The 67,167-nt window shown below is 38.1% G+C and overlaps 2 protein-coding genes across 3 annotated transcripts; both read right to left on the bottom strand.

Moving 5' to 3' along the window:
* Positions 1-300: 300 nt before the first annotated feature.
* soga3a (SOGA family member 3a) lies at positions 301-37,845 on the bottom strand. Of its 2 annotated transcripts, none has more exons than XM_056474711.1 (7): positions 37,750-37,845; positions 30,421-30,588; positions 15,750-16,004; positions 10,067-10,519; positions 8,854-8,933; positions 7,466-8,762; positions 301-1,325 (listed from the first exon to the last, which is right to left on the bottom strand). In XM_056474711.1, the coding sequence occupies exons 2-7, from the start codon at positions 30,568-30,570 to the stop codon at positions 1,116-1,118; spliced, it is 2,445 nt and encodes an 814-aa protein (XP_056330686.1). In that variant the 5' UTR covers positions 30,571-30,588; positions 37,750-37,845; the 3' UTR covers positions 301-1,115. The 2 variants fall into 2 exon arrangements, with proteins under 2 accessions (XP_056330686.1, XP_056330685.1); XM_056474710.1 differs by lacking the exon at positions 37,750-37,845 and adding an exon at positions 35,420-35,931.
* A 105-nt stretch (positions 37,846-37,950) lies between these two features.
* LOC130242796 (protein SOGA3) lies at positions 37,951-55,460 on the bottom strand. The gene is made up of 8 exons (XM_056474712.1): positions 55,387-55,460; positions 50,462-51,178; positions 47,873-48,097; positions 47,619-47,777; positions 43,224-43,292; positions 42,535-43,098; positions 40,045-40,668; positions 37,951-38,073 (listed from the first exon to the last, which is right to left on the bottom strand). Exons 2-8 carry the CDS (start codon positions 51,122-51,124, stop codon positions 37,963-37,965), a joined length of 2,415 nt encoding a protein of 804 aa, XP_056330687.1. The 5' UTR covers positions 51,125-51,178; positions 55,387-55,460; the 3' UTR covers positions 37,951-37,962.
* Between the last annotated feature and the right edge of the window lie 11,707 nt (positions 55,461-67,167).

Consider the following 67,167-nt stretch of genomic DNA (forward strand, 5'->3'; position numbering starts at 1 on the left):
TGAGTTATTAAAACTATTATGTTTAGAAATGAAAAAAAAAACTTCCCTCCGTTAAACAGAAATTGGGGAAAAAACGTTTTTTTATACATATATATATATCTATCTATCTATCTATCTATCTATCTATCTATATATATATATATATATATATATATATATATATATATATATATATATATATATATATATATATATATATATATATATATATGTATATATACACATAAACAGTTGTCCCTAAAAAGTATCAATATTACACACACACCAACACACACAATAAACAGAAATCAAAGACCTCTAGAAATGAGTGTCCATATTTTATTTTTATAAATGCTGAATACATATTCATTTGTGATAATAATTAACAAGAAAAAGGACTGCAAAGGCATTGTCTAAATGATATGTCTTACATCAGATAAGCATGTAAACTGAGTGCAGAATCCCTTTGTTTCTTTAATAACTCAGTCAGTCATTTTGGTAACAGAGAGTTTGATGTGAAACAGGCAGCACTGCTGTCATTGCAGATATTATCAGTCAGACGTCAGTTCACACACACAGGTTGGTTTTGGTGGTTTATGAGGACTCTCCATAGGCAAAATGCATTTTATACAGTAAAAAAAACACATTATATGGCCTAAGCCATTCCTACCCCTAAACCCAACCCTCACAGGAAACCGGTGGCAAAATCAATAATGTGAAAAGGGTTTTTAATTATGATGAATGAATTACAAGGACACAAGGCTTGTTCTCATAAACCCCCTCAACATTGTAATACCTACAGCAGGTCATATCCATGACATTATACAAATTGGTGTCCTCATAAACCACCAAAACCAGTACACACACAGTACAGGCAACATGTGAAGCACAGACAAAAAACAAGTCTACACTGGCAGCTATAAAACACAAAACATTGTAAATTTGTAAATCACATTGGTAGAAATTAAATGTACATGTCCACACCAGTAAAACAATGACACGGCAGATTGATTTCATGGTTATAGAAATATAAAACAACAAACAAAGCATCATTTGGACAGTCACTGTTGGTATTTACACAGGTAATAATCAGGCTTTTAAAGGTTTTTGCAGTGTAGCGCGTGTGTATCCGCCGTTCAGATGACGGTCTCTGTGTGAAAGGTGGAGTAGGCGAGTGTTTGTCTCTGGGTGAAGACTGTGGGTGGAGGTGGTGTTGGTGGAGGTGACGGAGATGATGCAGAGGAGATGGATGAGCGGCTTGCCCAACGAGAGGGCAAACGTCTCTTTGCAGGACACGCAGGTCGAGAAAAGCTCTTCTTGTTAGTTACAGAAGACTCTTTGCACTGCTGTTGAGACAAATATTTTTAAATGAAACTTCACCGGATTTAAAATATTCCTGTCAACAGCACAATAACCCACTAAATCAATAAATGAAAATTAGTAGCTGGATTTCCATCACCATAATTTGAAGTATCGCATGAGAAACAAGTCATTGAAATGGAAAAATCTGAATAAAAATCTCTTTATTCACCAAAACTTTTACATTCCCCTTAAATGGTTTTGGACGAAATACAAGAGATGCAAACGTATTTACCGATTATTCATTCATTCATTTATTTTCTTTTTCGGCTTAGTCCCTTTATTAATCAGGGGTCACCACAGCGGAATGAACCGCCAACTTATCCAGCATGTTTTTTACTCAGCGGTTACATATTTGTGTTATTTGTGCTCTGTTTGTGTTTTCTCTCTCTCGCTCTGCTCTGCCATATCTGCTTTCATTATTCACAGGGTCCATTCTTACGTCACATCCAATAAGCAAAGACCACCGTCCATTAAAGCGCGCGCCAGACCACTCACCAGCCCTCTCTTTTTTTCCCTTTCTTATCTTGTTTTCTTGTTGCGTTGCATTACAAAAAAACCCATCTAACTGTGTATTTTGTTGTTGCCCGTTTCTGTGTGCACGTTATCCGTCCGTTATTTGTAGATCCCTCCATTTCTCTGTTTAAACGTTGTTTTCGAGGCTTGGACGAAGCGGACAGGTAAGAAGGTCACGTGACATACATTTTGCAACACTTAGGACTACTCTTCTGTATAGTACATTAGGTTAGGGGCGAGCGCCACCCCTTGTACTTTATGGATAGATAGATAGATAGAGTAGACAGTCAGGACTCGGAAGACTCTTCGCGTGCTAATTATTTTGTTTTCACATAGTTAGTTAGCTAGATGTTTCTGGGAAGTTAGATTTAGTTTGGGTTTTGTTCTTTTCGTTCCTTTAGCGCCGCCCACGTCCCTTCTGCCAGCTCTCCTGTCTTTGTATGTTTCAGTGTTGTAAATATTGTAAATAGTATATTTTGCCTTACTTTATTTTCTTTATTTTGGATTTATTCGTTGTTTTGGTTCACTTCGGGAAATATAAATAAAATCACAATTTTGGTATTATTTGGTTGTCTTTAGCACTTATTTACTGTTTGTATAAATATATTTTAATCACAAATAAATGTCAAACCCCACCATCCCCTGGACTAACAGGGGTTTGTAACACAACACAACACTGGGAAACACCCATACACACTCATTCACACACATACACTATGGCCAATTTAGCTTATTCAATTCACCTGTACCGCATGTTTTGGACTGTGGAGGAAACCGGGGCACCCGGAGGAGAAACTCATGCCAACACGGGGAGAACATGCAAACTCCACACAGAAATGCCAACTGACCCAGCCGGGACTCGAACCAGCAACCTTCTTGCTGTGAGGCGACAGTGCTAACCACTGAGCCACCGTGCTGCCCACACATTAACTTGTAGTTATAAAAAGCATTTAGTGTTTTAGTCATGATTTGAACATTGAGAAACAAAACTTATGAGTCAGTTGTCAAATTTCGTTGGTGATTCCAAATATGAAATTTAATCATGAGCTTGGCAAACAGATTTGAGGAATTTGATGTTTCCCATTCCGAGACAGTGTTTCCTCTAGGATTTTTTCCAGCTGTGGCGGCAGGCCTTTTACACAGAACTACCAACTACCTATTGTGTTATTTCACTGACAAATGTCGTGAGTGCAGAATTACAGGTCGAGATCACATTTATGTAATACGAGCATGTGAATCTCTTTGCTTGCGTGCCAATTTCCTCTGTTCGTGCACAAATATTCTTGCACGTCCCCTCAAATATGCGCAGATTTTCTTGTATGCTCTCAAATAAACGATGCTGAAGTCCAATTTAGTGTGTTTATGTAACGAGTATGTCTCCAAAATTTATTAGATTTGCTAGGAATATTTAAGAAAGTCTCCAATAGACCTACAGAGTGGCATTAATGCGTCCTGAAGTAAAGTGAAACGGATATAAACTCCATAAAGATAAAGTCATTGAATGCAGAGCCATAGACCTTTATCTATAAAGTATAATTATGGAAACTCTGATCATCATAACTGAAAGCTACGTCGTGTTTCCTGGCCTGCCGCTTCACGCACCTCAGTCAGAATGTAACCTTAAAGGGTTAAACAAATAACGCACAGCACTACAACGATTACAGAAAAGTTTGCGCTGTTATAATTCATAATTATTACGTTTTGTTGCGATTATAACACGCTATTAAAAAAACGACGACTGAATGTTTTGAATGAGAAGCTGTAATGCAGCCATGACGGGATGAATTTTGGTGTGGCGCCCCACCATGGAAGAATGAATGTAGCGTAAACCATACGAGAGATTGAAGCTGCACTTGCATGACCAAGAGGCCTTTCAAAGATGGCCACTGAGTAAAATAAATTAGGTAAAAACATTACACCCAAGTGACAAATCTCCATTGTGCTCTTGCTTTGTATACTGTTGGTTGCTAGGTTACCAATACTACAGTCAGCTGCTCTAAAAACATTTTTGTCTTCTTTTAACAACTTTGAAATGATTTGCTTCACGTCATAGGGAAGGAAACCCAGCTAGTAAGGATGCTTCACTCCAAAATCATGAAACAAACTATAAATGATGCTTTCTGTACATAAAATAAACCCTACTGTCAATTATTGCTATTGTTTTAACTAGAAACTTAACTGCCTTGTTGACCTTTTCTCTATAGGCTATCATTAAAAAACTGTAAATGTGCTAAGAGCATTGTGAGGAACCCTATTTAACCAATGAAACTGGTCTTTTTTATTTCTTAGAGTGGAAGTTGAAAGGTTAATGTATTTTGGAGCCACAATCTAAAATGTATAATCCAAAGAAATTACATATTAGTTCAATTGTGAAATATCCCTGCTGAAAAATAAATAGTTTAAACCACCCTAGGCTGGTTTTAGCTGGTCGACAAGCCTGGTTTTAGAGGTGTTTTGGTCATTTCTAGGCTGGTTTCCAGCCATTTTCAGCCTGGTCTTAGCTGATCAGGCTGGAAAATGACCAGCTAAATCCAGCTTGACCAGCCTGGTTTAGGCTGGACATAGATGGATTTGGCTGGTCAAGCTAGTTTTAGCTTGTCAACCAGCCTAGGCTTGTTTAAGCAGTTTTCAGTAGGGATACTTATAATGTAATAATAATTTTAGTTTTTAAAAATGGTTTGATTTTCATAATGGCATTACAGTACTAATAATGAGTGCTAATTTATCATTGAAATATCAAAACAATAAAAAAAAACTGGTAAATATAATTTATTGTGTTTGCTTTCACCATCATTGCATTTAAAGTAAATAGCTGAAGCTTTTGTCCTGCATGTGTTCTCCATTTTAGAGCCAACCTAAAGTCAGAGAATTGATTAAATCTCTCTGATGCTTTCTGACTCATCTGACAGCCATTTCCAGTCATTCGCTTGTGTAATTTACAAAAGCAGTTCGTGCAGAGGACTAGTTTCACAAGGACTCCTGGCCACGCTACATGTTTCTGTAACTACCCCACATACCTTGGCCTCCAATAAACACAGTTAATTAAGGTTTTTCTACAAATGAAAGATGCAAATGAAACTCTGTGCCACTAATTCTTTTGATTTCCAGCCTAGTAGGAAATGCCTCAGCTTCTGGGCTCTTTGCGCAGAGAGTTCTGCCAGTATTTTCTGACTGAAATTCAATGAGAGGAATTTTAATAGTGCTGCTTACTTGGTTTTCTGGAAACAAGGCATTTCAACAGTAAATACTAAATATTTCCAGACACAAGAAAAGACTTCTAGATTTACAGGAATTTGTATAATTTTTCTAAGCAGTGTATTAACGCATTTACTGATCACACACATCGACAGAGACCACCTTATGTCAGAAATAAATACTTAACATATACATATACAGCTGAAGACAAAACTATTAGCCTTCCAGTGATTTTATTTTTCAAATATATTCCAAGTGCTGTATGATAGAGAAGTTTTTAAGGTCCACTTTATAATAGATGGCCTTAACTAATATGTACTTACACTGAAGTTAATCATTTACTACAATGTACGTATTGTGTAAATAAATGTGTTTACATTGTACTCAAGACTGACCAAATACCTGCATGTAATTACATCTGTAATTGATTTCACTGTTGACCATCCCTTACACCAGTGTTGCTCAACCCTGTTCCTGGAGATCGACCTTCCTGCAAAGTTCAGCTCCAACCCTGATCAATCACACCTGAACCAATTAATTAGTACCTGAACAGCACTTGATAATTACAGGCAGGTGTGTTTGATATGGGTTGCAACTGAAATCTGCAGAAAGGTCGATCTCCAGGAACAGGGTTGGTCACCCCTGCCTTACACCTTAAACCACTCATAAACCTACCCATACCACCAAACTTGTCCCTAACCCTAGCTGTATCCCACCTAAAGAGCACCAGAAGTGACCTGCAATACATTATGAACACAGCAAGTACACTGTATTCTTATCTGACGCAAGTACATAGTAGTTAAGGCCACCTAATATAAAGTTAGACCCTTTTTAATAGCTGATTTCTAATCACTAATTTCCATTGTCTTTGCAATGCTGACAGTACATAATATTTTACGAGCTATTTTACTAGTATTCAGCTTAAAGGGGAATTTAAAGGCTTGGCTATGTTAATTAGGTTAACTAGGCAAGTTAAGTTAATTAGGTAAGTCATTGGACTACAGTAGTTGAAAAAAAAATAAGCGGCTAATAATATTGACCTTATCAGTTTTTTTTATTATTTCAGCCAAATTAAAAGATATAAACCATTTTAATGTGGTCATGTCATTGGCCCATGGATATTTCCTGCTTGTTATCAAACTTTCATAACTGTAACAAGAGGCAATTCAATCATAACTTCATGTTAAAACAGCTATCATAATATTATTTATCAATATAAGGCTCTTTTTGGACTCTCGGAAGCTATAGATATTAAAAATGTAATACGGGAAATACCCTGAGACCATTGTTTTTGTTTACATCCCTCAAAATGGTCTATAAGACTTTCTCCTAAATAGTTTTGCTCTGTTAAACATCACTTGGGAAATATACTTGGGAAAATGGTTACAATTTCAGAGGGGGGCTAATAATAGTTTTGTCTTCAACTGTATTTATTTTTGATCATACTGTTATGATATTAAATTTTTTTACGTCATGACTAAATATGTCATACAGCATGTGCTCCAAACCTTTAAACCATCTGAACAAATGTTTTATCACATGAAAATGAAAAAAAAAAAAAAAAACACAGGCTGTGAAAACGTACCCTGTGTACATTTCTGGAGAGCGCAAATTATGTAGCAAGAGCATATCTGTCAACATTGGGATGTGAAAATAAGGGCGGCCGCGAGGACTTTTCTTTTTCTGCATTGCTTTTGAAAACACTGTCGATTGGGTTTTGGTGAAGGGGGTGATCGGGTCAATCGGTGCTTTTGAAAACACTGTCGGTTGGGTTTAGTGAAGGGGGTGATCGGGTCAATCGGTGCTTTTGAAAACACTGTCGGTTGGGTTTAGTGAAGGGGGTGATCGGGTCAATCGGTGCTTTTGATAACACTATCGGTTGGGTTTAGTGAAGGGGGTGATCGGGTCAATCGGTGCTTTTGATAACACTATAGGTTGGGTTTAGTGAAGGGGGTAATCGGGTCAATCGGTGCTTTTGAAAACACTATTGGTTGGGTTTAAGGAACGGAGTGGGAGGGGATGTCGGTCGGTCAGTCAGTTAGTCAGACGACAGCGGCCTCTGGTGGATTTACGTGAGAAGAGCAGATGCAAATGGTAATCGCAAGAGAAATTTAAGATCTAAAAAAAGCGTACACAGCATCCTCTGGTGGATTAGCAAAAACAAAAACTGCAAAAAAACATAGCTCCTAGGACGTATTTGGTGTTCTCCAGAAATGTATGTAGGGGTACGTGTCAATAATGAGCCTGGGTTGGAAAAACTAGCTTGCTAACACGCTGCATTCATCTACACCTGCACCTCATACACTTCTCCAGAGTTATTGAGCATGTATTTGAACGTATGTGGCTCTGGCGAAAGTGTGTGTTTCAGTGGCTTGAATGCTGTGGGTCTATGTGTGGGAGTGTGTGCAGTACTGACCTGCACGTTTACATGTGTCTCTTTGTGGTGCGGTGTGTGTGTTAGTCTTTGAGTGGATTCAGGCTGCTGACGCTTATCCAACATTTCCAAGAGGTCCATCAGGTCTTCCTTCTTCCCCGGACTGGGCTGCTGAGATCTTTCCTCGTAACATTTTAAAATTCTCTCAACTGCGCCGTAGTTGGACCTGGACTCCGCTGGACGAGGATAGGCCGCTAGTGTCGAAGGCTTCCATGGATTTTCATCTAGAATGCGAGACCTGGTGCTGCACGTGGACTTTTTTTCTTCTCGAACTCTTTCTATCTGGATTTGTGGTGAACGTACACTCTTGCATTGTTTGTCAGCTAAATTCGGCGTACTGCGTTCAGTCTGCAAAGGTTTAATTTCACTACATTCCTGCTGCAGAGATACAGGCACAGAGAACCGGTCCTTTGTTTCCATCTTTCGTGCATTTTCTTCTGGACACCGTTTAATGAGATCTGAAAGCTCCAGATTGTCTTCAACATAGCTCAATGGACTGTCTGTAAAAGTGTCCTCTGAAATAAGACTTAGAGAACAATCTGTGCGTGCATTCAAAACAACGTCCTCATCGCAGCGAAAACCCATTCCTGCTTGGAAGAGCGTCCGGTTGAACTCTGCAGTTTTTTGCTCAAGTCTTTCGTTTTTTGGAGAGTCTAGTAATGAGATGTTTGTGAGATGAGAAGCACTCTTGAGGTCCTTTAGGTTTTCTGCATCACTTTGGTTTACACTGTGATCTGCATCTGCAATGTCAGCATTGGAGAGACATCTCTTTACAGGTTCATTCCTGGATGATTTATTGCTGCCAAATCTACTTCCATCACAGGACCAGCGGCTCTGGCAGCAGTTGATATCAGTAGGCGTAATGGATGATGCGTTTCCAGAATCGGTTAAAATTTTCCCCTCGTTTTCTTGAAGCATCGCTTCAAATTTGCGTACGATTGCAGGACTGGTGTACTTTCTGTCCGAATGCGTTCCTGAGCGTCGCTCTGTTACACTTGACTCTAATTCTGAAGCAGAAGGGCTGCTTATATACCAAGATGTACTACGAATTGGAATGGGCGGGGCTTGTTTTATGTCTTCTTGTTTTGCCTTATCATCGCTTTGCTGAGATATATGCATGTTACAACATTCCCAGTTCATCCAGTATTGCTCATCGAGGGATTTCAGATCTTCACTCATGTTTTTCAGGTACAAAACCGTGTCTTCCATTTCCAAGTGGTTCTTTACCCTCTCCACCAACTCCGTCTCTCTCTGAAAAAATGCTGACTCACTTCTGCTTCTAAGATTGCAAACAAATTGAGATCATTATGATGGCATGACACTGATGGTAATGCAGGATACATGAGATATCTGTGTGCAAGTAGTTTTACCTCTTAATATCAGGCAACTTCCTCTTTTCATCCTGATAGCTACAGAGTTCTTCACTGGCACGGGCAATTTCATTAAGAGCCTACAAGACAATGTTGAACAGGAGGATTTAGAAGGAAACCATTTTAGACCACACGTAAGGAATAATGTACATCATGCTGGTTGTTGACCTGATAGGTTGATCAGCAGCTGTTGTATATGACTGAAGGGCTTTATTCTGTGATAACAACCATCTGGATGTACATTATCCTGCTTATTACATGGCTACTTGTCAGAAAACTAAACAGTTAAGTTCATTGCACACAGAGTCCGAAACAGAGTCCGGAACTGAAATATGTTACTTAGTGTATGTTTTGTTGTACATTTTAGATGACAAATCCACTAGAGGGCGCTGTCTACATTTTTTGAGAATCTGAAATACGTTACTTAGAGTACGTTTTGTCATACGTTTTAGATGATAAATCCACTAGAGGGCGCTGTCTACATTTTTTTGTGAATCTGAAATATGTTGCTTAATGTACGTTTTATCGTACATTTTAGATGACAAATCTACTAGAGGGCACTGTCTAGATTTTTTTGCAAATCTGAAATACGTTACTTAGAGTATGTTTGTCTTACGATTTAGATGACAAGTCCACTAGAGGGTGCTGTCTACATTTTTTTGTGAATCTGAAATATGTTGCTTAATGTACGTTTTATCGTACATTTTAGATGACAAATCCACAAGAGGGCGCTGTCTACATTTGTGCGAATCTGAAATACGTTTCTTAATTACATTTTTTCGTACATTTTAGATGACAAATCCACTAGAGGGCACTGTCTACATTTTAGCGAATTTGAATAGGTTACTTAGTGTACGTTTTGTTGTACGTGTTAGATGACAAATCCACTAGAGGGCGCTGTCTACATTTTTTGAGAATCTGAAATACGTTACTTAGAGTACGTTTTGTCATACGTTTTAGATGATAAATCCACTAGAGGGCGCTGTCTACATTTTTTTGTGAATTTGAAATATGTTGCTTAATGTACGTTTTATCATACATTTTAGATGACAAATCCTCAAGAGGGCGCTGTCTACATTTGTGCGAATCTGAAATACGTTACTTAATTACGTTTTTTCGTACATTTTAGATGACAAATCCACTTGAGGGCGCTGTCTATATTTTACCATTGGAACATTATAAAATAGAAATCATAAAAATAGAATAACCTCACCGCATTAAGGGAAGTATTGTTCTTCTTTTTATCACTTCCACAGGTTATTTCCATGCTCTGAAATCGTCTGAAAGGGTTAAGGAGGACATCTTGTCCAGTGAGCCAGGACTTCTTCCCCACTTTCTCTTTCAAACAGCTTTCCAGGATTTCCTCCAGCTCTGCAGTGTCTATAGCCTGTTGTTCAGCCACACTTTGCTCTTCGTTTTGATCGTTGTTGCACAGGTCGCTGGATTCACTGGCGTTTCGGCTGAGTTGACTTTGTTGCGAGTCGATGCTGGCATTGCTTTGCTGGGTAAGAGGCTCAGAATATTCAAAGCTCTGGCCGTCCGAGGGATAGGTTACTGCACTCGATAAAGTGCTGGCAGAACATGAGCTGAGCCTTAGTGCAATTTGTCCATCGGTAATTGGTCTGAGAGAGATTCCTGTACGGTGGGCCTTCACTTCACTGTACAACTGGGAAACACAAAACAAATATTGATTGTTTTAGGGCTGCATGATACTGGAAAATATGCGATGTTGTATGCAGTAACGATTTGCGATTATGATATAACATTATTCTAGCTATTTCTATTAGCTATGTTTTTAAATCAATTATTTATTGAATGATCTTAAAATAAATAGGTAAAAGATATTTTTCAGATATAATTCAGATATAATTACTAAACATTTAGTCTTTAAAACACTATGAATGAGTGAAATCCTCAGCAGATATTCTGACTCTGATAGGCTGTTGTCCTTATGAGGGTTTATTCAGGGTCAGCTCTGGGTTCATTAGCAGTACAGAAACTACTGGGAAGGTGGGGATAAATATAGTAAGGCTCCATCTGATTGGTCAAATTATAGATAAACAACCAATGCATCAAATAAATGTAATTTATCAGACATATCTGCGATATACAGCGGGGAAAATAAGTATTGAACACATGTTTTTCCTTGGAATAATATTTCTAATGGAGCTATTGACATGGAATTGCAGTAGATTTTGGTAAAAACCCAAACAATACAAACATAAAAATAAAACAAAACCATTTTTCAAATGAAATGACACAAGGAGGAAGTCCTGAACTACTAAAATCTATTTAATACTTTATATTAAAGGCTTTTTTGGTGCTGGCAGCTTAAAGACGCCTCTCATATGGAGAATGAAGTCACATGCATTGCTCAGGTGTGAGTTTATCACAGTGTAAAAATCCTAATGTTCCGTGGGTCTCGTCTATCAAATCTGAGCTTTATTTTGTATTTTCTATTGGATTTAAGTCAGGTGATTGGCTGGGCCATTCCACAGCTTGATTTTCATTCTCTGAAAACATTTGAGAGTTTTCTTGGCTGTGTTTTTTATCATCATCCTCTAGTTAATGTAGATGTTGGACTGAATCAGTTGATATTCATTTACACTGAGGAAGGGTAACAGGATTCCTGATGAACTACTGAGAGATTTCAGCTGCTGTCTGGGCTTTCACTGCCTTTCTACACCTCCCTTTCTTTATCTGTTCAATACTTTTTCTCTGCATCATTTTATTTTATTATGCATAACTGCATTTTTAAACCAATTAGATTTGTTTTCTTTGCATATATGGATTTCTTTGGTTGTTACCAACATCTGGGGAACTTTTCAAGTCAACAGCACCTTTAGAAAAGATGGTGATGTGTTCAGTACAGACCACCATTTCACAGCATATGAAAATCCAGTATACACTTAACAAAAATTTTTATTTTAGAGTAAATTTACTATAGTAAATATGCCAATGTAAAATGTGGTAATTTTAGTTGTATAGTAAAATAATAAAATGACTACATTAATTATTACTAGAGTACATTTTCTCCAACAATATTATAACATATGTGTTACAGCTTTACAGTTGTTGGTGTGCCTACAATAAGGAAATATAAAATTTCAAAGGCAAAGTTTTGGTGTATTTAATATTTCAGTTTTTTAAGCCAATCAGACGTGAGTGTTTGCTAAAAAGAAGTGTCAAAAGTGTCCAACCATTTTTTCCTTGCTCAATTAAAAATCAATTGGGAAATATTTGAAAAGGAATTTAAGTATAACTTTAATGATGTAATTAGTAATTTAGTAAAATATTTTGCAGTAGCTTAACCAACACTTGCTCTAAGCATATGTTTGATGTACGCCAGTCTCTGCTGAGCTAAACTTCCTTTGGCAATCACTTGAAATTCCAAGGTTTATATAATGTGACTTCATCGCTTCCAATTTTAGGTGTTATCATTATCCTTTCGGCCCTACTGGCAGAGCACGGAAGTAAACAGGAGCACTTAGGGAATCAGTTCATTTGAAACAAGACACTCTTCTTTCAGCAGAGCATTGGGGAGCGGCCAACACAGACTCATTGGAAATATGTGTTTCAGCTTACAGTTTTTTAACTGCAAAAACATACTTCAGCATGCGTTTGACTGTAGTTTGAAGGCAAAATGAATAAAAGGGGGCAGTATGACAACAACAACTTTTGTTCTTTTTCACACAAATGATATTTACAGAGACATAATATTGATGATTTACGGATTATTTTGTGTAGTTCTTTGCACAACACCAAATAGACACTACAAAATAACTAAACTCTGTCTATAATTTGTAATGAGAATGTTTGCGTCACCTATCTATCTCCACATGGAGAAGGATGTGTAATTTGAATGAACAACAAAATACAACCCAAGTAATGTATTTCAGATGCACAAAAATGTAGACAGCGCCCTCATGGGGATTTGTCACCTAAATTATACGACAAAATGTATTCTAAGTAAAGTATTTCAAATCCACAAAAATGTAGACAGCGCTCTTTAGTGGATTCGTCATCTAAAACATACAATAAAACACTGTAAGTAGCGTATTACAGATTAACTAAAATGTAGACAGCGCTCTTTAGTGGATTCGTCATCTAAAACATACAATAAAGCACTGTAAGTAGCGTATTTCAGATTCACTAAAATGTAGACAGCGCTCTCTAGTGGATTCGTCATCTAAAACATACAATAAAACGTACTGTAAGTAGTGTATTTCAGATTCACTAAAATGTAGACAGCGCTCTTTAGTGGATTCGTCAACTAAAACATACAATAAAACACTGTAAGTAGCGTATTTCAGATTCACGAAAATGTAGACAGGGCCCTCTAGTGGATTCGTCAACTAAAACATACAATAAAACACTGTAAGTAGCGTATTTCAGATTCCCTAAAATGTAGACAGCGCTCTCTAGTGGATTCGTCAACTAAAACATACAATAAAGCACTGTAAGTAGCGTATTTCAGATTCACTAAAATGTAGACAGCGCCCTCTAGTGGATTTGTCATCTAAAACATACAATAAAACGTACTGTAAGTAGCGTATTTCAGATTCACTAAAATGTAGACAGCGCTCTCTAGTGGATTTGTCATCTAAAACATACAATAAAACACTGTAAGTAGCGTTTTTCAGATTCACTAAAATGTAGACAGCGCTCTCTAGTGGATTTGTCAACTAAAACATACAATAAAGCACTGTAAGTAGCGTATTTCAGATTCCCTAAAATGTAGACAGCGCTCTCTAGTGGATTCGTCAACTAAAACATACAATAAAGCACTGTAAGTAGCGTATTTCAGATTCACTAAAATGTAGACAGTGCCCTCTAGTGGATTTGTCATCTAAAACATACAATAAAGCAATGTAAGTAGCGTATTTCAGATTCACTAAAATGTAGACAGCGCCCTCTAGTGGATTTGTCATCTAAAACATACAATAAAACGTACTGTAAGTAGCGTATTTCAGATTCACTAAAATGTAGACAGCGCTCTCTAGTGGATTCGTCAACTAAAACATACAATAAAGCACTGTAAGTAGCGTATTTCAGATTCACTAAAATGTAGACAGCGCTCTCTAGTGGATTCGTCAACTAAAACATACAATAAAGCACTGTGAGTAGCGTATTTCAGATTCACTAAAATGTAGACAGCGCCCTCTAGTGGATTTGTCATCTAAAACATACCCGAAGCAATGCAAAAAATGTAGGCTGAGGTATTTCCAATGAGTCTACAGTGGTGGAAGGAGTACTGAAAAAGTACCATTACTTGCCCAGAAAATAGTGCAAGTAAAAGTATCTGTTGTAAATATTAAAAATAGGCCTTTTAAAAGTACTCAAGAGTAGCGAGTAGTGAGTATTACACTGTGAAAGGTTGATGCGCTTACATGCAATTTGTGCAGGGATGTGTAAACGTAACATTCTGTAGTGCGTTTAGTTATTGGTTAGGGCTGTTTGGCGATTTCAGTCATCATACAGTCGACATCCTTCACTTTCTCATTAGTGACATGCAGTCTATATAAAGAGTCTCTCAGTCATTGCATGTAAATGATTTTCTTGGACACTTTTAATGCTTCCAAACGGTTTGCTGTTTGGTTTATTAAAACATGTGCTTGTTTGTTGTAAAAATTCGTAATAATGACAAAAAATACTAATTTGTGGATCTCCTTACATCCGAGTGCAGCTGTGGCTTGTGTATTCTGGGTAATTTTCTTACCCCTTGGTTTCAAGTGTGGTCCTGAAAAATCTTTGTTTGAAGGGGTGTATACCGCTTGCCCTTAGCCCTACGCCTTCAAGCTAAAGAGAATTGGGACACCACTACCCCTTCACAGAAACGGGCAAAACGAGGGGTAGAGGTAAGGGCAAGGGCTAAGGGGTAGAATTAGGATTGGCCCTAAAAGTACAAATTTTTAAAACTTAGTACAATCCCAAATCAGAAAAAGTTGGGACAGTATGGAAAACGCAAATAAAAAAGAAAGTAGTGATTTCTAAATTTACTTTGACTTGTATTTCATTGCAGACAAAATGAACACAAAATATTTCATGTTTTGTCGGGTCAACTTCATTTCATTAGTAAATATACATCCTTTCCTGTCATTCATCCTGCAACACATTCCAAAAAAGTTGGGACAAGAGCAGCTTAGGACTATCAATCAGTTTATTTGTTTAAATATTGATGTGATTTGAAACAGGCGACTGTAATTATGATTTATTAATTATGACAAAAAGAGGCATCCAAGATGGGCAGAGGATCGCCAGTTTGCCAACAAATATGTGATCAAACTATTGAAATGTTTAAAAACAATGTTCCTCAAAGAAAAATAGGAAGACATTTGGATATTTCACCTTCAACAGTGCAGAACAATTAAAAAGATTCAAGGAATCAAGGAGGATTTTCAGTGCGTAAAGGACAAGGGTGCAAGCCTAAGTTTAAGCATTAAGAATCATCATTCATCTAGAAGCGATATCACCACATGGGCTCAGGACTACTTTGGCAAACATTGTCAAGTACCATAATGCGCAGTTACATCTACAAATGCCAGTTAAAACTGTACTGTGCCAAAGGGAAGCCCTATGTTAACAGTGTCCAGAAATGTTAACAGTGTCCAGAAGCGTTGACTTCTCTGGGCTCTGAGGCATTTGGGATGGACCATCACACATTGGAAACGTGTATTGTGGTCAGATGAATCAGTACTTCAGTTATTTTTTTAGGAGAAATGGATGCTGTGTATTTATTTAAAAAAATGCTATGAAATACAAGTCAAAGTAAATTTAGAAATCACTACTTTCTTTTTTATTGGCATTTTTAATACTGTCCCAACTTTTTCTGATTTAGGGTTGTAAATTACAATTACTTTACACCACTGTGAAGCTGGGCTGGGAGCGAGACTCACCTCCTCAATCTTCCTCTGCATGTCCATGAGCTGATGCTCCCACTCCTTCCTCTCGCTCTCGAAGCGTTCCAGCAGCTCAGATTTCTCCTTCATCCAGCCTCGCTCGCTGTTCTCCAGCCTGCAGCGGAGGTCCATGGCCGCACTGTGTGTGTCTGCCAGTAGCTTCTTCTGTTCTGCTCTCTCTCGCTTCAGTGTGTCTCCCAGTTCTGGACTCCTCACGCTCTCCACTGCCACACTACATCCCCGAGCTTCTAGCTGCGGATAGAAACAGACTTTCAGGGATTTGCTGACCACTGAAGGGGAAGTGGGTGTATTGGACAGATGTACAGAAAAAACATCTGAACAGGAAAAAGCATGAAGAGTTTTGGGAATCCAGTTGGCAACAGGATGAAATGAACCTTGTGTCCTCATCAGACAAAACGCACCCTATTTCAGATTTGCAAAAATGAGGACAACGCCCTCTAGTACATTTCTCATCTAAAACGTACGACAAAACGTACACTAAGTCACATATTTTTCCAATTCATAAAAATGTAGACAGTGCCCTCTAGTAGATTTCTTATCCAAAACGTATGACAAAACGTACAATAAGTAACGGATTTTTTAAATTCACGAAAAATGTAGACAGCACCCTCTAGTGGATTTGTTACCTAAAATGTTCAACAAATCGTACATTAAGTAACGTATTTCATTCATTCATTCATTTTCTTGTCGGCTTAGTCCCTTTATTAATCCGGGGTCGCCACAGCGGAATGAACCGGCAACTTATCCAGCACATGTTTCACGCAGCGGATGCCCTTCCAGCCGCAACCCATCCCTGGGAAACACCCATACACACTCATTTACACTCATCCACTACAGACAATTTAGCCTACCCAATTCACCTGTACCGCATGTCCTTGGACTGCGGGGGAAACCGGAGCACCCAGAGGAAACCCACACGAACGCAGGGAGAACATGCAAGCTCCACACAGAAACGTAACGTATTTCAGATTTAGTAAAATGTAGACAACACCCTCTAGTGAATTTGTCACCTAAAACGTTCTAGAAAACGCACATTAAGTAACGTATTTCAGATTCACTAAAATGTAGACAGCGCCCTCTAGTGGATTTGTCATGTAAAACGTATGACAAAACATACACTTAAGTAACGTATTTCAGATTCGCAAAAATATAGACAGCGCACTCTAGTAGATTTCTCATTTAAAACGTACAACAAAACGTACATTAAGCAACATATTTCAAATTTACAAAAATGAAGACAGCGCCCTCTAGTGAATTTGTCACCTAAAACGTTCTACAAAACGTACGTTGAGCAACATATTTCAAATTCACAAAAATGTAGACAGCGCCCTCTAGTGAAAATTCTATTGTAGAAAATTACTATATTAAAATTAGTGCAAAAAATAAAGAAATATAAAACAACTTATAAATAATAATATAGAAAAAAATGTCCTTAAACTTCAAATTCAGAAATATTTTTTATATAAAATAGTGTGTTACCCTCCTCTTCTTCGCTGCTCTTACAGGTTGTTGTATTTAAAAAGAAGGTATCGAATTGGTTTATGGTTTCAAGTACTCGCCGATACCGATATCGCTGATATCTGCGAGTATTTCCGATACTAGTTTCATTATCGGAACAACTCTAATTTTTATTTATCATTCTTGGTGTGAACGGGGCCTTAAGCCTACTGACACGGAAAATCTCAGACTAGTTTTGTGTGTAACAGAGACGGGACATTGGTATGCTGACCCCTCGATGATCCTGAGCTCACGAGACAGCAGACACTAAAACCATATTTATCACTGAGCTTGATTGAGCTCTGCAGCTGACAGACATCTCTGAGGCATATAGTCTATAGTCTAAGTTGTTATTATTACACTTTATTATGCAGGTTTTCTCGTTCAAAAGGTTGCATTTTTTAACAATCAATATATTATCTCAAGTGATAGTAAAGCTTTTATAATGGGGCAAACTATTTTTATTTCAGATAAATGCTTCTATTTGAACTTTTTATTCAGAAAAACAATACAGCATGTTAAATTAAGTAGCATAACTGTTTTCAACACTGAAAAAGAAAACATTTTTGACCACAAATCAACATATTATGAATTATGACTTGAGCAGTGATCCTGAAAATTTGACTGCCATCATGAGAATGAATACACTTTAAAATATAGCAGTAAATATATGAAGTGGATCATTCATTCATTCATTTTCATTCGGATTAGTCCCTTATTTATCAGGGGTCGACACAGCAGAATGAACCAACTATTCCGGCATATGTTTTATGCAGTGGATGCCCTTTCAGCCACAACCCAGTACTGTAACACGCACACACACACACATACTCATACTCACACCCACACACACATACACACACTACGGCCAATTCATCCAATTCACCTATACTGCATGTCTTTGGACTGTGGGGGAAACTGGAGGAAATTACAATATTTTTGATAACATACAATATTAATATTTACTAATTTATTACTAATAAAAGTATTTATATATTCATATAGTCTTATTTATATAAGACTATACTCTGATTAATTGAACTAAACAGAATTCGGATTAAGACGTGAGGAGTATGCCAATTTTAGTCACAATATTGAAGTGCACAGACAAACACACACAAATTATTACCGTCGTGTAGGATTTTCACCGCATTTTTGCGACAGGATAGTACATATGCACAGGGCTTTAATTCCATTAAAACAACACTCTTCCAGCAGTCCCTCACATCCAAAACCTCAGTTTGTCATAGGGGGCATGCATGAAATGTTCCTGAATGAAAGTGAAAGAGCCAAACTGCAGTTTAAGTCGACTAATTAAAAACAAACACCCGAAATTACATGAAACTCCAGAGGAAACATGGAGAGAGTGGTGACATGATGTTAAGCAAATTATGTGTTATAACGTACAACGGGATCATGAAAGGAATATTCAAAAAGCAACTCATGTAAACACCATCATATTATTGTCTAATTTATGTGTCTAAGGCATGTGACGAGATCTGGGGCTACGAGACTAAATTGCGACGATTTCTCGTCAAGGTGAAAAGCTTCATCAAAAGTTGTGATGCTGTGATGGAGCGCGAGGGTGAATTTGGCACTGAAGATTTGAGGCAGAATTGGATTAGAACCGCACATCAAGTGCTTTGCACACACCTGACAAGCTGGCCTCGGAGTTGTGTGTCACTCGTTTTGGATGGGTGAGTGTGACGTAATCGTTTTTTCTTCACCGTGGAGTTCGTGGGTTGCGACGTCCACAAGCAGAGGCTGCTACGACTGCAGCCACACGCATTAACCACAGCTCATAACATACGATGGAATAGCACTTTAGATATGCTTAAAGCCGTCAGCACAATAGCCTAGTGGTTAGCATGCTGACATATGGTGCAGTAGCACTTCAGGGTGTCCCGAGTTCGAATCCCGGCTCGTGGACATTTCCCATCCCTACTTTGCTTCCTGTCTGAAACACTGTCCTATCAACTTAAGGCCAAAAATAAATCTTTAAAAAAAAGATATGCTTAAAGCCATAATCGTCGTAAACACTAATCGAATTAAGGCATGTGGAGTATTCCGATTTCAGTCGCATTATTGGCGTGTAGTACAGACGTAATGTAAACGACGTAATCAAACTACTACCATTGTGTAGGACTTTTAGCTGCATTTTGCGACAAGGTAAGCCATACACACTCAGCTGTTTGACACTTCTCTTCACCCATCGAGTCAGTAAAGGTCATTATCATCATCACCGAACACATGTTTATGCTGTGCGTGAAAAAACGGACGCTGTTGCTGAATGAAAGTGAAACTGCTGAAAAACTAAAAACCCAAAAATGACATGATTACACACGTTATTTTTTAAAAATGTTCAATTTGTGGAAAGGAGTTCGATTTACATGTAACACGGTACAGGGGAGGAGCCAGTCAGTAGAGTTTATAGCTAAATATTATTAGCTAAATATATAACAGTGTTTGCAAGTCCTTTATGGTATAATTCAGTAAAATAAATGTAAAATAACATTCAATACAAGTTGATTTAAAAGAGCACCTAAATTGTTTTACATTTTGTGATTTTTCTTCAGTTGAATAAAAATCAATTGTCTATTTATTAGCAAATATTTTGCAGTATTTGTATGTCCTTTACTGCAGAGAATTCATTAAAATCGAAGTTAAATAACATTCATTATAAGTTCATTGAAAAAAAAAGCACCTAAATAGTTTAGCATTTTTTTTCAGTTGAATAAAAGACTATTTTCCATTCATGTATTTCATCAGTAGCTATGTTTCCATCCAAAAATGCGAATGAACTTTATGCGCAAAACTGTATTATCGCATTAAAGACGTGCGAATAAAGCAGCGTTTCCATCCATCGAGTCAAAACGAACAAAATCGTCGCTTCCTGATCAACTGGCGCCAAATATCAACAGTAAAAACTGAATTTACTGCGGTAGGAGAAGCTGCGTCAATCTTTTCTTCATCTAATAATCGACTTGCGCCTCAGAAGGCAATCCTGACACGCAGTGAACGCGTGGTGGTGTTTAAAGGTGTCAGACGCGGAGCACAGACGCTCTTGATTCTGGAGGTCATTAATAATATAATAACACTAATACTGAAACGGTAAGGTGTTTTAGAATGACCAAAACAACAGTTCAGATGGTTTGACAGTGTGTTCAGCCTGCTGGTTTGTCCATTTACACACATTTTTACCATCACATGATCTCTTATAATAAAATCACATGACCTTTTTTAATGTGCATACTGGAATTTGTGCGGTAAAAGTGTTTCCATTGTAGTTTATGCGCATCTTTTCCTATCGAATAAAAAGTTTATCCTACTCAGCTATGCGAATACGTTTTTAAATGCGCATTTTCAAAATTTATGCGTATCATGGCGTTTCCATCAACCGTTTTTTTATGCGCATATGCAAAATACTCATAAAATAGGTGGATGGAAACTAAAGCTATTGAAGACTTCTTAAAAATACTGTCAAAAATCTTATCTCGTCCTCGTGAACCCAATCTCGTATCTCGTCATGTGAAGTAAGCATCTCGTCACGCCCCTATAGATTACTGATGTCCATGTAAATATAGTCATTGTAACAATTTGAATCCCTGTTTCATAACAAAACAATCGATCTACAGGTGTGAAAGCACCCTAAAACAAACAGGTTTGAAACAACGACTAAAATATGACAGAATTGACATTTTTGACTGAACTATCCCTTTAACATCCTTTCAATCTTAAAATAGCTGAAAACTCTGATGTTACTACGTCTCGCTTGAACTAATCCTGCATGACACACTAACTGTGCAACTGCAAAGACAAAAATAGATGAATCTTATTTATGCACCTCATAGCAACGATGCTGAGTGAAGCAGTGTTTGTGTAAACAGTCCGCATCTATAGCACTGAAATACACAGTCACTAAACCTATATGCCTTCTCCAGAGTGCACTAGAAGCGTGTGTTTACAAGCCGAGGACATGTGAAACACTGATGCGTACTGTAGCCAGACTTTAAAGGCTAAAATAAAATCGTTGCGGTTGCTGCGCGCTCTGTGTCTGGCTAACAATGTCACAAAAACAGCTCTCTATTAATAGACAGCAAGACCAATCCTTTAGCATCTCACATTCCTGAGGGTGGGGGGCCGGAGCGGCTCATCCCTGTTTTAAAGATCAAAAAATGCACTCGGAAATATGCTGGCAAATGCCCTGCTGTGAATGTCTAGTGGTAAACGTTAGAAATCCACTGGGACAGAAGTATGTGCTGCGGTAGGATGTGGACGGCAAAGAAAACTCCTTTTTTCAGCTGAGTTCGACCTCTCCCTGATGTCTGAACTCACTAATACTTTTGGGCTGGATTTGTGTGGAAAAACCCAAATTATTTTGTGAACGCAAACAAGTGCATTCGTATTAAAGCAACACTTGTTTCCACAATGTAAAACAATGAATCTTCAAGACAAGCTCACTAACTAGTTTCTGTGTTTTTGCTGTGTGTTTAAGATGGAGAAGCCCAGCAGTGTATGAAATGTCATGTTTAACATGCAGCTGAAGACTAAATCATTAGCCCTCCTGTGAGATTTTCCTATTATATTTTTTCTTCTGGAGAAAGGCTTACTTATTTTGGTTTGGGTGAAATTAATAAATAAATATAAATTTATATTTAATAGTTAAATATAAATAGTTCGGACTGCTGAGCGAATCACTGGTACAACCCTTCCTACTCCCCAAGAACTGTACTTATCCAGAGCGAGCAGAAGGGCTGCCAAAATCACTCTGGACTCCTCACACCCAGCCTCTTTGAACTTTTACCTTCTGGTCGACGCTACAGAGCACTGCGCACCAGAACAGCCCGACACAGAAACAGTTTCTTCCCTCAGGCAATCCATATCATGAACACTTGATGATAATAATTGCGAAACCAACATCACTACTTGCTATACACTTTTATACACATATACACTTATTTAACAACACACTTTACATGCCAATTTGCACATAACAGCTGCACATATAACGTTGTATATAGTAATAAACATGTACATACACTTGTCAATCTGTATATTTGCACTCACTACTTCTATTTTTTTTTTTAAATATATTATTATCTGTTTTTTGTCCTGTCTCTGTAATCCTGTTGCACTGTAGAAGCTCTGTCACCAAAACAAATTCCTCGTATGTGTGAACATACCTGGCAATAAAGCTCTTTCTGATTCTGATTCTGATATTTAAATATATATTTAAAAGATTCATCGTGATTCATCGCATCCATAATTAAGGTTAGGCGATGTCAACCAATTTGGCATAGTACGATGTCTAATGCGAAACATCGCGATGGACGATTGGCATCGTAGGCGGCGGTAAATTAATTATTTATTCCTTCATTTTCTTTTCGGCTTAGTCCCTTTATTAATCAGGGGTCGCCACAGCGGAATGAACCGCCAACTTATCCAGCATATGTTTTACGCAGCGGATACCCTTTCAGCTGCAACCCATCACTAGGAAACACCCATACATTCTCATTCACACACATACACTACGGTCAATTTTTTAGCAAACCCAATTCACCTATACCACATGTGTTTGGACTTGTGGCGGAAACCTAAGCACCCGGAGGAAACCCACACCAACACGGGGAGAACTTAATTATTTATGAATAATGAATTAATTAATAACAAATTCATTATTTGTAGGCTACCGTTTCAACTACCTGACCCGCATGGTCTTAGTTTTACCCATAACCAAATCCTAAATAAATAAAGTTACACACAAATTACCACCTGTCAATCACTTTTTCAGCGGGACCCTGGCATGAATAGGCAGAGTGATCTGGGTCGTTATAATTGCGTCCACAAACTTGCTTGGTGAAAAAGATGCACAACCAACAGCAACAAAACACTAAGTACAGTAAGTACACTAATAACAAAACGCTAAAATTACTAAGTACAAGCATGAAAGTGAAAGACTGAAGCAGAGTCCTGATGCTGTGACACGTTACCTGATAGAGTCAAAACACCAAAGAGTCGTTAGATAGAGACAAGATGAATTAAATATCACGTTTAACAACTATAGCGAGACATGATCCAGTGGTACTGTAACACGGGGAGTGACAGAGACAACTGAGGTTCAGGATCCACGTGCAGGTTTATTCAAAGTCAGGGAAGCAATGGTCAACACAGGTGCAAACAGATGTATAAAGGCAGTCCAGAATCGTAGTCAAACACAGGCGAGAGGTCGGTAGACAGGCGGCAGACAAGGAGAAAGGGAAACCAGGCAAAGATCAAAAAACACGGAGGAACAAGACTAAGGGAAACGCTTTGTAATGTCACTTTACAGATAACAAGACTCGGCAATGGAAATGAGAGTGTGTGCTGTTTAAGTAGCGTCTGTAATCAGTCTTTGACAATGCTCGGGTGGTGCGAGTGTAATCAGTAGAGACTTGGAGCAGGTGTGAGTATGTGTGTGGCATGACTGAATATGTAGTCCATCAATGGCGGAATTGTAGTCCATGTGTTTGTGTGTGAGATCCAGCGATCTGGGAGTTATGATCGCTGGTGATCGTGACAGGTACATCCTTGATAAACTGTCCGACGTGCACCCGCTGACTGCCTGGAGCTCAGAGTTGTGCATATGCTAGAGCGCATGCGTGTGTGTGTGTATGTGGTCACGTGATGTGCATTTTCAGTGGAGGGCTTTTCAGTAATGCTAAATGAAACACCAGTGTGGACATGGATCGTTTTCGCTCTAAAATGACCTTTTAAAACTAAGACGTATTCGTGTAAACGGGGCCTAAGTGTGTATTTTTCACGAGCAGGTTGCTGCTGCGACGTGGTACAACCCTTAAATGGTACTATGGAGAACCATCTAACTCGAGTTTAAAGAACCATTTGGGGTTGTTTTTAATCAGCCTATTAAAATGGCTCATTATTGGATCACTTTTTTTAAAATTGTTTCTGATATTCTGGGGGTCAAGTTAGCTGTTTGCCCTTTATTCGCGATCTTTGGTGTTCCCTCTCAGTGTCAACCTTTAAACCGGAGACACGCTGACATTGTGTCTTTCACATCTCTTCTCGCTAGACGCAGAATACAGTTGTCCTGGACCTCCCCACAACCCCCCTCTATCTCATTGTGGCTCAAAGATTTGGTCTTCTTTTTAAAACTTGAGAAAATTAAATACAATATCAGAGGTAGGGGAGAACGCTTTTTTGAAAAATGGCAACAATTTATTGCATTTTTTAATCACTTAAAAACCTTAGATGTGGATTGAGTGAAGGTATATGTGTATGTATGTATATGGTTTGATATTATAATTTTATTTATTTATTTATTTTTTTTCCTCTGTATTTTATTTTATATATTATTATTTTGTTTATTTTATTTATTTACCTATTTATTTGAAATGTTGATTGTTTTGTTTGGGGATTGTTTTGTGGGTTGTAATAAAATGTACAATGCTATTTGCAAGAATAAAAATTCCATGACAAAAAAAAAAAAATGGCTCTACACTAAAATGTATGTAAATCAGCAGTTTTCCATACTTTGTGTTCATGTGTTTTTTTTCCCCCCAATTTATTTATGCTTTTGAGTTGCATTATGGGACCTCGATCTTTCCTCCAACGACTTTTAACCTTGAAAATGTCAAAAACGTGACTTTTATAAACAGTTTTAATAGTTTAAAGTGATTTATTGTGTGGGTTGGTGTTGTGTATTACGCAACAAAAACCTTGTAATAAACTGCCAGTACATTTTCTGTTATTTTCCAGACAGTATTTCTCTATATATTATTTTTTTATACTTTATATTATCTCAAACTTCTAAAATGTCAATAAAAAGTCACTTTGTAGTCATCAAATTAAAAAAGCTGTTCAATATGGAATGGTGTTAGCTAAAAAAATGATTCTTTATTTATGGAAAAAGCCTTCAAAACCACGTTTTAAATCCTGGCTTTTAGCATTCTCTACCACTTTACATTTAGAGAGGCTAAGACACAATCTTTCTGATAACATTGCCGGCTTTGAAGCCACCTGGAAACCCTTTTTTAATTATTTATCAAATGCCCAGGATAACAGTTTAAAGGTATAACCCTGTTATCATCTGCAAGACCACCATATTGCCTGCGCCCACTGGCCTAGATATAAATGTGTAACATTGTTGACCCGTGTATAATATTGGAGGAACTGGTGTAATAATGGTTAATAAAAAAGATAATAAAATATTTTTTTTCTGTCTTATTTTTTTATTTATTTTTTTTCCCGTTGCTTCTGTTTTGTCTTTATAATCGTTGTTGCTTTCTGTATCGCTCTGTGTTGTTAGAAGAAAATAAAAATATATTTTTTTTTTAAAAAGTCACTTTGTTAAACTGTAGAGTTGAATTTTCAACATCAAAAGTTGAGAGCAGAGATCAACATCCCATAATGCAATTCACAATTGTAAATAAACAGAAACATATTTTTACATATACATTTGGAGGTCCATATATGAAGCATATAAGACCATTTTTGGTACTAAATGGAACCATTTCTTTGAAGAGTGCATTTGGGATATATTTGAGAACATTACACAGTAGAATTGTTTTTTTCCAACGACTCTATGCCCTGAGGTGAAGCCTGTCACAAGATATGCTATCATTCAACCATCTAAAGCTCCTCTCCTCTTGATCTGCTGTACAATATACTGTCTGTGCTACTGTATTAGGAGTGTCTCTGAGTCACATGCACAATAATGTAAAAATCCCCAGAGATGATTGAAATCTGCTTTCACCATGAATAGAAAACATAGGGCGGTCTGGACTGTGTCTTTATAAGGACTTTATAAACAGAAATGAAAGTTGCGAATAATAATAACGCAAAGGGGAAAAGTTTGTTTAAAAGGTATTTTTAAAGTTTGCGTTTTACAGTCTTTGCACTTACACTACCTGATAAAAGTCTTGTCGCCTATCCAAGTTTTAGGAACAACAAACAATAACTACATCAGAAGTGGCTTATATGAAAGGCAAAGGTCTCTAGATTACGCTTATTTGACTCAAATAAAATATAATCATGCCTTGATTTTTAATTATTTAATTAGGACAATAAGGTCTGACTTTGTTTAGACAAAAGTCTTGTCACTTAACAGAAATAATGTCCAGTATAGAATATAAAGTCATGCTGCAGTGGAAACAGAATGAATATTGTGTCTGACTCCATCATGAGCTTGGAGGACTGCATCCACACATCTCTGCAATGACTCAAATCACTTATTAATAAAGTCATCTGGAATGGCAAAGAAAGCGTTCTTGCAGGACTCCCAGAGTTCATCAAGACTCTTTGGATTCATCTTCAACGCCTCCTTCATCTTACCCCAGACATGCTCAATAATGTTCATGTCTGATGACTGGGCTGGCCAATCCTGGAGCAACTTGACCTTCTTTGCTTTCAGGAACTTTGATGTGGAGGCTGAAGTATGAGGAGCGCTATCCTGCTGAAGAATTTGCCCTCTCCTGTGGTTTGTAATGTAATGGGCAGCACAAATGTCTTGATACCTCAGGCTGTTGATGTTGTCATTCACTCAGCAGATCTCTCGCACGCCCCCATACTGAATGTAACCCCAAACCATGATTTTTCCTTCACCAAACTTGACTGATTTCTATGGAATTTTGGCTCCATGCGGGTTCCAGTAGGTCTTCTGCAGTATTTGTGATGATCGGGATGCAGTTCAACAGAAAAATCGACCTTCTGCCACTTTTCCAAATGATCAATTAGAAGTCAGATTATCAACTAGAAGTTATTATTTGTTGCTTTTACAACTGGGATCGACGACAAGACTCTTGTCAGGTAGTGCAGTTTAAGACAAAATTATGAAATGTTGTGAAATGCTAATTGTTTTTCAAATATTTCCCAAGCGCTGTTTTTTCAGCACATTTTTAAACAGTAGTTTTAATAACTAATTTCTAACAGATAATTACTATTGTCTTTGGCATGATGACAGTACATAATATTTTATTAGTTAGTAGTATTCAGCTTAATGTGCAATTTAAAGATTTAAATAGGTTAACTAGACTAGTTAATTAGGTCATTAGGTTAATTAAGTCATTGGGCATCAGTGGTTTGTTCTGTAGCCAATCAAAAATAATAATAATTGGCTAAGGGGGCTAATAATATTGACCATAAAATTTGTTTTAAAATGTTTAAAAACTACTTTCATTCCAGCCAAACTAAAATAAATAAAATATAATTTCCTTGCTCAGTTAACCATCACTTGGGTAATCATTAAAAAAAGAATAAAACTTTCACAGGATGGCATTCGTTTAGCCTTTAACTGTATATGTTACATCCGTTATATTTGAACTGGCAAATTTCTACATCGTTGATGTTTGACAGTATCTAGTACCGCACAAGAGCTGGTCTTCTGTGGCTGCTTCCACACAAAGCCTCTGCTGACAGGATATATTTGCACTTGATAGTGTTTGTGTTACATTAAGCCTATGCAATCTCTGAGCGATGCCCAATGACAGCCATTAGAAAACTAACAAACATTCAAAAACCTCAGCATTAGCTGTGTGTTGTCTATGTGCCAGTACAATATTATATTTTAGCAATTTAACTTTCAACCAAAACTCAAACTTTTTTTTTCCAAATGGCAAAACCTTTCATGAAAGCCAGTGCCTCGTGTTTAGCTGCTCTCCTGATTTAGCATTACTGTATTTATGCTATACTAGTTATAAGATCAATTATTTCATTTTCCAGCTTTTCGAAATTAGATTTGTGCTTCAGATTGATCATTCTTAATATGTACATTTGCAGAAAAGGCTTTAAGCATTGCAGAATGTGTTTAAAATATGAACAAGTATATGTTTAGTTTTGTTCAACTTTATATGTATAATAACTCTAGGTCCCAAATATGTGGCAAAAAACAACCCAGGCTCATTCGGGAACACATTCCCAGGACTACATTTTTGCAAACCGCCAAATACGTTGCTCCAGTGACAATTCCCGGCAGCAAATCCACCAGAGGGTGCTATGTACATTTCTGCAAACCTTAAACAAGTTACTGACCTGTTTTCTCATACAGTACATGCCATTTACACTTCTTTCTCATGCATGTCTGTGAGAAAGTGACCCGTTTGTTGTATGCATATCACCATGCAATCGACCTTCCCTAAACCCCAGTGTTTTCAAAAGCAAATAAGGAAGAGAAAAGCGCATCACAGCCTCATACTTGTACTATAAATGCGCTTTTTTTGTTTTTTCCTGGTTTCTGAAACAGTCCATCAAAATGGCAACCCAGGCTCATTCTGAGAACGTTTCTGGAGACCGCGAAATACGTAGCCGGGGGTACGTACGGCTGCATTGCATTTTTTAAGCGAATGCTGCGGGGCGGTGTGACGCCGTTCCTTTCGGCGCTTGCCGGCCGGCCAGCCGGCCGCTCACCTCCATGTGGAGGGCTTTCCCGCTGCAACCAGTTTGTCCGGTTAGCTCTTCGTGTACTCTGGTGGACTCGAGGCGCAGAGAGGGGCTGACCATGACGACGACGACTGGGTTCGAGTCCGGGGAAGAGCGGTTCCAGAAATTAGGTAAGAAAACAAAAACAAAATCCAAAAAATTAAGCGAACAAGTTCGTCACAGAACTTGGTCAAAAATGAGAATCAGAGAATGTGGTCAAAATCCGAAAACGTGGTAAAAATCAGACGAGGGCTTTTCTTTTTATGGACGGCTTTTGTGAATCGTCGTTGGTTGGGTTTAGGGACGGAGGAGGGTGGGTCAGCCGATTGGCCGGTTGCACGGTCAATCATTCTGTCATCCAGGCAGACAGGCGGAAGGTCGTTCGACAGCGGCCTCTAGCGGGTTTACGCGAGAACGCTGCGGGGAAAAGCATGCACAGCGGCCTCTTGCGGATTCGCGAAAACAAAAACTGCAAAAATACGTACCTCCCGGGACGTATTTCGCGGTCTCCAGAAACGTCCCCGGGACTACGTTCTCAGAATGAGCCTGGGTTGCAAAATGGACTTGAACCAGGACCGCAATGTTCAAAATACAACACTGTACAGGGTAAGCTACTGAGCAAACTGACCGCTCTGGAAAAGCCATCCTTATGGAGATAAGCAGGCCAGGTGAATGTGTTCGATTACGGGTCACAGATGCATTTAAGTTGTTTCTGTGGTGTTTTGTCAGTGCTGCATGAACAACTGTGTGAAAGCAATCCTTTATCTGTCGATAATGTATCCCTTTAAATGTTTCACACTGTAGTGTGGAAATGAACATGAAATTGGCCAGTCATTACAGTCATGTAGCATTTGTTTTACCCAGCAAATGTAGGCAAAAAAGTTATTCTTTACTAAATAATACATAGCAAGACTACACTATGACAATTATGACTATCTGTATCTTTCATACAAGGAAATGATAAACAATTTAAGTTTTATCTACTCATAAACTGCTTATAAAATGTGTCCCAGGTTTGAGTTGAACGGGTATATTTTGGCAAAATTATTGATTTTTCTTTCATGCCAAAAATCACTTGAATATTAAGATCATGTGCATTGGAGACATTTTGTAAACGTCCAACTATAAATATATCACAGCCTAGTTTTGATTAGTAATATGCATTGCTAAAAGCTTCATTTGAACATCTTTAAAGCTTCAATATTTGTATTTTTTTAACCCTCTGATTCTTGATTTTCAAATAGTTCTCTCAGCCAAATATTGTCCTAACAAACCATACATCAATAGAAAGCTTATTTATTAACCTCAATAACAAAAAATTGCACATATGACTGCATGGTTTTGTGGTCCAGGGTCACAAATAACACTTTTGAGACCTTGAGAACCAGATACACCTTACATTAAGGATTGTTTTTACTAACATGAAATAAGAATGAATAATACTTGTAAAGCATTTATTAATCATATAGTTCAACATTTACTAATGCATTATTAACATCCAAAGTTATCGTGCTTGTTAAACATTAGTTAATGCACCTTGAGTTACACTGTGAACAACTTTATTTTCAATATCTAACATAAACAAAAATCACTGCAATGTATTGCTCATTGTTAGTTCAAAATACATTAACAAAGACAGCCTTAGTATTACTAAAAACATTGTAAACCTCTCTATCATAGAAATGTAGCAACATTTTATCACAGACATATCACTGGATAACAAACATCTGCTTCATACCTGAGTAATGCGACTTTTGAGTTCGGATCTCTCCAGTTCCCAGGCGCAGCGATCCTGCGTGTACTGCAGCTCCAGCTCTCCGCGTTTACTCTCCTCCCGCTTCACCCCCGACTGCACCTCCTCTAAAACACACTTCAGCTCCAACAACATCCTTCTGTTCTCTCCACCCTGCGAACACAACGCACGGCAGCACAAAACATTCGGCATTTTTGCGCACACCAACAAACAAACAAAAATACGCATACGTCACGTTTGAGGAGAGCGAGGACGAAAGTAGAATAGCACTTTTCATAAAAACCTATAAAAAATTATGTTTTAGACATAAATATATGTTTTGCTGTATTTACTAACTCACAAGTGTGGTCTATCAATATCAGGTGATATTATGAACATATATACTATAACATATTATGAACATATATAGAACAACTTGACAATTTTCACTTTAAATAGAAATTGCATTGTTACTTTTGATCCCATCAGCAGAGACAAAACACTAACATTTACTGGCTTACGCTTGTATATATTAAATATAACTATTGACTAGGACAGGGATGGGCAAACTCGATCCTGGAGGGCCGGTGTCCTTGCATAGTTTTGCTCCAACCCTAATCAAACACACCTGCTTGTAGCTTTCTAGTGATCTTAAAGACACTAATTAGGGTGTTCAGGTGTGTTTGATTAGTGTTGGAACAAAACTCTGCAGGGACACCGGCCCTCCAGGATCGAGTTTGCCCATGCCTGGACTAGGACCTTCACTGTATAAACGATCAGTTACTTTAAATAACCCAGCAAACATTTTTTGTTTTTAAAAGATGTCTAATAGATGTCTAATAGACGTCTAAACATAGTCATCTTGGCAAGGCCTAAAATTGGGCTGTCAGTGACAGATTAGACAGACTTTATATGTGAAGTAATTCATTTCTGTTTATTTGATGACTAGTTTGGCCTGTTCTTAGACGTCTATTAGATTTTCACTGACAGCCCATATTCTCTATGTTTAGATGTCTATTAGCTGTCTACGTTTAGATGTCTATTAGACGTCTTTTAAACACTAAATTGTTTGCTGGGTAGTGAGTAAACCTGTTGACATAAAAAGCAACAAGTTGGTTTTACTTGAAAAAGTCAGTAAACCCATTCACTTTTATAATTATAAGTGAAGTTTTCAAACTAATTTCGAGAGGAGCACGTGATATGATTGACTGCAGCTGGCCACTCATCTACATTCACTAGTTAGCCAATCAGATTAACCCCAACTCACTATAAGTAGCCTAGCTAGAACTACTCTCTTATCTTCGTTTTCCGAAGAAACCCCCCATCCACCCCTTCTCCTCCTTTCTTCCTTTACCACGGGGAGCTCTCGAGAACCACCTGATCTCGTACTCCCCTTATATGCTCTATGGACCAGGCGGGAGCCCTGGGCTCACCTATCTCCGAGCTCAGGGTTCTCTCCCGGGACAGCATGCCAAACCTGCTAACAGTTGTCAAACAATATCTAAGTGTGAACTCTTGAAACAGAGTTTGTTTACTTGATAATTATAAGGTAATGTGTTTTTTTTAACTCTTTTTAACCCTTTAACTGCCTGCTCTAGCAAATGGTTGACCATATTTTGACTGTTTTAAATAATGATGGTTAAAGTCATTTAAAGAATGAGTGTTTTATATAATGGTTTACACACACAGCATTGTTGGTTTACAAACAAATCAAACAAACATAATCCTGTTTCAGTACTACACTTGATGTAGGTTTTTTTTGTAAAACAAGAAAGCATGTTAAATGAGAATCTGAAATATTTTATGGCAAAAAATAAAGATGATTTAGTATTCACAAATGATTTATTTCGATTGTTTTTAAATAAATTGGTCTTACACTTCATATTTTCAGATTTTCCATAGTATATGTATTAATTCCTGTACTTTTACCATAAACCGACGTATCAACCATTAGGCAAGGGTTGATATTTTAGAAATTATGGGATGTGTTGAAAAAGAAATGCATTGAGTGGGTTAGCTAGCGACTTTAGGAGTTAATTTAAATGCAATCCAATTTGTTTCTCTTTGTGGGGCAGTTAAAGGGTTAATTCCACTAATCACTTTTTACAGTCTGCAAAAAAATATTGTCCTTTATTTTTGGACAAAAAAATATTAATTACATTTTCATTTTAAGTGAGGTTTATTCATAAACTAATTTCGAGAGGATCACATGCTTATGATTTATCACAGCCGGTCTCATATTAAGCTAATCAGTATCATCCAATCATATGAGCCATAAGCTACTATAACCTCAGTTTTCAGTCCACTTTATCTTCGTTTGGAAGAAACCCCCCTTCCTCCCCATTCTTCTCTTTCACTATAGATCGGGCGGCACGGAGGCCCAGTGGTTAGCACTGTTAGCTCCACAGCAAGAACACTGCCAGCCCTGGTCCTGCCAGGTCGGTAGGTGTTTCTGTGAGGAGTTTGTATATTCTCCCCGTGTCCGCGTGGGTTTTCCCCGGGTTCTTCGGTTTCCTCCCACCATCCAAAAATATACATCATGCATAACAATCAAGCATTTGTCTAGCCCCCTTTTTACCTCACATGTTCCCTTAGCTACTGCAGACGGGGAGTTCTGAGATCCACCGAGCTCAGGCTCCCCTCTCGCTCTGCAAATGGGAGGAAGCCCCGGGCTTGAGGATCCCTTGAGCTCGGGGCTCTCTCCCGGGACAGCATGTCAAACAAGCTTTTGATGAATCATCAGCTAAGTGTGAACTCTTGAAATTTCAGTTCCATTAAATGTTTCCAATGCATGCCAACAATACAACATTTAATTATTTTGAGTTATATTTTAATTATTGTTTTCAGTATGCTTTGCATTTTTAAAACTTAGGAACGATGCAAACTAGTGTTGGGTATAAAATAAAGTATAAGTGTGTGACAAAAGTAATCCGACATCAACTCTTGCCATTTATACCTGATTTACTTTTAAAGTAGGCCTAATCAAAACTCACATTGTAAACTCTTCTTAAGTTGAGACTACTCAAATGATTTGAGGAAAGTGATTCCCTCAATTCGTTTGAGTAATGGGAAATGGACAACTCAAATATTTAAGTTGACTAAATGTGGTCTCATTGAATTAACTTAAATGTTTAAGTACAGAAAACTTAAAATACCTAACAGATTAAACTTTTTAAACAGATTTAAATATTTCAGCTTTTATATTCTTTACTTACTCCAGGGCCATTTATATCAAGGTTTATATTTAGCTGCACTACGTTAGTGTTTCAAAACATTACATTTACGTTTCTGTAATCCTGTTGCTGTCTCTGTAATCCTGTTGCACTGTAGAAGCTCTGTCACGAAAACAAATTCCTAGTATGTGTGAACATACCTGGCAATAAAGCTCTTTCTGATTTTTACGAGGTGGGTCATTAAGAAACCCACGTGACCACGGGGAGAACATGCAAACTCCACACAGAAACTCAGCTAGAACTTCCAATGACCTTGCTGTAAGGCGACAACACTATACCACTGCACCACCGTGTCTCCCCTGCATCTATATCAATTAAGAATAAATGTAAAAGCATTTAATTATCTACTTTCTAATTTAACTTTTCTCTTTCGTCAGCAAAAGTCAGCATCACAAGCTAAATGACCACCTTGTGTCATATAAGATATATCGACCAATCAGCGCGGGTTATTTGAATAAATCCCAATCAACAAAACAAATCCTTAAATTGAAAGATATTATTTGTTATTATTCTAATCCCAAGAATAAAAATGAAGAATATATATGTAACTTTTTTATATTATATGCAAAACTCTTTATCCACAAACAAATATTTCTTAAATCCTCTCCCTCATTTGCCCATTTTTTTATTGAAATTGATTCCTTGCTTAAAGTGTTTATCTAACAACAAAAAATTCTGCAAGCTAATAGAAACTTATGAAAATATCATGCTTCCAGTATGTCAGTATTTAATGCTTTCTGTATTTTTTATTTAATTTTGTACTTCCCCTTTCTTTATTTTGTTCTCTTTTTCTTTCTTTCCATTACTCATTTTTACTTATTGTTGTTATCACTTTGTAATTGTATATTCTTGTGTTCCAGTCTCCTACAGATTACTTCCTGATTTATATTGTACATTTCTTCTTTTCTAAAAAAAAAAGTATTTAATCCAAAACAAAAAAATGTAAAATTAAAAAACAATCAGCGCGGTCGTCAAGGCAGAATTTCAAGTGCTACCAATCATTTTAAACGGAGACATGGTGAATCGTTTAGTGAAATTAAAATGTTAAATTTAGAGAACTTAAAATATAAAGTAAAAGTTTTTAGCTAATGAGTAGGCAATTTGTGTCCAATACAGTATGTAAAGTAATATTTTCTTTATTTTAGTAGATATATATCCAATAATGTAATATATTACATGATAAGACTTGTTTTGTTTACAAATAAGTGGAGATGGATTTGCATTTTAAACATTAAATAAAAGTTAAAGAGATTATTTTTTATTTCACATATTAAGTTTTCAGTTATCATACTCCCAAAATATTTCCACATAAATCCGCAGATTTTTACCAAAATTCTCTGCAGAAATAGCAAAAAATGTCCACAGATTCTGTCTGGCCCTACTAATGAGTAAGTTAAACTCATCTGTTTAAGTTTTGATGCCAAAACTTTGGTCTTTTAAGTAATGTCAAGTTTTATTAACCTAATTTCTTTGGTTATGACAACAGCGGGGATTACAGTGCAGACATTGACTTGAGACGTGCTATAGCACCAAATAGCCAGGAGATTGATCATTACTGTCACACACGAAAACAAAAACCTGACCTATAACCGCAGAAAATCCTGACCTGACCGCGGAACACAGTGATGAAATCACGTGAGCTATATTAGGCAGCATCAAAAGTTCCATGCAGAATATGCTGTAATAGCTTGGAAAGCAAATCTTGTCAGAGAAAATCGATTTTTTTTTTCTTTCGTCCTCGCTCTCTCCCCTATGTATCCTATGCTGTGTACTTGTATTTCAGCCACTTGTCTCAAAAGCGATTCCTTCTCCATTCTCCACTCGTCTTTCTCGAAATCGTAGCGCTTTCTTAATTCCTCCAGCTTCTTCTTCATCCGCGAGTGTGGGCTCGGTTGCTCCAGATTGGGAGTTAGTCCATCAGCCGCGGCTCCAGGTGGAAGCTGCTCCAGGAGGTGGCTCGGGAATGATCGCACGCGGGCGGGACTCTTCTTTCCCGGTTTCTCCAGCCGAGAGCACGGCACAAACTCCCAGCCTTGAGCCTTGCTCACATACCCGCTTGATCCATTCCCAAAGGCATTCCACATCTTTAAGTCCACAACGAATACCTCAGCCTCTCTGTTTAACTATTTGTTGTCACGGGCGCGCATACATTATGAAAACAACACGCATTATTATCCGAAACCAGCCATTTTTGCGCTCTCCTCCGCGCTTTCTCTTGTATTTCCTTTTCGCATGTCAATAAAAAAGACGACATTGTCAGTTTACAGTAAAAAAACAAGTGTAGTATACTTTATACTACATGATTTCGATTATAATATAGCAGGACCTTTGGTATTCTTTAACTTCATGGAGATTGACGCCATCCATTAGCTCGCCTGCTTCAGACTGAAAATGACACCGATAGACTCGGAGTCAAGAGCCTAAAATACTCCGAGCTCACTGATGTAAGAGTTCACATGTATTTTTACCTCTGTAACCATGTTGTAGGTCTGTCTGTTATTGGGTTGAATCATTCAGAGTCTTTGTGTTCACTCAAACATCAGCTGCATGTTACACATTAACGCGTATTAACCATTGAATGGTGTAAAGCACCGTAAACCCGATCACCTTAACACCTTGCTGATTTGAAACTGATTTAAAACAGCAACGCAGTCAGTATTTATAACTTTTTGCGGTCATTTTTATAACAATACTTAATATCACACACTTTAAAGTGTGTGGTTTTTATGTGTAGTTTTTATTGGGTTATAAATTAATTGAAATGGAGTGTCAAGGTGGCACAGTGGGTAGCACAATCGCCTCACAGCAAGAAGGTCGCTGGTTTGAGCCACAGCTTGATCAGTTGGCGTTTCTGTGTGGAGTTCGCATGTTCTCCGTGTTCGCGTGTGTTTCCTCCGGTTTCCCCCACAAGTCCAAAAACATGTGGTATAGGTGAATTGGGTAGGCTAAATTGTCCGTAGTGTATGTGTGTGAATGAGAATGTATGGGTGTTTCCCAGAGATGGGTTGCAGCTGGACGGGCATCCGCTGCGTAAAACATATGCTGGATAAGTTGGCAGTTCATTCCACTGCGGAAACCCCAGATTAATAAAGGGACTAAGCCGAAAAGAAAATGAATGAGTAAATGCTGCTCCTGCTGGAGGTTTACTAGAACCAGTTTTAGTCCCAAAATGTGCATGAAAATTGCCGTCATTTAAATTCCAGCACTAATTCCAAATATGTTTTTAGCCTAATCCATTAAGGGTTCAGTTGCTCTTTAGAAAAAGCACTAAAAATCAGGACAGCTTTTTTAATCTCCAAAATATATATACAGTATATACACTCACCGGCCACTTTATTAGGTACAACTTACTAGTACCGGGTTGGACCCTGTTTTGTCTTTAGAACTGCTTTAATCCCTCGTGGCATAAATTTAACAAGGTACTAGAAATGTTAATCAGAGATTTAGCTCCATATTGACATGATAGCATCACACAGTTGCTGCAGATTTGTCGGCTGCACATCCATAATGCGAATCTCCCAATCCACCACATCCCAAAGGTGCTCTATTGGATTGAGATCTGGTGAATGTGGAGGCCATTTGAGTACAGTGAACTCATTGTCATGTTCAAGAAACCAGTCTGAGAGGATTCGCGGTTTATGACATGGTGCGTTATCCTGCTGGAAGTAGCCATCAGAAGATGAGTACACTGTGGTCATAAAGGGATGGACATGGTCAGCAACAATACTCAGGTAGGTTGTGGTGTTGACACGATGCTCAATTGATACTAATGGGCCCAAAGTGTGCCAAGAAAATATCCCCCACACCATTACACCACCAGCCTGAACTGCTGATACAAGGCAGGATGTATCCATGCTTTCAGGTTGTTGACGCCAAATTCTGACCCTACCATCCGAATGTGATTGGCTGATTAGAAATTTGTGTTAACGAGCAGTTGGAAAAGTGTACCTAATAAAGAATGTAGTTCATATACTATAGTTCTTGATGTAAATATAGGATTTTAAGCTGCAAACAACCTTACAAAACTTTATAATTTCATGACACACAAACATTTGCAAAACATGTTTTACGCTCACATATTAATAATAAAGAAAAAACTTACCAAATAAACTGAGAATGCAAACAGTGAAGATCAGCCTTGCGTTTGTTTGGTTGTAGTTGAGTTGTAGCCTGTGCCTGAAATGATGATATCGTCCTCTACCGTGTGTAACCTTAATGACATGTCCAAAATTAATATGATAAATTAAGAAAACAGAACAAAGAGAATGAAGAAAATAACCAAACTCTAAACCAAATAATAATATAAAAATGAAGTTTAAAGAACAAAGAAGAGAGTGAAAAGAAAAACTAATTTGAAAATAGTGGCATACGATAAAGATGAGAATAAGACAAGAATGAGGATAAGCAAAATAATGGGTTGAAACATCTGGGATGAGATCAAGAATGAAAGAGGAAATATAAAAGAGAGAGCAACAGTGAGTCTAAGCAGAGGCAGAACAATATTCATTATTTATGATGTAAATGTTATATGAAAAAATGTAAAACCCAACAGAACAATTTTGTAATGACTTAATCACCATTGTTTCAAGCCATATGCCTTTTTCTTTTAATTCATTTAAAAAAAATCCCTTTGAACATCCCATTCCCTTGAGTCAAACAGACCAAAATTAAAGACATTAGTCTGTAATTCCTGCTCTCAGTCATAACCATTCAATTAAAATGCCACTTTTGACATATTATGCCCATTTTGACATCTGCAAACATGCAAGCAATGTCTTTGATTTACGAGCTTGAGAAGAGGAAGATCCAATTTAAAATTGTGATGTCTCATTTCTTTCGGAAAGTATTTCTATCCCTCCCCTTCACACTTTATTTAACGCCCCATGGGGAAGAAACAGGGGTACAAAACACAATTGGGACTAGGTCCGATTTCACTACAACAAACTTGTGTTATGATTGTTCAAAATGTTTTGATTGGTGAAAAAAATGGCACAGAGGCTCAGAACAACTTGAGGATAATTAAATACTCACTGACTGTCCATTTCATGCAAGCAATTTCTTCAAACAGACTTCGATATGTCTTGGGGTTATTGCAACCCAGGCTCATTGGAGAGACCTGCCCAGGGCTACATTTTTGAAAACCGCGAATTATGTGCTCCGGGCTAAGTCTGCTTGCAGTTTTTGCAGGCCACTAGAGGCCGCCGTGTACATTTTTGACAATCTCAAATACGTTTTGAGATACACGCTTTCTCATACATGCCATTTCTCAAGGCTGCTGTGTACATTTCTAAACGTCCTTCTTGTGCGCATCTGTGAGAGAGAACCCAGTCAGCTTGTCCTGAATATATCAGCTTGCTATGCACTGACTGACCCACCACCTTATCATAACCCAACCGGTAATGTTTTCAAAAGCAGATAGAAGAGAAAAGCCAACATGGCCACATGCTTTTACCATAATTACACTTCAAGAGTTCACATTTAGCTGATGATTAATTATAAGCTTGTTTGGCATGCTGTCCCGGGAGAGAGCCCTGAGCTCATAAGATCCTCAAGCCCGGGGCTCCCTCCCATTGCAAGGCGAGAAGGGAGTTTGAGCTCAGGTAGATCTCGAGAACTCCCCCGCTGTAATAACCAATGAACAGCCAGTGATTGCTCTTGAGAGATAACCATTTACTAGGAGCATGTCTAGAGTGCCGGTTTGGATTAGTCAATTAACTTATGTTGCATGTTTTTTGGACGGTGGGAGGAAACCGGGAAACCCGGGGAAAACCCACGTGAGCACGGGGAGAAAATGCAAACTCCGCAGAGAAATGTCTGCTGGTTTGGTAAAGCCTAGAACCAGAGACATTCTTGCTGTGAGGCAACAGTGCTAAGCACTGGGCCACCGTGTCACCCATCTAGGAAGAAGGAGGAGTAGGGGTGGATGGGGGGATTCTTCAAAACGAAGATAGCGGTGGTAAGTAACCCAGGGTATTTGTAGTAGCTTAGGAGTCGTCTGATTGGTGCATTGAGAATTGGATAATGCGGATCCAGCCGCTAGCAATCATAAGCACGTGATCCTCTCGAAATTTGTTTATAACTAAACTTCACTTAGCTGTTTTTTTTGTTTTGGTTTACTTGGTTTCTAGAAAGCGTCCTTCACCAGACTTGAATGCTCTAGGTTCCAAGTCCGATGCCATACTAGGCAAGCTACCAAGCAAACTGATCACGTCCATACTGAGGTAAGCTTTCAGTTGTAGCACGGAATGGAACAGAAGTTTGTCAAACTGCCTCGTAGCATAAATTTTTACATGAAAAATGTAGCCAGACTTAGCCCTGGGAACAAATTCGCAGTTCTCTAGAATGAAAACCTAGTCACACATTCCCAATGAGCCTGTGTTGGATTGACTGGACTTACTGAAAGAGGCTCTTCTGATTCTCGATCCTCTGGTTTTGGGACTTCCAGTCGGTCAATAAAATTCTGCAGCTCCTTCCTGAAAGCCTTCATCTGAGCATTAATGCGGTACAGCAGCTCATGCTCTCGTATTCGTCCGCCCTCTTCCTCATCGTCCAATCTCCCGAACAGCTCACCGTTATTCAAGTACACACGAGCCTCAGCGATGATGGTGCTGGTGTCGGCGATGAGTCTGTCGATGGTCCTGCACAATCTTTCCGCCTCCATGCGGATATCAATCATCTGCTGGCGGTCCTTGAAGCTTCTGGATAAAAAACGTCCCTCTGGGGTGTACAGGGAGCGGGTGGGAGTGAGGCACCGTATGTTGCGTACTTCCTCCGAGTCGCTTTCTCCACCAACGGGGCCTTCGCGTTTACGATGTGGCGTGAGCCGAGAGCAGTCATCGTCACTTTCCCTGCGGCCACAGTCACTCTCCGCGTCGCTGTCTCTGGGGCTGCCGCGGATCCCTAAATGAGAAGCCAGATCGTAGCGCTGCATGTTGGACAGCAGCACACGGTTTTCATACTGGAGCTGCATCACCTTCCCGCTCAGCTCGTTGATTTGGAGTCTAGCGGCTTTCAGCTCCTCCTGCAGGTAGACAAATGGGTGGTTTACAATTATCCAGTTAAAATGTAAAAACAATTATTATATTTATGTAGTTTCAAGGCTGATGTGTGAGAAAATATAAGGGATCACTAAATTTATCAATTATTTGTCTTGATTGATTTACTGTTTCACTCAACTGTACTGTAAAAATGTCCATTGGTTTAACATAGCAAAAATGAAGAAAAACATCTGTTAATAATATACAGTTGTTATTTATTTAATGTCTTGTAAACGACACAGAGTCCAACCTTTTGTTTTATGAAAGTCTATACCAATCCTAAACCCAACCTCACAGTAACCTGATGTTTTATTACCAGCTAAACCTACCACAACCCTAAACCCAAGCTCACAGTAACCTGATGTTTTATTAACGTCTAAACCTACCACAACCCTAAACCCAACCTCACAGTAACCTGATGTTTTATTAACGTCTAAACCTACCACAACCCTAAACCCAAGCTCACAGTAACCTGATGTTTTATTAACGTCTAAACCTACCACAACCCTAAACCCAACCTCACAGTAACCTCATGTTTTATTAACTTCTAAACCTACCACAACCCTAAACCCAAGCTCACAGTAACCTGATGTTTTATTAACGTCTAAACCTAACACATCCCTAAACCCAAGCTCACAGTAACCTGATGTTTTATTAACTTCTAAACCTACCACAACCCTAAACCCAACCTCACAGTAACCAGATGTTTTATTACCATCTAAACCTACCACAACCCTAAACCCAACCTCACAGTAACCTCATGTTTTATTAACTTCTAAACCTACCACAACCCTAAACCCAACCTCACAGTAACCTGATGTTTTATTAACGTCTAAACCTACCACAACCCTAAACCCAAGCTCACAGAAACCAGATGTTTTATTACCATCTAAACCTACCACAACCCTAAACCCAACCTCACAGTAACCTCATGTTTTATTAACTTCTAAACCTACCACAACCCTAAACCCAACCTCACAGTAACCTGATGTTTTATTAACGTCTAAACCTACCACAACCCTAAACCCAACCTCACAGTAACCTGATGTTTTATTAACTTCTAAACCTACCACAACCCTAAACCCAACCTCACAGTAACCTGATGTTTTATTACCAGCTAAACCTACCACAACCCTAAACCCAAGCTCACAGTAACCTGATGTTTTATTAACGTCTAAACCTACCACAACCCTAAACCCAACCTCACAGTAACCTGATGTTTTATTAACGTCTAAACCTACCACAACCCTAAACCCAAGCTCACAGTAACCTGATGTTTTATTAACGTCTAAACCTACCACAACCCTAAACCCAACCTCACAGTAACCTGATGTTTTATTAACGTCTAAACCTACCACAACCCTAAACCCAACCTCACAGTAACCTGATGTTTTATTACCAGCTAAACCTACCACAACCCTAAACCCAAGCTCACAGTAACCTGATGTTTTATTAACGTCTAAACCTACCACAACCCTAAACCGAACCTCACAGCAACCTGATGTTTTATTAACGTCTACAACTAGCACAACCCTAATCCCAACCCCACAGTAACCTGATGTTTTATTAAATGTCTATTTCACTTACATCAACCCTAAACCCAGCCGACTTGCGGCGTAAGTCCATCCCACTTGGAGGTCTCTGACTGCAACGATACCTACTTGTCTTTGTCGGACTCTTCATATCTTCATATAGTGCTGTTTATTTAATGAAATTATGACATGTTTTCTCCACGACTTGTCGGACTTGTTGGACATTTCCAATAAATAGGGGTGCCAATAAGTTATGTAGTCCTATAATGTATACTGTGATAAAGTCTTTGCAACAAGAAAATGCCATCACAATCCTACCTGCAGGGCTTCAAGCTTGGCCCCATCGACCGCACCGCTGCTGTAGCGGGATCCCTCGTGTGATCCTGCTTTATATTTGAGTTTGTTCAGCTCGCTGGTCATTTTTGTATTCTGCTCTTCTACATCAGCCAAATTACGGCGCAGGAGTTCAGCTTCATCCTCCACCAACTGCAGCTGCTGGCGGAGTTCGGACAAAGCCTCGCTCTGCTCTCTGGATGACGAGTCCGCTGCTCCCCCTGCCAGCTCGTCCCCGCGCAGGTCATCCAGCTCCGCCTTCAGCCCGCGGTTCTCCACTTCCAGCTCTACAATTTTGCGGCCTAAAATATTGGCTTCCTCCTCCACCAGCCGCAGGCGGAGCTTGAGCTCGGACTCTCGAGTGGTGGGAGGACCTCCAGCTTCTCCTTTAGGGAGAGGACTGTCTACGTCTCCGTAAAACGAGCGATACTTCTGGAGCTCCTGCTCCAAGCGGTCCTTCTCTTTGTCGATCTTAGCCATTTTCTTACGCATTAAAACAGCCTCCTCCTTGATGAAGGCCAACTGACATTTCAGATCTTCATTTTCCTCCTATAGAACAAAATTGTGCTTTAATTGAGAATGACTTTCCGCAACAAAACCCTTCAAATATATTTATAACTCCCTAAATAAACTCCTGACGCAAAGCACATTACACTGAAGAACAAGACTTCTACCTCTGTTGGGGTTTGTGGAGTCCTCTTCTCGGATTTCTGGACATCTTTTCCTCTTCGTTTCAGGGAAAGCTGAATCAAATATTTGCACACACACTCACAATTCGCAATGCATTGGGAATAAATATGACAGAATTACAGTACACTATCAGTCATAATGAGTCTCTTGCTTATGAACATGTTTGCCTACAGTTGAAGTCAGAATTATTAGCCCCCCTGAATTATTCGCCCCCCTGTTTATTTTTTTCCCCAATTTCTGTTTACGGAGAGATTTCTTCAACACATTTCTAAACATAATAGTTTTAATAACTCATTTCTAATAACTGATTTATTTTATCTTTGCCATGATGACAGTAAATAATATTTGACTAGATATTTTTCAAGACACTTCTATACAGCTTAAAGTGACATTTAAAGGCTTAAGTAGGTTTATTAGGTTAACTAGTCAGGTTAGGGTAATAGGGTATATGCCGAGCTAGTGTTGTTCCCATACTAATAAACTTCCAGTGACCTGTTAATGTGAGTTTTTTTCCATTTTATACAATTCCTTTTACAGCATCGATGCTGTAATGTAATTAAAATACAAGCAGTTAAATAGACTGTGGCATTCATTCAGTTGCTCAAACGTAAAAAACGAGACAAAAAGCCATTTACTTGCACGTGCCCGTCAGAATCGGCAGGCTAGCGCAGAAGCTACATTGATTATACTGGGGTAAAATAAATGCTCATATTATAAAGACATGGCAGAGAAAATTTTAATTTAATGCAGTGCTTCTTGTACAATCTGAGACCCACTTTATATCGGATATCACTCAGCCAGTGGAGATCGCTGATTTTTAAAGAAAACAGACCTTAAACATGCCGATTTTGCAATTGCAAACAGTTCACCGGAAGCGCTTAACCAAGGTTACTGGCAAATTAAAAGTCCTATTAGCATGCTTCGGCATATACCCTATTAGGCAAGTTATTGTATAACAACGGTTTGTTCAGTAGACTATCGAAAAAATATAGCGTAAAAGGGGTAATAATATTGACCATAAATGTTTCAAAAAAATTAAAAACTGTTTTTATTCTAGCTGAAATAAAACAAATAAGACTTTCTCCAGAAGATCAAATATTATCAGATAACATCATGTTAAACATCATTCGGGAAATATTTAAAAAAGAAAAAATTCAAAGGGGGTTTAATTACTCTAACTTCAACTGTACGTCTTGAAAATGATATTAAGTATTATATGATTTATAGTTAATATACAGTTCAAAATTATTAGCCCTCCTGAGCAATATTTATTCTTTTTCAATTATTTCTCAAGTGATATTTAACGGATCAAAGAATTTTTCAGTATTTCCTATAATATTTTTCTTCTGGAGAAAGTTTGGTGTGTTTTATTTCAGCTGGAATTAAAGCAGTTTTTAATTTTGAATTAACAAATTTACAGTCAATATTATTAGCTCCCTTAAGCAATATTTGTTTTCGATTGGCTACATAACAAACTATTATGTTTAGAAATGTATTGAAAAAAATTCTTCTTTTCATTAAACAAAAAAATGTAAATAAATTACAATTTAACAGGAGGGCTAATTAATCTGACTTTAATTCTTAATATTAAAATAAATAATATGTGAACATTTGTTTTATTAATATTATATATTCTAAAAGGCGGCAACACCAAAGCTCTAAAAATGGCTATTTATTAACTTAAAAAGGTTGATACAAGGCGTGTAACGTTTCGAGCACACCGGCTCTTCGTCAGACGTTTCATCAGAGATTTGGTGTTGCGCCTTTTTGAATATTTAATTTTGCACTTTTTGCTGTTTGGCTGAGCATCTATTTAAAGTGCTGTTTGTGCATTTTTATTAATATTATCCATAGATATCACTGATGAAAATTGAATACATTTTACTTACAAATTATGATTTGTTTTCAAATGTTGGCCTATGGTTTTTTAGAAGACACAGAAAACCTTTTTCATTTGTTTAATTTTTTTATCGTTAAGGTGTCTTTTTTAATTAACATTGTTGCCTATGTCTAACAAAGTCATATTATGTGACAAATGTCTATTTTTATGCCTTTGAAAAATTATTTAAAATTCCCAAGATGCCGTACTTTGTCTTCATCAATATATAGAGGGAATACAAACCATGTGCAGTCGACGTCAAAATTATGTTTATTCTTTTTCAAATATTTCACAGTATTTTCTATAATATTTTTTCTCATTTATTTTAGTTTAGCTTGCACCAAACCAGCTTTTAAATATTTTTTAAACAATTTTAAGCTCAATATTATCCGCACCCTAAAGAAACTTTTATTTGTATCGGCTACAAAACAAACCGACCCAGGCTCATTCAGAAAACGTACTCCTGTAAACATTTTTGGAGAGCGCCGAATGCATCCCAGGAGCTACGTTTTTTTTTTTTTGCAGTTTTTGTTTTCACGAATCCACAAAAGGACGCTGTGTATGCTTTTTCAGATCTCGAATTTTTCTAGCGAGTGCCATTCAAACCTACTCTTTTCACATAAATCCACCAGAGGCCGCTGTCGACTGGCTAACTGACTGATGAACTGACCGATTGATCCTTCCACCCATCCCCTTCCCTAAACCCAACCGATAGTGTTTTAAAAAGCAATCCAGAAAAAGAAAAGCCTTTATGGTGGCCTGATTTTTAGCACGTTTTCAGATTTTTACCACATTCTTACCCTGTTATTTACTTGTTTATTCTATTTTTTGGCTTTTGCTTTTGTTTTACATACTTTCTGGAACCGTTCTTCACCAGACTCGAATCCCATCGTCGTGGTCAACTCCTCTCTGCGTCTCAAATCCACCGATGTACGCAGCGAGCGACCAGACAGACTAGTAACACTGGAAAAAGCCGTCCATACGGAGGTAAGCGGTCAGCTGCTAGCACAAAAAGGAATGGCATCACACCGCCTCATAGTGTTTCTATTACGCCCCATTCACACGAGGCATCAGCTTCAACGCTTCCCATTCACTTTGAATTGGTGACGTCAGGCATTGCCGAACTGCATTGTGGATCCGTTGGCCCCGCGTCAGAGGCGTTGCTCGCTACAGAAGTTGGGACTTTTTCAACTTTTCAAGCGCCGAAGGAAGCATCAGCCAATTAGATCGCTGTATGCAAATACACCAGCTCAGACAGTGGCCTATTGCTGACTAATTTCATTGGCTGAAGCTGCTATGACGATCGCGTCAGCCCCAACTTCAGACACCCCCTCTGTCAAGGGTTGACGCTGAAGCTCCGTGTGAATGGGGCGTTAAAGACAAAATGCACCAAAAGTACCTCTGGCTGCAGAATTCACGATCGTCAGAAATGTATTTAGGCAACCCAGGCTCATTCCGAAAACATAGTCCCGAGGATGTTTCTGGAGACCGCGAATTATGTAGCCGGAGGTACATATGGCTGCATTTCGTTTTTTAAGCGAACGCTGCGGGCGGTATGACGCCGTTCCTTTTAGCGCTCGCCGGCTGACCGCTTACCTTCGTGTGGAGGGCTTTCCCGCCGCAACCAGTTTGTCCGGTTAGCTCGTCCTGTGCGTCGGTGGACTCGAGACACAGAGAGGAGCTGACCACGACGACGACGAGCGGGTTCGAGTCCGGGGAAGAGCGGTTCCAGAAATCCGGTAAGACTAAAACAGAATCCAAGAAATAAAGCGAAGAGGTTCATAACAGGGTGAGAATGTGGTAAAATCCGAAAACGTGGTAAAAAAAAAAAAAAATCAGATGAGGGCTTTTCTTTTTCCGGACGGCTTTTGTAAATCGTTGGTTGGGTTTAACTGGGCGTGTCAATCGGTAAAATTGATTGGGTTCGGGGAAGGAGGCTAGTCGGACAGACAGAAGTTTGTTCGACAGTGACCTCTGGTGGGTTCACGCAAGAACAGCCCGGGCGTAAGCGGCACTCGCGGGAGACGTCCGAGAAGCAAAAAAGGCGCACACAGCGGCCTCTCGCGGATTCGCGAAAACCAAAAACTGCAAAAATACGTACCTCCCGGGACATATTTCGCAGTCTCCAGAAACGTCCTCGGGACTACGCTTTTGGAATGAGCCTGGGTTGTATTTAGGGCTGCGTTTTCAAAATGAGCCTATGTTGGAACAAACCGCTGTTGTCTAATAACTTGCCTAATTATTTTAACCCGCCTAAATAACATAATAACCTACTTAAGCCTTTAAATCGCATTTTAAGCTTAATATTAGTATCTTGAAAATTGTCTAGTCAAATATTATGTACTGTCTCCCTGGCAAAGACAAAAGAAATTAGCACTTAAAACTATTATAGCTTTTATAACTATAAAGCGCTTGTGGAATATCTTTAAAAGGATTCAGCTTTCAGAAGAGGGCTAATCATTTGGACTTCAACTGTGTGTTTACGTGTAGGTGCTCTCACGTCTTTGGTCTTGTCCAGCTCGTTTTGCAAAGCCTGTTTGGTCACCTCCACTTCAATCAGCTGCTGCCTCAGTCTTTCATTCTCATCGTCTGTTCTCGCTCGTTTGTCCTCCACGTTCTCCAGTTCATTATGCAGCCGCACTGATACGTCCTTGGCCACCTGGTGGAGCAATGATCATTTTAGGGATCTGACAAATCATAATTGACCGGTGCATTATCAGTTGTGTATTTTGCCTGAGTGTCTGTGCTGTATACCTTCAGGTCCTGCTCCAGGCTCCTCAGCAGTTCCCCGTCGATTTCTCCAGTTTCTGCGTATCTCATTCTCTTCCTCTCCGCTTTGCGCAGGCGATACTGAAGGATCCGGCAGTTCTTGTGTGCTCTCTCCAGCTCCCGACGCATGTCCTGCAGCTGACAGGCATCTTCCTCGTAGAAGGTGTCCCTCATCTCATCCATCTCGGCCCGCATTTCGTCTACTTCATGCTAAGTATCGGAGATTCACAGACATAAACGTCATTGTTATGGTGGTCAATGCACAAGGTGATAACAAGTAATACAATAATAAGGGATGCAATAAGTTATGCATTGATGAATAGATCTATCTACAGTTAAGGTCAGAATTATTAGCCCCCCTGAATTATTAGCCCCCCCAATTTCTGTTTAACGAAGAGATTTTGTCAACACATTTCTAAACATAATAGTTTTAATAACTCATTTCTAATAACTGATTTATTTTATCTTTGCCATGATGACAGTAAATAATATTTGACTAGATATTTTTCAAGACACTTCTATACAGCTTAAAGTGACATTTAAAGGCTTAACTAGGTTAATTAGGTTAACTAGGCAGGTTAGGGTAATTAGGCAAGTTACTGTATAACGATGGTTTGTTCTGTAGACTATCGAAAAAATATATAACTTACAGGGACTAATAATTTTGACCTTAAAATGGTGTTTAAAAAATTTTAAACTGCTTTTATCCTAGCCGAAATAAAACAAATAAGACTTTCTCCTGAAGATTGAATATTATACTGTGAAAATATCCTTGCTGTTAAACATAATTTGGGAAATATTTAAAAATAAAAAATAAAATCGAATGGGGCTAATAATTCTGACTTATAAAACTGTATGTTGGTTCAGCAATGTTACTTAATATGTTTGACTTGATAAAAAAAACAATTATTTTAAATGTTGCCTTTTTTTAAAGTGAGCTAAATCTTTAGGCTGAAATATGAGTGGCATTTTTTTTTTTTGGTTTGTTTGTTTGTCTGTCAGTAATGCGACTTTTGTATTTAATTTTGGTTTATGGTTTAACAACTTTATTAATCCCACCAGGGGCAATTAGATTAGGGTGATAGCTTTTCATGATTCAACAAACACAGACAAATCGCTTACAAACAGTGTTAAAAAACAAAACAAAAACAATAACAATCCAACATGATTCATGTATAATTTCATAAATAAAATAAAAAAAACTTGGATAAACACATGTATTAGAAATGTAAATTTAAAACTTGCTAAAATGTAATGTTGTAAAGCCTTACTGCCTCTGGAACAAATGTACATTTATATCTGTTGGAAGAGCATTTAATGCTTCTTAACCTTCTTCCAGAGGGCAACAGAACAAAAAAAAAGGCTTCAGAGGATGGGAGTCATCTCTTATCACACTTTGAGTTTTCCTTAATACTTGCTGTTCATGTAACTCCGCTAGACTCCTCAGAGGTAGACCAATAATCTTGGAGCAAGTCTTGACTAAATTTTGCAGTCGATTTTTCTCTCTAACGGAAAGTGAAGAGAACCAGCATAAAAAGGAAAAGCTTAATAAACTCTCGATATAAGTGGTATAAAAAGTTCTCAGTATGCGTTTTTCTACACAGAAAGAGTTCAGTTTTCTAAGAACATACATTCTCTGATGCACTTTCTTAGCAACAGCTTCTGAATTCTGCTGGAACTTTAATGTGGGATCAAATATTGTACCAAGATACTTATATTCCTGTACCCTTTCAACTTGTTTTCCGTTAAAATACACTGGTTTCACTTCTAAGGCATTTTTTCTAAAATCAGTCACCATCTCTTTTGTTTTTGTGATATTCAGTTGTAGTTCAGCTTCTTTTGGGTTCATTTGTTTCTTTTTTACTGCATTTTATTTTACTGCAAAAGTAAATGAACTAAATCAAAATGGTAGTGTAATTAGACTTTTTATTTTAAATACATGATGGACATTTTAAAAAGCTTTAAGATTGAAATTGTGTATAGATAAAGTAAAAAAAAAAAAACACAAGTTAAAAATGACAGCTTTTTACACTAAAGGTGAAGAACGTCTTAATAAGCCCAGGGCTTTAGATTTTTAGATTTGTCACCAAATCTATTAGTTTTTCACAAATTATATATTTATAGAAAATATTAATAAAAACACGATTTCCCCAAAGATTATTTATTATACAATAAAAATACTTATTCATTCATTTTCCTTCAGTTATTTATCAGGGGTCGCCACAGCGGAATGAACCACCAAAATACTTGTTATACTAAATATAAATTGAATAAATATAAAACAAAAAAATAAATCAATTTCAAGTACATCAATATTTTACAATTAAAAATTAATTATCAAGTTATAAAAAAATAATAATTCAAACTCTCTCTCTCTCTCTCTCTCTCTCTCTCTTTGTATATATGTGTTTGTGAGTGTTAATAAAATATTAATATATAAATGAGTTTAAAGTATAACTGAGAGATTTACCAAATACATTACATGCACTAACTCTTTTATGTTTTTATACCCTACTCTATTGATTTGAATTAACCAATCAAATTCATTTTTTTATCAAACCTATAATACCCTACCTTGAGGAAATCGTTCTCGTCCTGTAATCTCTCGATCTCCTCCTCCAGCTCCTGGTCGGGCTCCGGTAAAGGCTCCGTAGGGCGGCGCGCGTCCTCAGGCGGCCGCTGCGGCTCAGTGACCGGCGAGCTCGGCGTCTTCGTCGTCATGCCGCTGTCCTTCTTCAAGCTTTTGTTCATGTGAAACTGTATAAGCTCCGACTGCAAGCATCCCTCTCTCCAGAAGCCCGGCCCGCATCCAACCGCGCTCTTGGTCGTCTGCTTTCCTCCGTCCGCCTTGGAGCTCTCGCGTTTCCCCGGAGAGGGTTTGCTTGAGCTGGGCTGGTCGGACACCACATCTGCCCCCAGGAGCGGCTCCTCTGCGGCGGCGTAGGGCTCCTCGGATGAGCCGCTGCGCTCGGTGCTCCTGCCCTTCTCCGCGCGCCTCAGAGTCGGGCTTTCAGCACCACTAACGTGGACAGCAGCCGCACCTTTGCCCGCGTGTCTGTCTTTCCCGGTGTGTACGGTGACCGGAGAGTTACTGCGGCTGCTTTTACCGCCGGTTTTCGACGCCGAGGCCTTCGAGGTCCCGCTTTTTGAAGCGGCTTTTGTCGGAGAATCTTTGAATCTCCCCGGCGAGGACGCGCGCTGCTGCTGCTGCTGCTTCATGTTTTCCACAGACTCCATTCTGTCATCTGCATGAGTTCATGTGTGCGTCCACATCCATTGTATCCTATAAAACTAAAAAGAGAAGCGATTTCTGTATTTTAAACAGCAAAAGGGAACCTTTACATTATGTTATTAGCTCGAAAACCTTCGTGTTTATTGAGCAACAAAAGGCATCAAGAACAAATTTAAAGGGGTAGTTCACCCAAAAATGAACATTTATTTTTCTTTTCAGCTTAGTCCCTTTAATAATCTGGGGTCGCCACAGCGGAATGAACCGCCAACTTATCCAGCATATGTTTTACGCAGCGGATGCCCTTCCAGCTGCAACCCATTTCTGGGAAACATCCACACACACACACTCCTTCACACTCATACTCTACGAACAATTTAGCCTACCCAATTTGCCCGTACCGCATGTCTTTGGACTATAGGGGAAACCGGAGCACCCGGAGGAAACTCAGGCGAACACAGGGAGAACATGCAAACTCCACACAGAAAACCCTGACCCAGCCGAGGCTCAAACCAGCGACCTTTTGCTGTGAGGCGACACCACTACCTACAGAGCCACCACGTCGCCAAAATGAACATTAAACACACTGAAAAAAATGATGCCTGCTAAATTAGCAATGCTCAACTTAATGTTTGTTTAAATTCAGCCCAAATAAATAGTTTGCCATCACTTAACTTAAAAAATGTAGTAACATTTTCAGTGTACTCACTATGCACTCACCCCTTCAAGTGGGACCTTTATTATTTTCAAATACAAAAGAAGATAGTTTGAAGAATGTTGAAAAGCGGTAACCATTGACTTCTACTATAGCTAAAACAAGGGTGGAAGTCAATGATTGCAGGTTTCCAGCCTTCTTCAGTAGGCTATATCTTTGCTTTTGTGTTCAATATGAAGAAAGAAACAGGTTTGTGACAAAATGTACAGGATGAGTAGCATAAATGATGACTGTCTCTTTAAAGAATGGATTTTAAACACAGCCCATCCCATAGATATTTACATTAGGTGTTGCCTATAGGCTAGGTGTTGTCTATTGGAAGAATAGAGCCGCCATTTTAGTACAGGGTAGCACTCCTTTGAAATGAATGTGGGACAAAGGTGCAGTGGAGGATGGCCATCTTGAGCCTTATACACATATATACATATATCTATTTGTTGTTTTCCCGGTGGTCAGTATGCAAATAATTTTTTAAATGACAAAATGTATAATTTTACATCACTTTTCTATATCGATGGATAGTGTGTTTGTGCACATGGACATGTATTATCCTCCCTCCCTGTTAAATATGATCTAATCCATGTCCTGAAACACACCCCCTCTCCTGCTTTCACTTCTAATACTAACAGAGGCAGCGATTCATTTGAATGAATCTCCGTTATGAATGACTCGTGTGAACCATCGATATCCCTGCGTCTCAATGTGCATATCCACCTTTCTGATTTAAATGGTATATAACATATTTAATATTCAATAATTGAGAGAGGACAGTATGCACATTAAGTTGCAGTTAGTAGGAACCCAAAATAAAATAAAATAAAAATGTCCTGCATGCTTTAATGTGTCTTCCTTTGTGTTCAACAGAAGAAAGAGACTCGAAACGGCTTTAAAACAAGTGGAGGATGAGAAAATGACGGCAGGATTATTTTTAGGTGAACTGCATGTCCCTTTAAAGACCAATTATAAACCTGATTTAACCCATTTAAAAAGGATGTATTCAGGTCGACTCAGAGATGCTAAATATTTTCCTCCATGCATGTATAGATCTTAGCCTGTTTTTACAGACATGACGAATAAAATCAATTATTTTAGACGTTAACACATAAGAAATGTCTTATTTTGTTCAAAAAGGCTTTGAGAAGTCTTTTCATTCAGCAGAGAATTTTATTTATTTATTTATTCATTTATTGATTGATATATTTATTTATTAATGCTTAAAGAACAAAGTACAGAATATGGCTGCACGATATTAGAAAATTCTGACATTGCAATATGGAAGGAATGCGTCAATAGAGCCGCCATTTTAGTACAGGGTGGCGCTCCTTTGAAATTAATGTTTGACCAAGGTGTAGTGGAGGACTGGTCATCCTGAGCATAGATATATAGACATATACACATATATCTATGATCGGGAGTTTTCCCAGTGGTCAGTATGCAAATTGTTTTTTAATTACGAAAAATATAATTTTACATCACTTTTCTACATCGATGGATGAGTGATCGGATGGGCATCGCAGACAAATGGCTCGTTTCCACTGACTGGTACGGTACGGTACGGTTCGGGTCTATAACTGCAGATCAATGACAGTGCAAAATAGCCTACTGTAACGTCTGTAATTATATTAAATAAATAAATGAACATATATTTTCTATTTATTTTTTATTTTATCCCGTTTATTTTTTCCCTCAATTTCTGTTTAACGGAGAGCAGATTTTCTTCAACACATTTCTAATCATAATAGTTTTAATAACTCATCTCTAATAACTGATTTATTTTATCTTTGTCATGATGACAGTAAATAATATTTGACTAGATATTTTTCAAGACACTTCTATACAGCTTAAAGTGACATTTAAAGGCTTAACTAGGTAAAATAGGCAAGTTTGGGTAATTACGCAAGTTATTATATAACAGTGGTTTGTTCTGTAGACTATCGAATAAAAATATAGCTTAAAGGGGCTAATAATTTTGTCCTTAAAATGGGTTTAAAAAAATTAAAAACTGCTTTTATTCTAGCCGAAATAAAACAAATAAGACTTTCTCCAGAAGATAAAATATTATCAGACATACTGTGAACATTTTCTTGCTCTGTAAACATAATTTGGTAAATATTTAAAAATATATTTTAAAACAATTCAAAGGGGGGCTAAAAATTCTGACTTCAACTGTATATAATAGAGAAGAAATTGCGAGTGAAGAGGGCGAAATAATATAATAGCAATTCAGCGATTTAATAGATTATACATATTAAAGGTTGTGCAAATTGAATATGTTTTGTGTGCCTTCTTGTTAAGTGAATCTGGAATTGTAAGTCATTTTTAATCTCTTGTATAAATGCTCTAAATACTGGCTGGCAATTTGAAAATTTACATTTATGAATGTAGAATCTGCTTAAAAAGAAATAAGGTTTATTATAAAGCAGATGTTAAAATTTGTAATTAAAAAAAATAATAATAAATAATTATAATTTTTTGGAGTAACAGAATAGTTCTGTGAAGTAATATTTGAGATAAATAAACTAACATCTTGCCAAAATTGGAACACATGGTTGCATGACCAAAATAAGTGAGGAAGAGTTTCAGTGTCATTCTGACAAAAGGAGCATTTTGTATTAAAATCTGATCCAAATCTTTTCTTTAAGAAGGTTTTGACAGGGATATTAATTATATAATAATTAAAAAGATATTTCCTTTACCTTATTAGTAAGAAAAAAAAAACTTTTGCTGTATTGACCATATATTTTCCCAGTTTAATGATCAAAAAGATCAGTGGGATGTTCCAATGTGAGATAAGCAGGAGGGGTAGAGACAGTATTTTTGAGGAACAGAGCTCTTATTTTATAGTTTTTTTTTTCTTTATAGCAAAAAAATTCATTCAGATAGAGAAATTGATCGGTGTGATTGATCCGTATGACGTCACAGGATGCTCTGAAGGCAGAGCAGATGTTGTCATCATCAGTGATGGTGTGGCTCAGCACAGGCCTGTTCATTTCACCAACATCTTTGCTGTACATCTGATCATATCAAGCCAAAATAGTAGACTATTGTCTATCATCTTTTATCAAATAATAAAACAAAACAAAACTATACCTTTCTCTGCACCGAAAAATTCCATAGCCATATCACTTTTGGACGAATAAAGAAATATTAAATAACCAAAACACCGAGTGTGTCTGAGCCAGCAGCCGGGATATGATTAAAATGTAAATGAGAAGCGTCATAAATTATTATAAACAATATTCAGAGACGCTACTAAAGCGCAGGTCGTTTTATTATCCTGTTGTTAGTACATGAGCTATTCACGTAGGATAATAATCAAGGTTATTAGCATAAATATCATTTTAGTTTCCACTTGGTTATATCCATGTCGAACAATACTTTATTTCTGCCATTCTTAAACATATTTTGTTGAATATAATGTCGAGGTGAGGTATTGTCTCATAACCTCTCCAAGGTGAATGAACCGTTCAAGCCTTTCTTTGTGCCCAGAGAAACATCACACATAATAACAACGCACATATATGTCTCATAATGACAGATAAACACAATTCTTACCTTTTAACATCTCATCTTCTCATCTTCATGCTGCGTGAAGAAAATGACGGCAGTGAAGAGCGTCGTAAAACCACCATTAGACTTATCAATATTCATAAGGTGACGTCACTATATGGGCGGAGACTCGTCAGACGGCTGCATGAAATATCGTCTAAAATCTGCCATTTATTATCATTTTTATGCATTGATTTTTCAGTTCAGAATAAAACATGCCTGTATATTTACTTATTTGTTCGTTAGCAAAAAAAAAGATGGGTTAGCTGCATTATAACAACCGTGATTTACAAACTAAAATATTAAGAACAAACATCATTTGATGACTAAAAGACTGTAAGGATCATTGCGCAGCTATACAACGCAAAGTAACTGTTGTTTTAATCCCTTAGCATAAGGTTTTAATAAATTGAATGCATAATAAAATTTAATATGATCACTAGCACTTACCGGTCAATTTATTAGGTACACCTGTCCAACTCAGTCAAACACATGGCAGAAACTGAAATCATTTAGGCATGTAGACATGGTCAAGCTGATCTGCTGCAGTTCAAACCAAGCATCAGAATGGTCGAGAAAGGGGATTTAGGTGACTTTGAACGTGGCATGGTTGTTGGTGCCAGACAGGCTGGTCTGAGTATTTCAGAAACTGCTGATCTACTAGGATTTTCACGCACAACCATCTCTAGGGTTTACAGAGAATGGTCTGAAAAAGAGAAAATATCCAGTGAGCGGCAGTTCTGTGGGCGCAAATGCCTTGTTAATGCCAGAGGTCAGAGGAGAATGGCCAGACTGGTTCCAGCTGATAGAAAGGCAACAGTAACTCAGATAATCACTCGTTACAACTGAGGTCTGCAGAAGAGCATCTCTCAACACACAACACATCCAAGCTTAAGGCGGATGGGCTACAGCAGCAGAAGACCACACCGGGTGCCACTTCTGTCAGCTAAGCACAGGAAACTGAGGCTACAATTCACACAGGCTCACCAAAATTGGACAATAGAAGATTGGAAAAACATTGCATGATCTGATGAGTCTCGATTTCTGCTGCGACATTTGGATGGTAGGGTCAGAATTTGGCATCAACAACATGAAAGCTTGGATCGATCCTGCCTTTGTCAGCGGTTCAGGCTGGTGGTGGTGGTGTAATGGTAATATTTTCTTGGCACACTTTGGACCCATTAGTACCAAGTGCCATTAAGGCAGTTCTGAAGGCAAAAGGGGGTCCATCCCGGAACTAGTAAGTTGTACCTAATAAAGTGGCCGGTGAGTGTATTCTTGTTTAATAAGTATAGCTCAGAATGAGTTTGAACATTGTTTCATAAATAGGCCTATTTATGTTTGCTGAATGATGATGGAACATTTTTCATCCATATTTTGACATTTTTAACATCAGACATCGTCACTAAATCCACTTTGCGTTAATTTATTCACTTTTAAATCTTTGACTTTTAAAACCAAATATGATGGCAAAAGATAAAGAAAATAATTACATTACAGCTCAGCTTCTATATCCATGTGACTTCCTTAAAGCCTTTCAGAATTAAGAAATATGAATGCTTTTGTAAGGTCAGCATTTTGAGTGTTTGAATGAAATGTCATTATTGTGGGCTTCTCTCTCTGTCAGACTGACAGGATCAATAGAGCTGGGCTCCACCCAGTGCGTCTCCACACACACACACACACATAGCCATCATACCTCTGTCTGCCTTTATGCCCAGTCATACTGCAATACAAAGGCTTCTTACTGTTTAATTGCATATTTGATTACATATTTGATATACTATTTGATGCCTGGCAAATAAAGTTACCAGGAAGAACCACAAAGGTGGCTTTAACAGTCATGCCATAAAAATAAGCTCCAAAAAGCATGATTTACAGTGAATTTATAACCGTTACGAGGTGTTGTTAGACAATACATGAAGCACAATGCCTAAAACTCACTGCAGCTGAGCTGAATTCACTGTAAACCATGGTTTCACAAGGCTTGTTGTTTTTTTAATGGTTATTTCATTCACGTAAATAGAACAAAGCAAATAAAGCAGTTCCTTAACTCCCTGGACTTTATAATTTTTTTTTTACATTATTTATTTCGATTTTGTACTCTTTAAATGTTACCAAGCCCTTCATGCCAAATGATAACATATTGACTACACAAATATGAGACAATGTAGTCCCTCACTGGTGTCCCACATAGCAAAATATATCTGGCCCAGCTCTGGCCCACATCATCAGCTTTTGCTTGGCCCACATGCCGCAGTCAATTATGGTATATGACTGAACCAAGTCTAGCTTCCGGACAAGGGCCAAACATGAATCTGGGTCAAGTCTCAGCCTGCAAGTTAATAACCCATAACTCAACCTGAACTGGGCCAGATATGTTAGTGTCAGGACTGCAGTGAAATCGAAAAACCTTTGAATCATTGCACTTTAGGCGTGCTGTGGGCGTACTTTTTCTTGAAGCGACCTCATTCATTCATTTTCTTTTCGGCTTAGACCCTTTATTAATCTGGGGTTGCCACAGCGGAATGAACCGCCAACTTATTCAGCACGTTTTTACGCAGCGGATGCCCTTCCGGCCGCAACCCATCTCACAATTTACCCTAACCAATTCACCTGTACCGCATGTCTTTGGACTGTGGGGGAAACCGGATCACCCGGAGGAAAACCACGCGAACGCAGGAGAACATGCAAACTCTTCAAAGCGACCTGATTAGTAAAAATTTTTTCTTTATTTGAAAATAACTTAAATGTATTATAAATGTGGGTCAAGATGGGCCAAACTTACGTGGCCCACTTATCAATTATTAACACCTAGGCCAAATAATACATTTTACATCTGGCCCAAGTATTGTGTGCCACCTTAACAGTTAAACTCTAGTGCTATTTTAGGATTTCTGCATGGATTCTGCCTACCCAAATTTAAAAGCTTCCCAAATCCACAGGCAGAGGTGTAAATGCAAAAAAATTGGTATCATTTTAAAGAAAACCCTTTGAATTTTGATAAAACACTATTGAAAGTGTTTAAAATAACTGTATATGTTGTCTGTGTTATAATAAACACCTACAAAAGAGGCGCTTTTTGTATTGTTTTTATAAACTCAAATTTGAAAGTGTACCTTTTAGGTTCTGTGTGGTCTAGCTGGCTGTAATTAATTTTGGTGGTTCTTGCACATGTCTGTAATCATAGAAAAAAAGAAAAATCTCTACCATAATCTATGCAAAAGTTATTGTATTCCAACTGATGAGAGGTCAGGGATCGGTTATTGTCTTCATATTTCACTATTCTTTTGTTTGATCAAACATAATTCACTGTGTTTGGACCACGTCAGACATATAAAAGGATTACTTATGCACATCACCTCAAAAACAGAGGGGAAATGTCCCTGAAGCGCACAGCATAAGGTAAGAGATGACAGCTGTCTGTGCTATCTGGGGCTGCTTATTGATCAGAAATGTATTGTTTTCACTTCTGCGCCATGGAAACACAGAGATTCATTTGACAACTGTTTGATATGTGAACATAATTCAGTAAAAAGAATGCTAGAACCGTATGAGCACCGGCAAGAGCTTTCATTTGAGTTATAACTTGTACAAGTGTCATATACGAACCATATGAAGAATATGAAAATGAACCAATGTTCAATACCCAGTCCGGGTATCCAAAATACTGTGTATTTAAGTGTAAATAACTTTTGTACAGTAGAATAAAAACCAAAGTGATGCATATGTGCATAAAATATAGATTCTACACTGTCAAACGAAACCACGTAAGGGGGTCTGGTGCAATGCTCGCCCTTTAAATCTTAAAGCGAAATTCGATGACGTTGCAGACTTTAACTGGTTAAAGACGGTGCCACCTTTGCCAAACCCAGGCCGTGTTTGGCCCACATGCTGTATGCCAGTGCTGGTTGAATGCGTGATGTGCCAGATTTATGCCAAATCTTGGCCAGAATTCTTTGCTACCTGGGAACTTTGATATATCTTGAAGATTTTGTGATTCAAGATTATATGACCTGTTTTTATATCTGTATGTTTTAATAAGATGTACCTCTTTCGTATATTTCCTTTTCTTTGGATGTTGCCAAGCCTCTCATGTTAAATGAGAACATTTGGACTGAACAAAAGCGTGACACTTACTGTCAACTCAAAGTCTGGAATAACTAGTTTCCTCTTTGTTCTTTTCTTAGCTTTTTTTTCTTTTATTACTTTTTTATATGTGTAGGTAATGGGCGACACGGTAGCTCAGTGGTTAGAACTGTTGCCACACAGCAAAAAGGTCGCTGGTTCGAGTCCTGACTGGCATTTCTGTTTGGAGTTCTCCCCGTGTTGGCATAGGTTTCCTCCGGGTTCTCCGGTTTCCCCCACAGTCCAAACACATACACTATAGGTGAATTGGATTAACTAAATTTGGCCGTAGTGTATGAGTGTGTGTGTGAATGAGAGTATATGGGTGTTTTCCACTTCTGGGATGTGGATGGAAGGGCATCCTCTGCATAATACATGCCGAAATAGTTGGCGGTTCATTCTGCTGTAGTAACCCCTGATAAATAAGGGAATAAGCGAAGGAAAATGCATGAATGAAGTGTGTGTGTGTGTGTGTGTGTGTGTGTGTGTGTGTGTGTGCGTGCGTGCGTGCGTGTGTGTGTAGTGTGTAGTTTTGGGGGAAGGTCAGACGGTCTCTCTCTTTCTGTCCAGCTGGTGTCTGAATGACGGCCCGTGCAGCAGCTGCTGAACGTGAGGGACGTCTATAATTGCTGCCATTAGGAGAAATCGCCAGAGATCAGCCTGTTCAGTGTAATGGCAGGCACCTATAGGAATAATGATCAAATGTGTATCCACACAACAGAACAGCAGCTTAAAACAAACCCCTAATCTAGATATGTTTTTAACAAACTTCTAACTCATCGTGATCCTGCACGTTTATGCTATTTGTTGAATAATGATATAAAACAATGATATAATAATATAAAATACAGAATATAAAATTCACTGAGTAGCTTCAGAAAATCTACAGACGGCAGATTATCACATTTATTTTGTTCACTTCAGCATTAAGAAACCGTAAAGAAAGTTTCCTCAATTCAGGGTTGCCAAATCCTCTGTAATTTTGGCAGCTTTTTCACAATTTGATGTGGGTTGTTTTTTATGGGTTCGACATATTGCATCAATTATATTCATATTTAATTGTTAAATAATATGTATTTGATAATATTTACACTTTATGAGAAAGTAGTGTATTTATAAAGTGATATAAAATATGAATTTCTGTATATTAGAGGTGACATTTTTTGTGTGTTGGTATTATTAAAATGCTAACAGCATGCTAATTCATCATGCTATCCCAGTTAAACATGAAACATGTTAGATGTTAATTCGTGCTAGCAATGTGCTTACCATGCTAGAAACAAGGTAGCAACATGCTAACAAGACATCTTAGCCACATTCATGCTAATTGCATTAATATATAATATATATTATAATATATTTACACTTATAAAAAGGTGTATTATTCATAAAGTGATGTAAAATATGTATTTCGACGTATTCGTGATTTTTATGAGTTTTGGTATTGTTAAAATGCTTGCAGCAAGCTAATTCATCATGCTAACAAAGTTTAAACATGCTAGAATCATGTTAGATATGTTTATTCATGCTATCAATGTGCTTACCATGCTAGAAACAAGGTAGCAACATGCTAACAAAACATTTTAGCCACATTGATGCCAGTTGGATGAATGAAAAAAGGTGTATTGTTCATAAAGTGATGTAAAAATTTGTATTTGTATGTATTAGTGGTGACATCTTCGAGTTTTGGTATTATTAAAATGCTAGCAGCATACCAATTCATCACGCTAGCCATGTTTAAACATGCTAGTAATATGTTAGATATTTTATTCATGCTAGCTTACCATGCTAGACATAAGGTAGAAACATGCTAACAAAACGTCTTAGCCTTATTCATGCTAGAATTGTGTTAACCAAATCAGGGTTGCCAAATCATTTATTTTCCTGTGTTACTTTGGCTGCTTTTTAACTATTTGATGTGGGTTGTTTTTTATGGGTTTTGACATATTGCATCAATTATTATTATATAATATAAGTGATGTAAAATTTATAACGCAACAATAATAATAATATAATAATAAATTCCTTTATTATTCCTTTAATTAATAATAAAATAATTTATTGATTATTTGCTTAATTTTCATTCAGCTTAGTCCCTTTATTCATCACACACATACACTACGGACAATTTAGTTTATTCAATTAGCCTATAGTGCATGAACTGTGGGGGAAACCAGAGCAACTGGGCTAGAACCAGCGACCTTCTTCCTGTGAGGCAACAGTGCCAACCACTGAGCCACCGTGCTGCCCTTTTTCAAAATAAATAATATAAAAATTTATTATTATAATTATTATTTATACATTTTTTCAAATGACACTGCTGCTTTCCATGAAATGACTCATTAGTGTACTAATATGTCCCTTGTCATTCAGAGAGCAGACCTGTGTGTGTTTGAGCGTCTTCATCAGCAGCAGCAGATGGTGAATCCAGTCAGACTTCAGTCCTGCATTTAAAACGTGCAGCCCAGCGTAACCGTGGAAACCTTTGTCTTGGCTGAGAAGGAGGAGAACAGCAGCGCTCTGATTGGTTCTCTGGGACTCTATGATTGACAGGGGGCGGGGGATGGAGGTCACAGCGGAAACAGAGACCGCCGCTACTGCTGCTGTTGAACGCAGGAGGGCTCCACCGACAAACACAGCGGAAAGTAAGAGAAATTATTACTGTAAAATGAACGTTTATGACAGGGGTGCCCAAACTCGGTCCTGGAGGGCCGGTGTCCTGCATAGTTTAGCTCCAACATTCTGCCTGGAAGTTTTTGTATACCTAGAAAGAGCTTGATTAGCTGGTTCAGGTGTGTATAATTAATTAAGGTTGGAACTAAAATATCCAGACAACGGGCCTCCAGAACCGAGTTTGGGCACCTCTGGCTTATGAGTAGCTCTGTGAATTTCGAGAGATCCAAACACACACACATTGATTTCTAGCTTGTTAATGAATCCTAACACGTTGATTGTTGAATATAATGTTTATGAATATTGAATTATTACTTGTTGCTTCTACTATGTCATTTGTTTTCATGTTCTATAACAAAATGCTTTGTATTATGTAGGTATTTCTAAATGTAAGTACAGTATGAATGTAAATATCCACACAAAAGGTGTATGGTACTCTGTTATTTTATATGTTAGCGAGAGTGGGGATGGTTGTAACATTAATGAATGAGCTAGAGCAGTGTTTCCCAACCCTTTTCCTGGAGGCACACCAACAGTACATATTTTGGATGTCTCCCTTACCGGACTAATTAACTTCAGGTTTTGGAGTCTCTTCTTATGTTCTAATTAGGTGATTCAGGTGTGTTTGATTAGGGAGACATTGGAAATGTGTACTGTTGGTGTGTCTTCAGGAACAGGGTTGGGAAACACTGAGCTAGAGCACTGGTTCTCAAGCTTTTTTCACCAAGTACCACCTCAGAAAAAAAATTGACTTTCCAAATACCACCATAATGACCAGTATTGAAATACAGTAGCGTATTAGGCCAAGTTAAGCAGCTACAGCTCTGCACAGTTCAAAAACAGGGCAGATTAATTACTATTATTAAGAATATGTATTATTGTAAAAAAGTCAAAAAGACAACTGCTGTACTTGTAAAGTATTAATGTATAGCTTATTCATCAAAACCTGGAAATGCTGCTTGGACCTGATAAATATAGGCTATTTGTCATAGATGTATACAATTTTTTAAAAACATTTTGAAATATATATTGCATGTACTGTACAGTTGAAGTCAGAATTATTCAACCCCCTGAATTATTAGCCCTCATGTTTATTTTTTTCCCCAATTTCTTTTTGACGGAGAGCAGATTTTTTCAACACATTTCTAAACATAATACTTTTAATAACTCATTTCTAATAACTGATTTATTTTCTCTTTGCCATGATGACAGTAAATAATATTTGACTAGATATTTTTCAAGACACTTCTATACAGCTTAAAGTGACATTTAAAGGCTTAACTAGGTTAATTAGGTTAACTAGGCAAGTTATTATATAGTGATGGTTTGTTCTGAAGACAGTCGGAAAAAATTAGCTTAAAGGGGCTAATAATATTGACCTTAAAATGGTTCATAAAAAAATTAAAACTGCTTTTATTCTGGCCGAAATAAAACAAATAAGACTTTCTTCAGAAGAAAAAAATATTATCAGACATACTGTGAAAATTTCCTAGCTCCTAGAGGGGTAATGATTCTGACTTCTAACAGTACATATGATATGACATAATTGTATATCTTTGAAATCTAAACATTAACTTGTATTTTAAATATCTGATTAGCAATTACATATGTAAATTAGAAATGAGATCTGCTGCACATCATTTACAGTAGGCCTATGTGTGCCAGAAAAGCGAGTGATTAAATGCATTTACAGTGCTTGACCTACTCATACAAGCGGTATTTCCATGATTTGGTGCGAATGAGATGACATCTTAAGTGAACCGCGAAGTTCGCGTTAACCGCGCACTAACCACTGTTTTCAGGCAGACTGGGGTACAGTTCGCAGTTCCTCCGATACTAACTTTAACTATATTCTACCTCTAAGCTTCAAGCATGGCAAAGTTGCTTGAGACTATGTTCTGTGTCTCACCGTCCCGCCATTTGAATCGCATCCAAATTAATTAGCCTAAATCTGAGGTAACAAACTAAACCGAAAGCCTCGCTGCCTTACAAAACAAATGACTTTATGTATCAGAAACACACATTATTTTACACAACTGCGAACACACATTTGTATTGATTATTTTACAAATGATGCAGCATGGGGAAATTCCTGAGTTTGCAGAAACTGAAATGCCAACACAACAGCACCGGTCTGCGGAAGGGCTTCTTCCTCTGGCTCTGCGTCAAGCGGACTGATTTGTAACATCTGATGAAGCAAGTTAACATGCAAAGCACACTGGTGTAATTGTACATTGAGGGAACAGCCAGTGCTGTCTGATTAAATGAGTCTCAGTGTTATTGTATGCGTCAAAGGGTTAAAAGTGTGTTCATTTTATTGTTTTATTATTCAGCGATTCTTCTGCGTACCACTATAAAGAAGCCCGCGCACCACTACAGTTTGAGAATCACTGAGCTAGAGTATTCATACATATTCTCAGTTTGACCCTCCATCATTTTGAGAGAAATCAGCCATATGTGACCATTCCTTCAGTATAAAACTCATTTTTAGGTGTCTAATCCAGGGGTGTCCAAACTCTGTCCTGGAGGGCCGGTGTCCTGTATAGTTTAGCTCCAACATCCTTCAACACACCTGCCTGGACGTTTCTGGTATACCTAGAAAGAGCTTGATTAGTTGGTTCAGGTGTGTTTAATTGGGGTTGGAACTAAAATAAGCAGGACACCGGGCCTCCAGGACAGAGTTTGGACACCCCTGCTCTAATATGTTTTTGTGAAACATTATTCATTCGTATAATTTAAATCACTGTTTTCTTAGCTTTAAATAGGTGTAGCTATCAAGCGTTAAAGCTATTGTATCTCCAGTTTAGTCAGGGTTGACAGAGTTGGGACCGTTGCACATGCTGTTGTAGCAGAGGCCAGCTAGTGAAGTGGTCTGCTGGTAAACTTCACTCCTCTGGGCAATATATAAAATAAATAATATATATGAACACATACAGCCCCTTACAGTCTCTGATATGTTACCATTTACAGAAAAACTACACACAGCATACATTTAGTCCTTATTTGGGTTCAAAAACAACACACAACATATAGCCCACAGTCAGTGCAGACCTCTCATATGTGTCTGTAATCTTCACCAGCACATGTGACCTCTGTTATGCTGTGTTCACACCAGATGCAGAAGAAGCGTCAAGCGCGAGTGATTTACATGTTAAGTCAATGCCAAGACGCGAATAGACATCCTGCGGCGTGATATGCGCAAATGGCGTGGTGCAAATGGCGTGACGCGAATTGAGTATGTTGCACGTTTGACGCATTTAACAAGCGAATCACACGAATCGCTCAAGTTTGAAAATCTGAACTTCAGCGGACATTCGTGCCGCGTTAACCAATCAGGAGCTTGCTCTTGTGGGGTTGTTATTATAGTGTAGCGCCTGTTGTTGGTGTCCTGGGGGAAAATCCTCCTGCCTACACCGACAACAGTTCATCAAACTGGGCTCGGCTCAGTCAGAAGCACTGGTGTAAGCTTCCATCATCCAGGTTTAGTTTCTGGAGGAGTTTATGAGCTCACAGAGCTGGGTGCACCTCTGAAAGGATCTAGTGGACTCAGACACTGCCCCAAAATGAATCGACGCTGTTTTTCAGCCTTCATAAAGCACATAAACAATTATTTTCTCAATAAAGTCTATGGTAGCCATTTAGCAATGAAGCTAGAGTCAGACAGAAGCCCTGCCCATCACGCGAATCCACATCTGTTGTGACGTGAATTTGACGCGCGAATGAAGCGGATTTGACGTGCGAATGAAGCGAGTAAATTCAAATGTTTACGCGTCTATTTACGCACAAATAGCGCGATTTATCCGTGTGTTCCGCGTCTGGTGTGAACACAGCATTAGAGAGTAATTCTGTCATACCGAGTTCATAATAGTGCAAAAGGCGATGATAAAAGTTATACATGGCTGTTTGTTCTTGGTTTAGCTTGCTGAAAGAATCATTCGCTCCTTTGTTTATTCGCGCTTCTCTCACATTTGTCCGTTTCTGAAAGGATCGGATGTCAGAAGCACTTCGATAATCATGTGCACGTTATTATCATCAGCTCAAGAAGTTCGTTATTTCAAATATAGACGCACATGAGTGATCGCGAGCTCCCGGGAGAAAGTGAAACCGCTCGCACTTTTAGACGGGTTCATAAAACATAAACAGGACAAGGCAGATTGTGTTCTTCTTGGCTTTGTGGCTGTTCATCAAGACAATGACAAGGTTTGTCTGAGCTCGGGTCGACCAGGGCCCGTTATATATTTTATTACAGTGTATCAAATAAGGTTACAGGAGATCAATGTGGATGTACTGTAGCTGATAGTGTGGTTAAGTTGAATTAATCACTGTGGTACGTCTGATCAAAACGCGACGAAGATGCTTATTGTCTCACTTGGGTTTATTTCCATTAGTATAAGCAGACATATAGGTGAGGGTGTGTGGGTGTGTGGTTCTACAGACAAGTAGAAACAAAGAATAATTAACATTCATCCACAGTATACAAATACAATAAACATTTGGTAAACATTAGTTTAAACAATAGATAAATGAGCAGTAAAAATAGTTAGAAAGACATTAGATAATATTTAGAAGTACTATTCTTCACTTTATATAGTTTATTATAGCAGTTTCTCAACTTTGGTCCGACCGGGGATCGAACCCACGACCGCTTGCAATACTGACGTCACACAGTATATCACGTGCGTTAGCATGACTGCATTTCTTAGCCTACACGGCAACCTCGTTAAATCGTTTAATAACCTTAAACTAAACTCAATAAAAGGCAAATATGCTTCCGCTTGATGTAAACAATAAGAATAAACTATATACAGATGTTAATCATGCATTTAGGTAGTATAAAACTGGCTCTTAGGGTGACTTTACAGCACAAAGTAATTAAATAATTAAACTAAACATCTCACGGTGATAACCCTTAAACAACATGATAAATATGATTATGGAACGAAGAAACTTACATTTAGATGCACGCACACAATTAAATAACACCGC

Source organism: Danio aesculapii, chromosome 16, assembly GCF_903798145.1.
Source record: "Danio aesculapii chromosome 16, fDanAes4.1, whole genome shotgun sequence".
Classification (NCBI taxonomy): Eukaryota; Metazoa; Chordata; class Actinopteri; order Cypriniformes; family Danionidae; genus Danio; species Danio aesculapii.

Excerpts from the sequence above, each read along its gene's own strand:
- soga3a (XM_056474710.1), bottom strand. The coding sequence starts at position 35,731 with ATGTGGAATGCCTTTGGGAATGGATCAAGCGGGTATGTGAGCAAGGCT. Across the intron at positions 10,520-15,749 it reads TGCAGAGGAAGATTGAGGAG|TTGTACAGTGAAGTGAAGGC; the intron begins GTGAGTCTCGCT and ends TGTGTTTCCCAG. Across the intron at positions 8,934-10,066 it reads ACAATACTTCCCTTAATGCG|GCTCTTAATGAAATTGCCCG; the intron begins GTGAGGTTATTC and ends ATTGTCTTGTAG.
- LOC130242796 (XM_056474712.1), bottom strand. The coding sequence starts at position 51,124 with ATGGAGTCTGTGGAAAACATGAAGCAGCAGCAGCAGCAGCGCGCGTCC. Across the intron at positions 48,098-50,461 it reads ACGAGAACGATTTCCTCAAG|CATGAAGTAGACGAAATGCG; the intron begins GTAGGGTATTAT and ends TCCGATACTTAG. Across the intron at positions 43,293-47,618 it reads AGCTGGACAAGACCAAAGAC|CTTTCCCTGAAACGAAGAGG; the intron begins GTGAGAGCACCT and ends TATTTGATTCAG.